Below are 62,423 nucleotides of genomic sequence, written 5' to 3'. Positions count from 1 at the left end.
GAAAATACGTTATTTGTCAATTTTCCAGACAACCGTTTCCCGTTTTAATGTTGAATAATATAGCTGTTTATTTGAAGCAAAGGAATTATTTATTGCTACTTTTAAAATATTAGTAGTTGGGTTTTTTTTAGTGTGTTGTTGTAAATCTGTTTTTTCTTCGTTGTGTGTTATGCCGTCAATGATTTGATGGTAAAGATTGTAGTAGATTTGTTTTTTATTCGAAGATGTCTATTTTATATAATCGTTTTCAGATTTCAGATTTTTCATTTTGATAAAAAAATCGATTGATAAATGTCACGTTATCAATACAGATTTAAAGTTAAATGAAAGATGGTATAATGGAAAGTTGTTAGCGAAAATTAAGTGAAATAAGGATTTTAGTTGGTGGTTAGACTTCTTGCAATAGGTAGTTAGAAACCTACTATAGGATTAGAATAGGACTTTGCTTTAAGTCACGCTTATTATATTGCTCCATTATTGGTCTCCCATCGAATTGGGAGACTATATTATCCCATAATAATTATATTCTTAGTTTATTAGTATTAACACAGATTCAAATCTGCTAGTAGTCTGTCATCCAAGACAGTCGTGTTTGGAGTAAGGCCAATTTGAAAAAAAAAAACGGTTGTACTTGTAAGTCAGTATATACTTACACATAATCATCTATTAACTATAGGTCATGTTTAATACTTACTGACTTCATTGATAATGATGTCATTTCATTGACCACTCTACGTTTTCATAAAAACTAATTCCGCTTAGTATGTCAACCGAGCGCCATCTACCCGTTTGAAGTTGAACTACAGGAAAAATCGTGAGAGGTTTATGAGGTAGCGTTTTCATAGAGCCACGAGGCACAGTTCTATTCAGTTAAACTAGATGGCGCTGTATATTTTTTGTTAAGGAAAAATAATTCAAATGAAAATTAATTCTGTGATAAGATTGTTAATTTAGAAGCTTGAATTTACATAATTCTTGACGATAAAAATGAATGTTATGTATTGTTTACATTGTTATCGATCGTTATCAAAGCGGCGCCATGTCGTGACGTCACGGGTGCATTAACCGATGCAGTGCGTCGCGTCGTATGTACCCGCCCGCCCACGTCCCCGGGAAAACTGCAATGTCAGTCCCAGATCCTTGAACCCTACATACACAAGTTTACATCGGATACGCGAACAACTCGTGCAATGTTTAGCCACAAGTGTTCACAAACAGTATAGAGGTCACTCAGTAAATTGCTGTTCTAATTTACCGCCCAGGTTGTATGCTCGAATTGTTGAGAGCAATCGACCCAATTACAACAGTTTTGATTTGCGGGAAGTTCTCCTTTAGCACAGCAGTCAACACCCACACGTTTCGATAAAGGATGGTACATAACTACATGGTTACGCCCGGTTGCCAATACTAGTTATCCCGACTTATACGAAACATATGGCGGGAGCTCGCATTCCACCGCGAACATTCTGGAATAACGCAGTTCTCTTACAATCTTCGTGGAAAAGCCTGTGCGTGTAGAAAGTATCAGTGAGGGTTCAAATTAACAAATAAGGAACTTGTGACGTCTTCATAATGACGGGTAAGTAGTAACCGTTTTTAGTAATAAGAATGTTAGGTAATTGAATAATTATGTTAATTAGCAACTTATGTTTTCGTATTAGGAGTAATGATGGCTGTCGGCCCTTTATGGGGGGCCTTGATGGTCTTTATGGGGTTTAGAATCGCTCTTGAAATGTTTTTATGATTAGATAAGTATTATGTGTTCTAAAATTATGTGAAGCTTCTTGAAGCTTTTTGAGACGGGCTATTTACTACCGCGCTTTATGTATCACGAAATTGAATGATTCATTCGCTATTCGGAAGTTGTTCCATTAGTTTATTTTCAAATAATTAACCCATCTTATTTTTATGTGAATGTACTAAGTACACATTTTATCTAATCAACTATATGGTATTTTGCTTCAATTAAATTCTAGCATACATATCGTAGAACAGTTTTAAGTATCTAGTTAGTCTGCAATCCTGTAAATTGACATCGTTTTCATTACGTCCAAAATTCTCAGTTCACCAGACATCGTGTTCTGTAGGACATGATGTTACATTTGTAGATTACTCATTTTTATACATATTATTTATACAAAAGCAACAATGTATGTTAGAAAATAGCAACAACTAGCACTCTACCATCGCCATACTATTACAAAGTTGTTCCATAATTCACTTACTCCAATTTTACTTGACGGACATTTGCTCCATTACCCCTCTATTTCACTCTCCAATAACCAAAGGGTACAAACATATTGTCGAGTCATAAAAGATAACGATCTACTAATAAATAAACGTCCACCTGTCATGGCGGCGACTCAGGCTTTGAGAAATAACAGCAATCAGTGTGTCAAACGCGTCAAATCGCTCCGTGGATCCGCTGTCCCTCCAAGTATGGGTGCGCCGGCGCAACTCACGGGAAAATGCACTCATTACCTAACACCCTTTATGTTTATACGGCACTTTTAATAGTAAAAATAAATGCCGTGTTTCCATTCACCCAGGAAGTGGCCGTTCAATTTTTCTTTTACGATTCGCACTTAAATTATTCAAACGTAACACAGGAAATACAGTCTTACAATCCATATAAAATTGTGTAAGATGAACTAGATTTCTTTGGCACATCATTTTCGTCAAAAGTGCATTTACGATGGCTACCATGTTTTCGTCATTACAATATAGTGCGTAGTTCATTATTATGAAAGCAGTAACTAAAGATCTAAATTCAGCATATAGCAATCTGTTTTGCCTTGCACATAATATCCATGAAACTTCTTTGTTTTAAATCTTTGTTATACAATCTGATTCAAGATTTCGTCGGTTTCAGCAAAAAATATTCAAGGACTGTTTATACACAGGCGTTCTAGGAAGACTTCGACCAAGGACCCAAGTGTTTTCAAATGAATTAAAGCGCTTTAGTACCAATCTGGCCCAATCACTGTCGAGTAACATCAGTCATCTAGCCATGGCTTTTTAAGTACGTAGTTATTTGAGTGCATTGATTGATGGTAGTTTTACCATAATGTTGGCGCTATACCATTATTTATATAATCGAATTATTTATTATATCAAAAGCTATTATTATTTTAAATTATATGTATTGTTCGCTATCATAGCGAGCCATAAACGTCGAATCCATTTTCAAGATGGCGGAATTTATGGCTATGAATCATGTTTTTATTTTGAGCTAGACATTGATGTTGTCCAACAATTGTTTTGGTTTCGTCTACTGCTTAAGCAACGTGCTCGGAAACCAGTTTATCTAGAATTTCAAGAAATTTAACACCAATTTGGTATTATAGTTGAAAAGACGATTTTTTTATCGTCAACTGGCTTTATTTTTGTATAAATTAAAACTTTTGACATTTCATACCTCGATTTCCTGTCAGAAACGTCAAAAATATTCCATAAATAAAGTTTTATAATAGAAAAATCTTCCTAAAATATGACTAGTTCTAAAGAGATACGGTTGTTCCTCGTTGCTTTGAACTATTGACAAAGACTATCTCCGCTTTTGTGTCAAAGTTTGTACGGTGTAAGTTTCAACTCTCTACTCCTGAATTAATATTACTTTATACTGTCTTAGCTATTGTACTGTGAATACGTATTATTATGCATTTGAAATAGCTCGGCTTTCTACAACCTTATAGAACTACAGAATAAGATGTCGCATTACTAATTTCCTCGACATCAACCGTCATAACGTCAGTTAAGTAATGTGTTTAAGCATTCCATCAGCAGAATTTAATCATGTAATATTTCGCTTCCTTCTTACTTTGTCATTCATTCACCGTTTACATTGAGTATAGAATTAACATTAACTATCGTCTCTGCCCCACGGGGGGCTCCCATAATACGAGGCGACACACCTCCTGTGATGAAAGCTTCGCCACTGTATTTGGAGGTATGAGAACTCTTGCAGTTGCTGTATCCTACGCTTGACTTGACATAAAAAGACTTATGATTGATTAGTGTATATTATATTTTTAGCCCATGCATTTTGAAAGCAGTTCAAATATATATACATACCTACACCTTTTTCCCCCAAAGCGGTAAGCCATTATAGTTAGGTTATGTGGAAGTTTTTATCATGTTTTTGAAGTAAGGAGTTTCAGCATTGATTACTTATAAAATATGGATCGCCTAGAACCCCCCTTTTCTGTAAATTTTATGTCATGTAGAACAATACTACGAAGTTTTTAGGGCCACGTAATATTAGAGTATAAAGTACATAAAGCTACTTTCCAGGAGGCTTAGTGACAGGTGGTACGGAGTGAGGAAGGTGGAAGCGGGCACCGAGGTGGTCGCAAACAGCCGTGATAGTAGTTCCCATCCAATTTGTAACTGGCAACTTTTAATTAGGTAAAAAACTAACGTTAGTTACCTGTTTCCATGCGATCGACAAGTTTCTCATGGGGCTTGCATGATCGTGATCATATTTGGACGTCATTAATTTTATATAGTTTTTTTTGTCAGCCACATACCGCCCGATCGAAAGTTGTGATGGAATTGTTAGATCGTTAGCTCTGATAGGTATGTGTGTCAGTTTTTAATTTACGACTAGTTGGTTACAAATTTTTGATTCTGCTGATAATAATTTAATAAATATTACTAATATGCTTTATACTCTTGTTTAAGGCACCGCTATTCATGAAAGATTCTAGATACGTTGCTGAAGTTGTAACATCAGTAAAATGTGATCCTCTCATTTAAATCTCGTCCTTTCTCTTATTACGCCACTAGGGAAATAATTTTATATATCTATCTGAAAATTCTAATGCTTGACTTGAAAATACCTGTACTTTTTATGTCATAAGACTTACTTTGCTATTGCCAGGATATTTCTTTCCTTCTTTCGGGTCTATCCCACTAGTCCCGTTGAGTTGTCCCGTGACGGGACAACTGGCACTATTTTGTCCCAGTTGTCCCGTGGCGGGACAAGTGACACTGTTTTGGTGCCATTTGTCCCGTTGCAGAAAAATCACGGGACTAATGGGACAGACGGAAGGGTCAAAACAACTGGTTCCATTGAGTTGTTGTGTGAGAACAGGTACTTGGTACTTTGGTAAGATAGCAAATGATGAATTGTATTTGTACGCTACTCTATGTAAACTTTAAATTCACAAGAAGTTTTTTTTTCCATTTGGGTTTTTCACTTTATAATTAAATTGACAAGAGTAGAATGTAAAATGTTTATCCGAAATTACCTACTTGAAAAAACATAATGTAAGGAAACTAAAAATATATTGTTAACAGGCCCCTGGAGCAGCTTAAACACTCAAGTCAATTCAACATGTACCTAATGTAATTTCAACTTATCCACTAGAAATTAAGTAAAAATGTACTACAACACAACGTATAACGTCTGCTATCTTACCAAAGTACCAAGTACCTGTTCTCACACAACAACTCAATGGAACCAGTTGTTTTGACCCTTCCGTCTGTCCCATTAGTCCCTTGATTTTTCTGCAACGGGACAAATGGCACCAAAACAGTGTCACTTGTCCCGCCACGGGACAACTGGGACAAAATAGTGCCAGTTGTCCCGTCACGGGACAACTCAACGGGACTAGTGGGATAGACCCTTTCTTTCAACCATTTACGGCTTGTTCTACAATAGATGTGTTTTCAAAATGAATAGTGACCATAATGTCTCTACGAGACAGAAGTTGGTCAACAACGACCATTAATATCGCAATTTATTTTATAACTTCTAAAGGTGTTATTCGAAATAATTGCTGGACATGCAAGACGAATACCTCACTTAAAAGTCCTGCAATGGCCGCTTCATTGGGGACTATAAATTGTTTAGAATTAATGGTGTATAGTAGGAAACAATTGGCTATAAATTGTGTGTATCTGTGAAATACAATATATTCGCGGTACAGTGAATGGAGCCGTGTAGTGATGTCAGGCCGCTGTTGATAAGAGTGACTATTGATGTTGGTACATAAACTACTCAATTAAAAGCTTAATTGCATTTGTTTATTGCAAAACTGATAGGTCTACGGTGCTTTCGTGTCGCGCTTATACATATTACTTTGAATTTATTTTAATGAATTGATAAGAACTCAAAACATAACAGACTACAGCTCTAGGCGGTAGTACTAATCACGAGGTCTCATTTTCGATTCTCAGGTCCAATAAATTGGTATTTTTCAATTTTTTGTTTTTTTAACCCTTTTACATTGCTGAACAACGAGTCTCTTCCCAGATGAGGGAGGGCTTAGGCCTTCTAGGAGGGGTTTCTAATTAATATTAATATATTCTCAATAATAGCTCAATAGCAATAAGCTTATACTACAGCCTTATACTACACGTAAAGTAAAGTGTAAGTGTCGTTACAAAACAGCTTTACATAGTAATGTCTAACGTTAATGATTTTTTTTATTCCATAATGAGACCACTCAAACCCTTTATCAATTTAATGTCTAACATATTTTAGTGTCTCAAATAATGTAGTTTTATTACTTTTAATGTGTTTCCTTGAATCAGAACCGTATCTCAAACTCGAATATGCTATATCAATGAACAGAGCAATAAAAACTTATCTCGTACAAATAACTTTACTATTAACCACTTTGATACAAATTGCTTTTTTACCTCACTCTCGAGATTTGAAGAGGCTTCTTATGTTTTTATGTTGTTTTAGTACCCATTTCCCTTTTTGATGAGAAGTAATATCGTTTTTCAATTCATAGGAAAGATATAAAGGACATTTTGTTAGAAGTTGCTATAGACCCTAATATAGAGCCTTGGTATGCATGATTTATCTAGTAAATGGGTTTTGTGTATGTATAAAATAAAGTAGCTGTAACACACCAATCAGATAGAAGTTCTAAAACCTTAATTTTGTAAACCTCCGCCACCCGTGAACCTTGCATACACTAACCTGTTGGACTATAACACAATGGTCACGTGACAGACTAATTGAACTGACTCTTTCGCTACAGAAAAAATATTTTGTGTAGGGATATTAATATTTACTTTAATCAAAAATCTAAGGTAACTACAGAAAACCTATGTGTCCCCAATCTGTGCCAATAATTTATATAGAATCCGCGTCCTTTGGTTTATGTTCGTTCATTTTAGATTCCATAATCCGTATTATCTGGTTTGACAATCGTTAGAAATGCTAAGCAGAAAGGCATAGATTCAAGTCAGTTTAATGTTTCTATCATATTGTAATCTAATACGTGGGTGTGCAATACCTTAACGTATCGCTGTAAGGGATTATAAGCTTAACGGTTGAATATCAATATTTATTATGTTTTGTTTGTTTGTGGAAGATTTGCTCGTAAACTAACTGCTTATCCTATTGGTCTTTAGTTTAATTTGCTTTTTTATGGTGGCTGTTTTCAGATGTAGGTACTTTTATGAGCATCGTGCTTCATTTACCCCCGGTTTCTGAGATACATTTAACGGTAGTTTATCTATTCAATAGCGTCAAAACTCATACAAAAAAAAACGCTATTGAATAGATAAACTACCGCTATATGAGCGGCAAGCAATATAGACGAATACTGTCTACTTCTATCCTTGACTATCGATGTTTGACACGCAAAACTTTTACATCCCCTTGCTGTTATATTACGCACTACACATGCGTAGATGCGAATGAAGCTTTAGTTCTCAACGAATAACACTACTTAATAAATAAAAAAACAGTTGTTCGCACTGTAATGTACGTAGCTTTGTCGCTATCCATTAGTACGATCACCGTACTCATACGGCATAACCATACATTTTTTCCTCATTAACAACGCCATTATTACTTTTTACTTCACAACGTCTTCCATATAATTATCATACGTAACTAAAACCGCTTTGATAACAATCTCATCGCCTATAACTACGCTCGCCCTACAATTTGCGCGACCAGTGACCACTTGAAGACAAGTTACCAAAAACAGTGTTCACCCACTCGCGTCGACCAGGAAACGATACGGCTTCATTATGGATAGTGATACCTAATTAGTGATTTGGAATTTGATGTAACGGCAGGGGGTCTGTTTAAATTATACTATCAAGTAGTATATCCGTCCACTTCTAGTGAAATAACACGACTTTTTCAAGTCTCGCCCTTATTGAGACGATGTTTCCTAATCGACCTATTTACAACTTTTCTCGATGTCTAAGTATCCTGGCGCCAGGATTATGAACCGAAATAAAAATGTATCACAATCATACTCGTATAATATTCGCATAGATATGAATAGCAAGAAATATGAAAATAAGGCTAGACATTTTATTATAGAGCCAGATCTAAATAATAGAGAAGCATCTGTAGCCTTGTTTTGTTGCAAATTATATGTTTGCTGCCTTTTACGTATCAAAAGATATTGTATTCATTCGAGATATATTTTCTATTTGTTGCGTTTAGAAACTTGAAGACAATAATGTTTTGCCGTTCGGTGCTTTACGCTTAGTTGGGTTTACCATGAATGGCATTGACCACGCGATTCGATATGGTTGTACCTCGTCATCGTCGTTAGCCATCTTTGTTCGGTGTTTCAGTTTTCGTTTTAACTATAACTTGTTTTCTTTTATGGTATACTATTAGCACGTTTGTATTTTGTGATTATTTTATATTTAAATTTGTCTCGAATGGAGAACAGTTGTGATTACTTGTAGGTAATTTATGTATTTGTAATTTCTTGGAGGTTATTAATGGAAAGTGAGGCATTGGTTTATAAATAACTTGCCAATTGGTACACAATAGCAATCAAGGACAAGGCTCTGTATAATATTACGTATGTGCAATGATTTTGCCACGAGCTAGGAAGCAATCTGTTGAAGCCGGTGGCATTCCTGCAGTCGGCCGCGTCCTGCATTCCCATCCGCGGCGGTTTCCGAGAACGTTGCGATCCGCTATGCCTCCGTAGAGCCCGTACTAGGCACCCTGGAGCCCAGCGAGGTGCGGTACCATCGCCCACATGTGCCCATTACTGGCTCAATTCCGCACCACAATGAAACTAAGATCATTAGCCACCGTCCCACTGGCGCGTCTTGAGACTGCGACAGCGTTGTCAGTCGGCACGACGACATCCATCCGATCTAACCGCTTGCGACCGAGCGCGGAGTCCGCTTACGATCGACACTTCGAAACTAGTAGTTCAGTAATGGCGTGTTTTTAAATCGAACGTTTCACTGTTTCACTTGGCGGTCGGTGAATCGATTGGTTACAGTTGTGTGTGAGACCAATTCGGCAATAACTGGTGTTCGTTAGTGCGTTGTGCTGTGAGCTGGCGGCAGACTAAATGTCCCTTTGATCTAACAAAGCAGTAATTAGAGCGTAGATTTAAAAATAACTGCGCCCACTCGTATCGTTTGCGTCTTTATTTGACGCTAATTATAATACAAACACATCGTAACTCTCTTAATAAATAATATCGCGGTACCACTGTTTCGACATGGATCTTCGTAATTGTGATGGTTCGGTCTACCGTTGTGGCCAGTTGTATAGCTTGGCAAAGAATGCGTTATCAACAAGTAATTGTGTGTTCTCCGATACAGATTTTCCTTATCTATATAACGTTTGATATTGTTCGATAGTTTCTCAAGATAAGTGAATCTTGACCAACATGTGCGCGTGCGTCGAAACGATCACACGCTTCCGAATATGTCAACAGTCAATCAAATGAACACGAAGCCCTAGTGTTAGAGTCGCAGACGTCGGTGTTAATTGCCTATAAATAAACAGGGCCATCGCACCCAATTTATTTAGACCCACGTTTGTTAATACATGTAAGGAAACTTAAAGTATTTGAGTAGAAGTAGAGCGATCGATAAGTGTCGCACTGGATTGGTGATAATAATCGACTTGAAGTGCTTCCTGGACGTAATTAATGTCTTTTCGTCCATCTTGTGCTACTGTGTACTGATTTTTTCTTGTTATCGATATTGACCTTACAGCGTAAATACCCAATATTGCCGTGTTTGCAAATTCACTTGTATAAACAATAAGTTATTGAGATTTGTTTTTCATTAAATATGTGGATTTCCCTGTACATATTTTCACATCGTGATAGCTTCTTACCTCATTTAATATGTGATGATTGGTATAGAAATTGCTTTTATATATTTTAAAATAAAATAGACTCGTAACCAGTGGTCTTGTTGGACAAAATGTATGGATGTGAATGAGACAAGGGAAGTTTGTAAGGATTCTACCAAGAGGCGTTATTTGTCTGGTCTCTATCTATCTCTATGGGAAAAGGGCATGGTTTTATGTATGTATATTGTATAGACAAGGACAGACAGATATTTTTTAATCGGTGCTTTATATTAAGATGTTACGAACAGTATCGAAGTAGGTAAGTTTTAAAGTGTGCTAAAATTCGTATTGATGTTTAAAAGGGCCCTTACCTTGTTAAGTTGTTATCAATAACGTTTTTTTATGTCCCGTTCTAAATGCAGCTAACTTCATTCCATGCCATAATTGTTAATGAATGCAATTAATATCGTGTAATGTCCTAAACAGAATTAGTTGTAATCATGAATTATACATCGGCGACTATTCTGTTACAAATGAAATTAATTTTAATTTCTATTGGTCATTAAGTTGATTAATGAGTGAGAGAAGTTTGTAAGGGATGGCTAATCTTTTGCTTGTTATAAATAGACATCATTCGTTTGTACCGTAGAGAAGACATTTTTTTTTATATACTCTATGGCCTCTACTTCTTTTGCACTTATAGCCAGTACTTATTTAGCTAAAAAGACGTTTAAGAAATAAAATATTTAGCTTCATCAGTCATCCAGCTGATTATTTATTGAATTGCTGCCTAACTATAATATTGAACTGAAACAGTCTGCGAGTTATGAATCTAAACTTGTTTTGCTAAATATTAGTACAGAGCGATTTAACTGCTCTGTGATCGCAAATATAATGAGTCACACCAATGATTTTTGTTATGAGCATAATTAAAAACTAGGTACTTCAAGGATAAAAAATCTGTTTTTATTTTTTTCGTATCTTCAAAAATTACCGAGATATTAAACGTCAAAATAGGCCTTCGCGCCAAACTCCGGCGAAGCGGCCGCACGGACGTGTGACGTCATCTCGTGACATTGCTATTTCGTCAGTACTTGCCGATACCTACATAGGCTCGTTGCGCTCTCGCGGTTTCGCTTTAAATAATTTGTTTTGCTTATAGTGGACAAACAAAATGGTTAGAAAATATTGTATTGTTCCTATGTGTACTAACTCCAGTGAAAAAACACCCCAAAAATTGTTTTTTTCTGTACCTACCATGTAAACTGTTTTATATTTTTGCAAAAGACACCTAATCTAAAACTTAAAGCCCGGTTCTGATACTGTCAAGCGCAAATGTTAAATAGAATTTTGAACACTTCCTCAAGATCAAGATGCCATATCATGTTCATACCTACCTAGCAATGAACTTCTATCTAACAGTTGATACTATTTAATGAGCAGTTCAATGACCTCACAGGCGGCGGCGAGCCGAGCGCGGCGGTTGAGTTGGCGTTGGTTTTTTGTTTTGAAAAAAGAACCCATGTTTATTAAATCTAATAATATCAAAATTAAAATGTTCGTTTAAAAGTTCTCATTACACACCCAATCATATAAGACTACCTGCCTACAGAGTAGATTCATGCGTTCATATGATAGCCATCAACCTGACTAAAGTCAGAGGCAGGGGTGACAACTTTTTTTTTTATAATATTATTTTAAAACTATGTTTTCCAAATTTACACTTGGTAGGTACGTAACACTCATTATTTGTAATGCCAGTTCTAACAAACTTTCAATTTTATTGTTAACTACACACAAAAATATTATTAGTAGTATACGAGTTCAACTTTCTTTACCTGGGTCTAGTTGATGATTGTGTGCGTGGCGATCGAGATCGAGGATATCTTATTTTACAAAAAACACGATGATTAAATTTATAACACATACACATACTCAGACTCTTAAAATATTAAATGAAAATCACTTTTCAAATCAAAACTCCGTATCACCCGCAGTCGAACAAGCGTGTCTGTTGCGTCGTGACGTCAGTGCATAGCGCGCGAAGCAACGCAAATTTTAAAAAGCAGTGAAACTTTATAACGCTGTAACTTCGGTAATTTTGATCCGATTTTGATAAAACAAAAACTATTATTATCAGCATAAATACACAAATTAAATGCAGTATGTTTAATAGTCATATTTTGATGTGCTGGTGTGACTCATTGTTTTCATACATAAAATATTTTCAAGTAAATCAGTGACTAGTGGCTATACAAACCCTGGTTACTATATGCAAGTTAAATCGTATGTACATCAAAAGTTCATGGTATCCATACAATTTTCGCATTTCAATATGCATCTGCTTATATTAAATTAAAGTAAGTTCGACGTACAACGAAATAAGCGCCATTAATTATATTTTTTTGTAACAAGTAACATGTCAAGTGAAGAAAGAATGATTGATTGTGTTGTAAAAGAACTTAAGAGCTTAGTTTATTGTTTAACACTAGACGTAATGTGGGCGGCTGATCCGATTATGTAGTATTATGTATATTGTATAACTGAATTACTAAAATTCGTATCGTAGTCGTTCAGATTAAAATTAAGCGTCGGTTTTTGTGTTATTTGGAGGTTTTAAATACTGATTCTCTTAATGATAATAACCTACAATTTCAGAGCTTATTGCGATTACCATGATACTACTATCGTTTTTATAACAATATCATGTGAAAGCTAACATTGTAAAATCAACTTTTAATGTCATGAATCTGTTTCCGAATGTTAGTGAGCATGGCAAAGAACAAAAAAGAATCGGAAAATACGTAAATAATTGCTAGATTTTTAGTTTGTTTAAGTTTTCATAGGACTTTAATGACAATACTCAAGTAACAACATCCTTTACACACTTGACAAGTTAAAAACACCCTCTATTTGGTGACTGACAAACCTTAACTAACTCAATTCTCACTATTATGAGTGGAACTCGTTATCCAATTCTCTATAAGTTAATACATTCCTTCAAGTACTGTACTAGGCATAAAATATCTAAGAACTCCTTTGTATTCTACTTAAGACTCAGCTATTAAACCTCGAGCTAAGGCTTGATTTCCTCTTACACTGATGTTGGTCGCGTATTACACAGAAACATCATCCGCACACGTTAGCATAGCTGAGCGCTGTGCAGTATCGGTTATATTATACCTTTATATACTTTGGAATTCCATTTTGGTGGGACATACAAGTACAAATGCAGTTTCCCCTTGCGAATTTAACGAAGTCATTAATAGGTCTGTACCGCTCGCGGTGGAAAACGGGCTTACAGGCAGCTTTAGAGCTTTGTATTAGTCCGAACGCTCGACCGACATCAGCTTAAGAAGAAATCAAGCCTTAATCACAGTTCTGACGTACGGCCTTAGACATAACTCTCTTTGAATTACGCCCCTTATTGTACACATGGTGTTTGACCATTATAGTTTGTTTCACTTGTGTAAAGTTTCTGATTTATTTCTTTCTGAGTACTTAATGTCGATTGTCGCCTTTTATTTATTTTATTTGTCTGCGTAAAAATCGATTTGTTATTCGTTATTGGTTTGGATGTTATCGGTGATCAAATATATAAGTATTGTTTTGGGTCTGTAATAAATGTATTTAAGCGTTTACCCGAATATTATTGTTTGAAATAGCACATTTTTATGACATCAGCTGAAATACATAGCAATAATTCGGTTTAATCTTATGTGTATCAATTGAGGTATAGATGTGAATTAAAGCAAGGAAAGTTTGTAAGGATCGTACCAAATGGCGTTCTTTGGTCTACCCCTATGGGAACAAGGCGTGATTTTATGTGTGTACGAGCATATCCAAATTAAAAGCTTTTCTGAAGGCATCTAAACACTTGAAAGTAGTTTCTCGGTATATGTACCGTACATTTCAGTAATTTAATGAAGATTTTATTATGATTATTAGTATTGCAAGACATCCGTAAAACATGAAATGGTCCTAGACGTTAGCTTTTAATTATACTCCTACTGCATGTAGCTAATCATATTAAATCATCGGCCATGGTTGTCAATCAATTGTAATGAAGAAGTCATTACGCTGAGACGAACAGATCACTGGCATAAACCTGATAGAAAACTAATTGAAAGAGTGTAGAATTACGAAACTAAATCTTCTTGAATTGACAGGCCTATATTTCATAATGGCAAACTGAGTTTTTCGAACAAATTAACATGCTAGAGAACATTTTGCGATCCTAATACTTTTTGCAAAATTATGCGTGAAAACATACATACATAATATCACGTTTTTTTCTCGTAGAAATAGAAAGAGACACGGTCCGAGTCGTTACAAACTACCCTTGCCTCATTCACATCCATACATGAAAGCATGATTTCAATATTAACTATACTTACATGATGCGAGGAATCAGTAATTTCCCCAGCTTTCTCCCAATATTGATCAGCCTCGCTCAGTCAATCTAATCTCTCATCTATTGACATGTCCATATTTGCTATCTGGTCAGCTTTGTTATCTTTACTTAATTGATACATTATGTTATAGCCACACTTTTCTGTTATGCTTAGTCAAAGGAAAATTATCCTTTAATCCATTTTCTTTTACCCTTTTTTATGACCAGTTGTAGTAAGTATTCCTTGATTTTAAATTGAAGTTTGTACTATTCTTCATGGCTTTTATGCTATTGCGTTTTATAATTATGATCTAATATTATGGAAGTATTTACACCATCATTCGTTTTGCCGCTTTGCTTAATGTTTCGGCGCAGGTAAAATGTTTATGTTAATTCTCTTATAAATAACAACGAATGTAAGTTGGTTTCTAACATACTACAATTCCTAATTCTTTTTGTTAACAACAATATTAGAAAAAAATACGTAAATAATTTATTTGCCAAACAATCCATATGAATAAGTTTTGTCGGAATGCTAAGATTGAGATTACTATCTAGTACAACAAGATACGCAATCAGATTCTTATATTTCATATGGAGCCAGAGTGTCTGTGATCTGACCTCGTGGACTTCTGCACACGTGAATAAAGTCATATTAATTGTTTGTTATATCACAACAGCCATTCTTTATAGATAATATATGTTTAATTGTTTTATTTGTACAAGTCATTTGTATAAATGTCTTAGGCAAATTGCTATTTTACATGTTTTTTTGAGGACTCTTAAATTATTTTCTCGCATTGATAATTGAATTTGACAATTAGGATACCACTCAAGAGGTATTTAAAGTTACATTAATGTGTGCTGCTCTTACTACCAATTCATTTGTTTCGGTGCTTTGATGTGACTTTGTTCATGAATATCTTTAAGATATATTATGTTCTATACTAAAAAAAACATGCTTATAGTAAAGTCAGGTCAACAACGATCAATTTCTTACTTTTACGAAGAATGAGAGTCGGTCTATTAGTGGCAAAGAATAGATGCCTTCTACGCAACCACTAGCAAAAATATAACATTTAATATTTTACAACAGTTTTGTCAAAATTAATATTTAACGATCGAGTAACTCTATTCTTAGTTTACTCCGTGTGTTGGCAGTTTCATCGGTCATCACGTAAAATAGCCTCACCCTGGCTCTAAGGCTATGAGTAACGATTGCCAAATGCAATTATCATCCAATTTTGTTCACACATCAGCGTTCCTGTAATTGCTAGTAATTGCAAGACTTAGTCATTGCTGTTCAATACGTTTGACCTATTTTTGGATTGATGCCGATGCTTGTTTTTCTGTTGCTGGCTAGAAATCGTCTAATTGACTATAGTTTTTTACAATAACATTATTAAACCTACATGAAAAGTCAGACTAAGGGGCGTTTAACTAGCTCTTCTCTATTTTGTAGTTCGTAAGGAACTAATAGTTAAGTACGAGTACATGACATGAGTAGTACAACACATGAGAGTTTAATCCAACTTTTAGTGTTACAGTTTCCTTTAAAATAACATTAAAGATTCATTAAATACTAAAATACTAACCCTCGGTTTCTGAGGTACATTAAGCGGTAGTTTATCAATAGCGTTTAAACTCATAGACAACGCTATTTAATTTATGTATTAAATAGCGTTGTCTATGAGCTACTGCTAAATGTTCTCAGAAAAAAGGAGTAAGCAAGGGTTTAAAATTCCACAAAACACATAACATTCTTGCGTATTTAGGAATCCCAAGATGTTTTAATCCATCGCACATCACCGTTTACGATTAATTCACAAAGCTATGCGCAGTAATTACGTGTGGGATTAAAAGGTTGTAAAGTCGGTAACAAGTTGTCCAGCGCCCACAAGCGCCATAGTAACCTACATCCATCAAATCACTCACGAATAGCGAATGAACATTTACGAAATTGTGTTTACTTGAAAGAAACGAAAAGAAAAAAGGCATGATGCTGTTTTCTTGATTCCAAGTTGGGGAGAGTTTGCAATCTCCCCTCGGTTCTTCAAGAGCCGACCTGTTGCTTCCAGTATTGATGTAGCTACTTAAAGAATTCAGGCTTCCTTTCTTAACTTAAAGTTTGAAATCTTTCATGATATATCGATCAAAATCAAAATCAATATAATATCGTCATAGTTGCTATAGTTTATGCTCTAATCGAGTCTTATCAGTAGCACTTGCCTAATTCATATGTAACACCATATAAATAACAAAAACATGCGCAATCTCAGTTTTTGTTCTAAGATGAATAAAAAAATCTGCATTATCAGTTGTTTGCTGGTATTTATCTAAGGTACGCGACCTTCAGTACTTCTATGGGTACACCCACGCGGATGGGCGTCACCCACACGACGCTGAGACAATGAATTGTAAACCGATACGTTTATACAATTTCCTTTTTAGATAAATAATTGCTTATTTTATGCACACAAAGTCCTTCGGATGAAAATAAAATGTAGACTTCGTCTGTGAAAAAAACTCGAAATCTTTCTGTTGCTTAGATCTCAGATCTAAGAAAATATATCTTCGAATGTAATCAATACTTATCTAATTGGTAACTAGTTATAATAACTTATAGCAATAAAGATTAAATTGGTATGATTTAATTGTATAATGTTCGCATAAATCTCAATCGTAAATGAGCTTCTCAACATTGTAGAGTTAAACCAATCAATGATTTGATTAATTACTTCCTCAATGAATCTTACTGGCTTTCTCTCATTTCAAATTGTATTTATCGATAATTTGATACCAATGCGTTCGTCCGCTTTGCTCGTAATATGCACATATACCTATAGATGGTAGTAGAATATATTTGAAAAGCTTTCAAATTCACTCCATTTCTATAAAAGCACAGCTTTACCTCGTTTGTGAACTTGTAGACTTACGCTAAAAGCTTTCTTTACCAAAGAAGCTTTCCGACTAATAAAATTTTATTGAACTATTGTCGAGCACGTGAAAAGTAAATAAAGTGCTCTCTTACAATGTTTTAAAATTCTTTAAAGTCGTTCGACTCCGTTGAATGGATTGGAATAATTAATCCGTTCGTTAAATAACGGTATTTGGAATAGTGCGGGGATTCTCTGTCAACCATAACCACTCCATTGTTTACTGTATAACAATCGTAAACGTCTGCCGATGTTGACCCAGTTCCCTGCATGCCGTGTGTACATACGTCATTACATGTAATCTCCGGTAATAATGACATAATTACATCCAATGTGCCCTTTATGTTCCCTTTCAAATACATTCGTAACTACAGCTAACAATAAATACTCATAAACTAACGGCATTTTTTATGCACGTTGAGAAAACTTGAGAATACAGGTTAATATTGTTTGTCCGCGCCGACCACGTGAGTTTCACGCGTAGTAGGGCGCCGCCCGCCCACGTCCGACCACCGACAGACCTGTCACTTACATAATATACTGGTACTATATCACCCTACGCACATCTAATATTTTTCTTCACGCATTTTACAAAGAGGTTAATGAAGTTAGTTCGCGAGTTGTGAAACACGTAACGGCGGAAATGACCACCTGACGGGAATAGCGCGTCGCGCTACTCTGTCGCCAGCCTCACAGTGTGACCGCGCTATCACCCGGCGTCGCTCGCGCCGCAGATAACCCTGCATCACACCAAAAATAACCAGTCTACTCTTAGCCGCGGTCCAGCCACGACTGCCCGATCACTTGACCTATCCCGCCTTATATACCGACTAGAGGGATGGCATCCGTGCGCACGCGCTCCGCATCCCCCAAATCTGTTTCGTTCTCCCCGATTTTGGAGAGGAAATACAGTGCTGAACGAGGGCCTGCGAGCCCTCCGGAGTTAAAATCTACGGACTGGAGGAAATATTTTACCGATTTTAGTGCATATCTTGGTAAGTGGAACAAATGAGGTGTTGGAACTAATTCATAAGTGAGTCAGGTCGCTTTTATTGTGCGGCCTTGCGCTATATCGGTTGCGTGTTAGTGGACCGTTCGGGAGCGACTCAGTAAACAAAACTTGCGTAATCGCGTCTCATGGTTTTGTGAGGATGTTCGATATAATCAAGTCTGCTAGATGATTCCGTTCTGTATCGTATACACACGTATATTATATTTATTTATAACTGTGAAGGTTTCATTCATCACTTTCGCGAATATTTTACTTTTATAAATGTGATTTAAGCATATTATTGGTCAATAATTTAAATAAATGGGTTGTTTTACACTGGTTTAAGACTGGTGAATACAAAATATTTTTATTAATGTTGATGATGTATATTCCCAAGATAGATAACATAGTTCAAAATATCAGTGACCTAACTGATCCGATGTTTTATTACTGTAAAATCTAATTAGCTATGTTCATGCGTTCAGTCAATGCGCGTCACCGTTGTGATGACTAATGAAGACCACTAGGGTTCTCAGTTCTCACTCTATTTTATTTCACGTTTTGTCCAGAGTTTTTACTTAGATAATATTATGTTAAAGTCCATTTACCAGTTAGTTTCGTTACTTACTTCATAAACTAAATATTCGCATCAACTCCACGACGGCAGCGAAACGACGAAGCCATCCATTTTTACTGAATTATGTAGAATTTGTAAAAAAGGCCGTGTAGATTCAGAAGCTTGACTGATATCTTTTTACAGGGCAAACCTTATGTGGTCGTCGTCATTTTAAATTAAATGTTTTTGGTGGGATTTGTAATTATCTGGACCTTATAAACCGACGTAACACACCATGCTATGCGTATGAGATATTTATTGGTATTTTATGTTATTGAATAATAGCAAATACGAGTATTCCTTTAAAACGCGAACCCACACGTTTGTGTAAAGTGTAGAACAATCGAAAGTATCGGTATCAATGACCAAGGCGAGGGTGTCAGCTGTCCGATAACCTTGCGGTGCCACCGCAAAATGTTCTAGCATTGTTTACTACTGTACTTAATACAGTTAATACCAATATCTGTTACACAATTACTTGAACTGTAGATTACACGATTATGTGCTACTGCATAACCACGGTATTGTTAAAATGAAAAAGACTGCCTCCGTGGCGCAGTGGTTTACATAGCCATTGCGTCGGGAGGTCGTGGGTTCGATTCTAACACGAAACAATTATTTGAGCGATCCACAAATAATTGTTTCGGGTCTGGTTGTATTTGTGTCAATTGTTTGTATGGTTGTTAAAGTCCGCGCGACACAAGAGCAATTCTTAGTGCGGGAGTTGTCTTTAAAAGAAAAATACCTCGTACGACCTTCGAAGGAGAGTTGGTCCAAATTTTATTTTAAAAATCTTTGCTCGAATTCTTAATGTTGTCTTGCACTTGCAAGTTAGCGTATTCATGCGATGCGAAACGTTGCAAAGTTTTGTCAAAGCTTTCATGTATTTTGACTTTGGTCATAACTTTGGTCGGGCTGAAAATGTAGAGTAGGTACTGGTATCGCGTTAAATCAGAAAAGTGTGTGTAATATTTGTTCATTTCTTAAAATTATGTCAATCTAATATTGCCTACGATTTTATTTAATTTTAAGTTTGTTTCAAGAACGAAAATTAACAGTAGTATTCATTTACGGATTGATTCTTTTAAACCACACCTCGTTAAAAAACTAATTTATATGCTACGTATTAAGGTGCACGTTATAATTGATTATGATATGATTTATATCTTGTTTCCTCCTGTCGTACAATGTTTTATGTACAGGAAACAGGCAATCCCATCTCATACGTCAAACTGTACTATGAGAAGTATGTCTCTTGCGATTATAAGCACTTAACGGAAATATTTAAATTGTTTATTCAAATATGATCGTCCATGTTATGATTGGTGAAATTACCACCCATTCAGAAAAGATAGTCGCTAATGCCCGGTTTCTGAGGTACTTTTAGCGGTAGTATATCTATTCAATAGCGTTTAAGCTCATATATGTAAATATGACAGTTTGAATAGATAAACTACCGCTAAATGTGCCTTAGAAACCGGACATAAGAATTGGCTTTTTCAACCAGCAATATCGCTTTCTTCTCTAGTACCTAAGTATAGTTTTTTGCGGCTATGTCTTGAAAGAAACAGAGACGACTGTTTTCTTTACTTTCTTAATTTTCGATTTACTTACAAGTTATGAAACACTTTAACTACATACTCATACATTTAACTCGTATTAAACGTTAGAACTCTTATTGAGAAATGAGAGGATATTAGAGTTTATTATATGGGCTCTACCTACAGCTACGTTGTTTTGAACCCAACTGACCTGTATATAATGCATGTGTTATCCCCATATTTAACTGATACAAGCGAAAATATAAAAGCGCCTGCCATTACTCAGCTAGGTATATTATTGTTTGATATGAGCAAGCGCCTGTCGGAAAATGATCGGCAACGTGTTTCAAAACAAAAGCTTGCTGTGTTTTGTTTCATAGGCGCTTGGTTTTTCAAGCACATTGATATTATTGCTTTTCTTCATCTTGAATGTACACCGTATATCAGCATTGATTATTCAAATAATTTAGTATTAATTTCCATGATTTAAATGTATTTTTAGTTCAGTTTCTACAGAACCATTAATTTTCTTTAAAGACTTTATAATTCTTGATTTGTACTATGATCTAAGGCAATTTAATTAGGAAAAATGTCTGTATTTTGATGCCTTAGCTGACAGTGCCCTCTGTTGAAACCAACTCTTTTGTTTTTAGAAATTATCATTATTTCTCTCTGCTTAAAGTTTTTGTAATTTTCTTCAAAATTTCCGACTTATTACTACCTGATCCAATATATACAATGCTGACACCATTTTATGAATTTTCATTAAATGCTGCCCGCGTCTTTATAATATTGGTATACTTACTCATATAAAAATATAGTAAAAATATTTAAGTCTGAACAATACTAAAGTGACACATTAGCTAGCAACTATATTACTAGTACAGCGTGTTTGGCTGTACAATATTAAGTATACAGTTGTACAAAAGCACCTTGAAGATTTAAGTACACAACATGTTTACTACAAGTACCTCTATCGTGTACTTACGACATATCACACAACTTACTCATAACACGGCTACAATGTTGACCCGAAGGCCGCAGGTTCAACGCTGCCACAAGATTCCTAAAGTACTTACTAATCCTTCACAACAAAACCAAACTTCACGACTTGAGAGAGCCGGCAGACAAATTCCTTCCCCGACGCGTCATCCTACGACGCCTTGAAACCACTAAAGCGCCGTCAGCGAGTTCATTGATAAAACAAACCCTCAAGCACTTCAAGCGCTGCATCACATTAGAAAGCTTTATATAAAGCCTGTGTCCTTCCTAGCTCTTCAAAAACAGATTATACAACATTGCCCCAATACGACGCTGACATGACCAAAATACTAATTCGTGACCTCATCTCTCCCCGCCTGGTTAGTGCTAGTTCAAACACGGACGATTAAAGAATCACAAATATTTATGTGAACAATGTGTTAGGCTGTGAGCGATTTTTGCGGTGTGCGCTTGCCGAGGTGAATCAGTACTGCATTAGTCCATAAGAGAGTCGCCCGCGCTTGTACGTACGAGGGCAAAGGAGATATATTTAAATTTAGAATCCCTTCCTCCGCCCTTGAGGCGAAAACTTTTTTTTTTGTTATTTTATGGCGTTTCTCGCGAATTCGCCGACCAGTTTCTTGTGATCAAAAAGGTGTTGTGATACAGAAAAGTATTTAATTTTCAAAATGTCTCATGCTCATTATAAAGTGAACGACGATATTTACGGGAAGATCCTGAAACCGCAAAAAAATACGTCGCCCGTTGAATCTGAATACGCTGAAGTGTTTCAAGCCTGTAATGGACTGGGTACTTATATTTTATTCATATTGATATTACTTACGACTCGTTAGTATTGTTCGTGTCTATTTATTTAGTCGTATTGACTTTGAATCACTTATTTGTTATTGACTTAACTTGAGAATGATGTAACCCATATTTAAACCGCAGAAAAACGGTTTGTAATATACGTGTGTTCATTATTTTTTATCGGTTTGTCGTATAGAGGCTTTATTGTAGTAAGACGTTGTGAAATTTCTTATCTATGGTAGGCAATTTGCGCAAGTTGACTGAATGATAAGGGGTTACGACATTAATTCGTGCCTTCATTTGTTTGATGTAGAGTATTCTTTAAAAAGGCTTTAGAAGGCGTTGAACTCCGAAATGCAAACTAGTTTGTTACAAACGAGTCTTGAACTGTATCGGCCGGCTGTTCTTGCGCACCATAATGTGCCATTTTTTAATTATACACAACGGATTAACTGTACCTATATTATACTTTCATAGAGTTTAATCGTTAGTTTTCCTTATTTTACAATAATAATGCCATTTTTATTTGATTTTCCTTCCTGGTGTAAAAATTTTGTATAGAAGTAATAGTTGCGGATTAAATACAATTATTAAAACTGTTTATGAAATGTTTCTGGGTTTTAATAACGGGAAAGAGTTGTTCGAAGTAAAATAGAATCATATTATTAAATACATGAACTATTTGCTGTAAATAATAATTGTAGTTTATACATTTTTCTTATACTTCTTTAAAGTAAAAAAAAAACTTTTTTATACTTCAGTTGATCAAATCGTTTAGTCTTCTAATTGATTCATATTATTATTTTTCACACATTCAGTGAATCTAGGAATCTTTTCCACAAGTTTTTCCACTTTAAAATACAACTAATAATAAAACTGCAATACACTGCAATGCAAAATAATAGCCCAGTGTCATAACATTAATTCTGTTCAATGAAACACCCCGTTCTGTCGCTGACATGATGTCATTTCATAATTGTACCTTGTTTAAGTTGTTTATATTAATTGAATACACTGTAATTAACTATTAATAGTGATAACTGTATTATATGTATTTTGTTCTATTAATAGAAGAGGATATTTATCCTGGAAACACACAAGCTATTTACTGGTATCAAGAACTTGAGTGGGGCTAGTCCTGATACGTAAGGCCTTTACGTTGTTAATTATTGTAAAAAATATTTTAGTATTGTTTTTATTCGCGACTAGCTGACCCGTGCGGCTCTGCTCGCGTGAATTTCGTACTGTTGCTTATACGTTTGAGCACACGAATTGCGAAGCACTACCTACACTACTACACATAAAAATGCTAACAACTCTTTTGTCATCTAATGGTTATTTACGAAAGGGACCCGAAGAGCACACAATGTGACACAGGCTCAGGCAGGCCTGATTTCCTGTGGTTACCTTCTTTTCCGCTCTCGTCTGTATCCGTACCAGTTTACAGTGTAAAATATAATACCTTATTATAGACTGACCATTGCTTACCCGTCTGGATTCAGAATATTATTATAGGTACAGACAGACCTATCTGTGCCGCAGCTCCTCACACGCGTAATAATGTAGGTATACTTGCGTTGATACGTCCGAAACCGCGTAACCCGTAATTATTTTTTATATATCATCCGTCGTTTATTTTTTAAAACTTACCACATAGTCTGTTTCATAGCTATCCAATTTATTTCCTTAATGCAACCAATTAATTTGGAACGAATGTTGTGAAATGAATTGCAATGCCATCTATGGTCTCTTTAGGGAAACGCAGGTTCAAACGATTTCTACGTATTTTATTCAATTTTCTAAAAATCTATGAAAGGAGATCATCCATTTTGGGCCTTTTTTTAAAGTGCCGGCCAACAAAAAAAAGTGGCATGTATCGATAGAGCTAGCCATTTGAAGCAATAGTTAGTATGGCACGAAACCGGTAGGATCGCTTTGAACCGAGTTATACAGGTTTGAAGATTCATAATATTCAAACATTAATTCATTTCTGAAAGTGCTGTGTCTAAAGCAAACGTGGGCCGCACCCTCGATTGTGTGCAACTAACAAACCATCGTCTAGGTAAGAGGTCACCTAGAGTGTTGCCGTTGGGTTGTTATGTCCGACTCATCGGCATGTGGAACAATATTTTGTGCTTCGGGCACCATTTGTGATGAGAGCCCTTGTTATGAGGACACATGTTGCGGTTTAGAAGGTATGTCCGCCCTTCTATCGGAATTTGCACATACTCCTGCACTCCACCCTGGGTGCTGGTGTATGCGTAATGCGCATACAAACCACTCTTATGGTCGTGAGCCGGGGCGATCCCATAACGATTCCGATAAGTGTGTTACAGTAGGGAATTACATACAAATAATACTGATGAGCTCGAGTTGATACGGTGACGACCCGTTTCCGAGTTGATACGTGTGCTTACGACCTTAAATCAACTTCAGAGTGGTCGTTTGCTTTAGATAGTTAATTCTAGCAAAATCAATCATTATTTTATGTTTCACAGCACTTTCAGAAATGAATTAATGTTTGAATATTATGAATCTTCGAACCTGTATAACTCGGTTCAAAGCGATCCTACCGGTTTCGTGCCATACTAACTATTGCTTCAAATGGCTAGCTCTATCGATACATGCCACTTCTTTTTGTTGGCCGGCACTTTGAAAAAAGGCCCAAAAATGTATGGAGCGTGGATGATGTCCTTTTATGCGATAAAAAGTATCCCAATACTTGCTCCACTACTTATTCTATGCATATAACAAATGTCAGTGCATTCTATCCGGTAGTTTTTACGTGATAGCGTAACATACAGACGGAGGACAGACAGACAGACAGACAGACAGAAAAGAAAATTATAAATTGCAGATTCGGTATCAGTATCCGTTACTAAATATCCCCCATTGGTTTTTTTTTAAATATATTCAATGTACAGAATTGACCTCTCTACAGATTTATTATAAGTATAGATAATCTAAGTAATCTTAAAGTTTCTTGCCCCCTTTTTTGGACTCTACCTTTTTGAAACTTCCTAAAAAGTATTTTTAAATGTCTTGGGATTATAAGGTTATTGTAACTTTGACAATTAAACTCAATGGTTTTTCTGAACGACAATAAGATGTGCCATTCTGCCTGCAACTTTTTGTTGCCTATGAAAATAGACTTAGTTTTTATTTGTTTTGACAATAAAGTTGTGCATATGACACTCGTCTTTTGCTTCAATTAATACGAATGATACAATTATAATTGAAAACTGTATTTAAAAAGTATATGTAAGGTGTTTAAGTTTTGTTTACGCGTTTATTAAAAGCATTTTTATTGGTATTCTGGCACAGACAATATCGTAAAACTACAAATAGCTCTAAAGCATCTGTTTGTGGTTTTCAAGTGTGTAGTGGAGGTTATACCCAATAATACCCATAGTGATCTTGAAATATTCTTATAATAGCTACAAGCGTATAATGAGCAAAACCTTATAAGTACAGTTTTGTCCTGTAAAAGAAGATGTATGGATGAGAATGAGGCAAGGAGAATTTGTAACGATCGTACCAAGTGGCGTTCTTTTATTGTACTTTCCTTTTCAATAGTTACCCGTAATAAGTCAATAAACTTGAACTGAAATACTATCATATAATACTTATATATGTGTTTTGTAGTCAATTAAACCGTTCAATTATCCTCCAATGATATTTCTGTATTTGTATAACGGTCACTAACTTTTAAAATATAATAATCAAGTGAGAAACATCATGTCATTAATACTAGGAACTAATCAATTATAAGCAATCATGTGATTAACTATAAAATATGCATCTTGAATGACGATAAATTTATATAATAATTACTATGTGTTTGATAGCCTCGTCTCAATGTTAGTGTCATATAGACCTCAAACGTTACCGCCCTTATCAAATATCTATGTAATTAATTCGATACATAGGTCGGGGTTAATAGGAATAAATATGTATGAAGGCTTTCTCTATATACTTAGGTATAACTATAAAATATAGTGGTTATGTATACATATTTTCCGCGTTGTCACTGTTAATAAAATCCCATAACATAACGCAAATGAATAGACTAGGCTATTGTATTAATTGTATGTTGCCTAATTCTCCATTTTTAGACACTGACGAATAAGTTAGTAATACAAAACTAAAAATAGGTTTTCTTAAAGCCTGAAGGTCCCGGAATCGAGTAGTTTCGTACAAGGAGTCTTACCGCATTATTTATTTTAGAACTAAATTATTGTCTTATAGACTAGGTCCATATAAATAGAACTTGGAGGCATAGTTTTAGAGACCCATTTTACATTACCAAATAAAAGGTTTTTATGACTTTGATTCCATTTGATATTAGTCTAATATATAATCCTAGGTTCCGTTATTCAAACTGTCTAACATCCGAGCAAAGAATTAGGCAAAAGCTATATTTCAGTCTGTTTAATATAACGCTAAAATGTTTATTTGGAAAAATCAACGTTCTAATACTGTTGCAATCGCTGGAAACGACTCTGTTCTTCAACACTGACGTGTAAACAAACAAACCACTTCACAGAAATCAAAACTAAAGCTTTTAACTATTTCAATTGGTTTTACAATAACTCCAGTACTATTAGGAGCAATATCTTCTAGTTACTATCCGATAGAGTTGATAGATTTGTATCATTGATAAGATGCATTCATCAATTAAACATAAAGGTCGTTAGTTTAAGTAAATAAGGACGGCTGTCATAGTTAAATGAATATGAACGAATTAAATTGAGATAAATAAAGGGTGGTATTGAATTTGTGATAACACCATCACTCAATAGCAAATATTTTCTTAAATCTTCTACTTTTATTTATTTATTGATGTCGTATACAAAAGTGTACATGCGGACTTAATTCCAGTCAGTCTCTGTCAGAACATTTACCTTTTTTTTTAATTCCTTTTCTTTCCTTTCCTGCTTGGACTGATTTCGATGAGACGTAATTTCATATAGCTGATTGCACTGGTGTCCCATGACTAGCATTAGCTTCTATTCCACGATTTTTTAAACCATTCAATATTGTTCCATGTCGTCTTTGTATGCAATGCGACTTATAAAGGATATGTTAATCCATCTCTGACTTAGTGTACTGAAGGTCATATAAATAACGTCATACCGGTCCATGACGTATTATAGACCGCAACTTGGCTTTAAATACGTCTTGATAACATCGAAGAATGTCTACTGCATGACATGAGCTCTCAGTATCGTCTCATGTTACCTATTCAAACTTAACGCCAGCGTTTTTCTAAGAGATAAGGCATACGTACCAGTAAATCGACTTGTTATTGTGTTGGGTACTACGAAAAATATGCTTACGTATTGCCATTTACAAACAATAGTTAATATTTCGAGTTGTTTCTAAGAATTTTAATGTTTCTTTAATTGGTAGCGATTGATTTGATTGCAAACCGTACTGCTAAAACAATTTTTAAGGCGTTCTGTATAATAGATAACGTGGTTCTGGGACAAAAGGCTGGAAAGGAAAAGAAGAATAAGGCATACGACTTTATTAGCGGATTCGTAGACGTCAGACGAAAAGTGACGTCTAATGAGATTTTCTTTTTCTTTAGTTGTCAACAAATATAAGCCATAGACCAAAAATTATTATTTAAATAAACAAATACTTTCTAATTGATCCGGACTTCTAAAAATAATACTCCCAAATAAAAATAAGTGACTTAGTCCCCTTAATAAGTGGTACAAATTCTGTTACGAAACAACACCAACTTTAAGCTGTACGAAATCTGCCGATCTCCTTTGTAAATTTCATCGTTATTCAAAATCGAATTCCCTTGATTCCAGATGCGCTGCTCGCCGATCTCCAGAACTCCATCAACCCTGGCGCCAGGGTCGGCAGTCCCGGTGGCAGGAGTTCTCCAGGCGGACGTACAGCTTCTCCTGGCAGGACCAGCTCCCCACTTGGAAGGGGAAGCTCACCGGGCCGCCTGAGCTCTCCGGGAGGGAGCCTCAACTCACCTTCCTCGACAGGATATGGATCCATCAATGGCTCTAGGAATATATCGTCGGATTACACTAAACCGGCTTCGGTGAGTTTTGGGAACAGAATCTTTCCTTTTTATCACTTTGTCAATAGAATTTTCTACAATTATGTGATTACACTGTAATGTTAAGAAACATACGGCGTATAGGGTCCCACGCGTGTATTTTTAATTTTAAGAAGGTAAAGTTATTATGCGTAAATTTCAGCATTGAATGAGAAATGAGAAAACAACTTTGGATATTTCTATATTTTCTCATTTTACTATACCGTATTGCACATGTCATGGTGTCCATAACGTAACATAAATAAAAAAGTAACAGAACATGACACCAACATAAATGGTCCATTTAAATAATATACTTTTAGATGTTGACCATTATAACAACAGGTTAACCTGCGCGAAGGCCTATTATTAAGATCATATGCCTGTCATTTGTGCACGTGAGAGCTTGAAGACAATAACTTAATGATCAAGGGTATAATCATCTTGATGCGTCGTTTTAGCAAAATGCCTGCTCGACTGACCTGAATTACTCTTTTACGAGAGATACGCAATAAGGGACTTGATAGAGCTTAGAGTGATAGTTTTATTTGTTTGTCTTGTGTTGAAATTACGTTGAAGTTTTTGTTTATGTGAGTGAGTGTTTCACGAAGTTTTATTAAAGGCTACATTACGAATCTAGGTTTCCCTCGAAACATTTTATGAAACTCTAACTCAAATAAATACTCATTGATTCTCGCATAGTTTTATGTTTACAAACAGTCTTAAAAAACCCAAGTTGGTTAATTTATTTTGAAGGGGAAAGCTCACTGTCGTTGTTTGTAATGTACGTTTCAATTCGTCATTATTTCGATTGTTTTCCCAATTACTGACAAATATTATTTGAGTAATAACAACAATTTAATTAGAACATAGAAGATTTTTACAGTTTTTTTTAATTTAACTTATTTACAAAATCTAATTCTATCGATAGTAAAAAAAAATTGTAAGATAATCTAACATGAAATACCTCTTTCGTCGTAATATCTATGCCATCATAGTCCGTAGCTTACTAATCCTATTATATTCCATAACTACACGACTCTACCTGAGATGTCTAGCAATAAGACGTAATGAACTTGCATTATGCGCTGCACTATACTGCGTGTGGTCTTCTTAGAAATGAGTGATATGCGAAGGTTGTTCAAAGGTGCTGATTAAAATATGTCCATCTTAATCATTCATAACAACAGTGCATAGAAATCTTTTGATGACTGATTTCAATAACCAATGGAAAGTGGTATTTATTCGCGACTTTGTGATTCAGAGGACACGTTTAATCGGTCCCGATTGTTATATTTTTTTAACTCATTTCTTTCCTACTGCTTGGTAGGGTTTTCCTCCGAAACGAGGGAAAAATTAGGCTTCGCGTTTCACCACGCTACAAGCTGGAGTTGACTACGGGTTGGAGACTTTGCACGAAATTTTAAACATGTTATAATTACCTAACTATGTGAATCATGTCATGGCCTATGGGCGGCTTGAAAACTTTGACACTAAGTTGACTATAATAAACGATAAAAAAGGGATTGGCCATGTAGCTACTAAATGTAATTAAATAGTTTTTATTAAGATACCTAAATTATGTACAAAATTTTCCAAATATCTTCAGAAGGGTTTCACGTAAATCCATTTGCTGTAAAACGATTAATACTAAACAAAAATATGAGAAACTGGTGACCAACAGGGACTTTAAGTATGAGACTGCAAGAATGACTTAAACACGGTTTTTTCATTAGTAATCGGGATTACTGTTAACTCATAGTCTTTTACATGTTTAGTCATGCCGAGTTTTTACCAGGTACTTAAAATAAAAGGCATACTATTAGCATCAGCTTAAATCTATACTTCTATACTAATATTATAAAGCTGAAGAGTTTGTTTGTTTGTTTGTTTGAACGCGCTAATCTCAGGAACTACTGGTCCGATTTGAAAAATTCTTTCAGTGTTAGATAGCCTATTTATCGAGGAAGGCTATAGGCTATATAACATCACGCTACGGTCATTAGGAGCGGAGTAGCAACGAAAAATGTTACGAAAACGGAGAACATTTTGACCCATTCTCTTCAGTGACGCAAGCGAAGTTGCGCGGGTCAGCTAGTATTATAATAACAATACTAAACTTTCTTACGATATTATCTTGGATCATCATGCTACTTACTCTTGAACTACTGTCATCAAACTTTCGCAAAAAGAAAAGAAAACAGGTCTTAAATACATAACACTATGTACTTCTTATTCATTCTCAATGGCCCTTACAACCAGTTATAACGTATTAACTTACGATATCATGATGTTATTGTATCCTATTACAATGACTAGCCGATTCATAGAATTACTCATCTATGTTTACGGCTTTACGAGCTAATGGCTTATCCTCAGAGGTTGGTAATAACATCCGTTAATAATCGTTCTTATAAACTGTTATTTCCTAACCAACGTGCTGTTTAAAAAAAATGTAGGTAGTAACTAGGAGATATACTAATAACAGCACAATTCATCCTATTGGTTGAGTTTTCACTTCATATTGGTGCCATAAGCTGCGTTTTCACTATGTAAAAATATTTTTGGCAATATGATAAGTAGCGAAATGACTGACAAAAATGAGGCGTCCATAGCCAGTTGCGCTCACCGGTCGGTGAACGATCTGTGGGTTAAGCAACCCTTGGCGCGGTCATTCCATAGATGGTGACCGCATAGTGGTATTTGAACTGGGCGTCTACGTGCTTCAGAGGGCACGTAAAAAGTCGGTCCCGGTTGTTGTCAAGTAAGACAGTCGTTAAGCCACGCCAAAAGCCTTTGGGCGGCTTGAACAACTTGGATACTAGGTTGACCACTAACCATACGATAAGAAGAAGACTGACAAAATGAAGTAATACTGATAGCCTTCGTCTTCCTAGGTCTCTTTCCATGACTCCATTCTGTTCGTTATTTCGTTCCCGTTTTGTACATTTTTTTTTTATCCTTACTAATATCTCCTGCCATCGCTTTATAGGTCTACCGCGATCTAGCAAAATTAATGAAGCTTTTCTTCACCTATTCTTAACCTTGCACATCCTTTGTAGAAAAATATACATATTTTATAACAAAAATAATGGTTTTAAAGATTTGTAAAGTTCCTTTCACTCGTTTCTTAAATGTGAGTCACAATATTTTAGCAATATCGTAAATAGTTAACAGGTTTGTAGTCTGTTTATGAATAAGGATGTAAGAAATAATTAATGTTATTGTGCATTTTAATAGAAGTACGTATATATCTATTTGTGATTATAAATGTAAAATGCTATTTATTTCAATAAAATAAATTTACCCACTGGTTTATCCTGCATAACATTATTTTCGCGGAAAATAAATACTAGACGATTACAGTTAAACTGATAACATAATCTGTATTAAAATATGATATATTTATTTATTTTCCCCTTTCTGATAAATATTTTTTTTAAATATGGATTGTTTTTTTAAAGTATACAATCATTTAAATGTTTTTCTTTAAACCCATTTAGAAAATAAAGTTAAACCGACTTATAACCTACGCGTAAAAACTCCTAAAAGAGATTATAGCTTAAACTTAGATATGTTTTTAGAATCATTGTTATACGTACAACTAACTAGCTTCTGCCCGCGACTTCGTCCGCGTGCCCTAATTCATGAAAATCCGTTCTGTAGTTCTTGCGTGAAAGAGTAACAAACGTAGATTCATACATTGAGTGTCACAAAATTTCACATTTATAATATAAGTAGGAACTAGTTGTTTACATAATATATTTCTTTATAAATGGATTCTTTATGATTCAACATGTATTTAAACAAGATAACTAAGAAAACCACTATACAATACAGCATCATTTACATACAAGATAAGTCACTATGACCTACAAACAGTGGCCTACTGCACTCTCAAGAACAACTGCTAACACAAGGAATGCCTTGTTTATGTTGATTATATTCATTCACTGATAAATACATAATATTCTGAACTAACAACAACTTAGTAGAAAACTTTGTATGTAAGGCTTGATACACATATGTTGTTCGATAAATATCGCCGAACAACACGTACCGAACTGACTATGTGTGTAACAGACCTAAGAATCGCCGTATACAAAATCTAATATATAAAATTCTCGAGTCACAGTTTTCGATGCAAACTCCTCCGAAACGGCTTGATCGATTCTAATGAAATTTTGTGAGCATAATATTGACTAGGTCTGAGAATCGGCCAACATCTAGTTTTCATACACCTAAGTGGCACAATTTTTTTTTTATATGGCAAAACAACGTTTGCCGGGTCAGCTAGTTTATACATAATATTCTGAACTATAGTTCAACAACTTAGTAGTAAACTTTGTATGTAAGGCTTACTACACACATATTCGGTTCAGCATTACTCGGCCTAGTCGAGTCGGTTTTGTTGTTCGATAAATATCGCCGAACCAAATATGTACGTAGCAAGAATATGGTAACAAGCCTAAGATTCGCAGCTAGCGGAAATATATAAAATTCAGAATTTATAAAATGAATAATCTGCAGACTTATGCAACTGACGGTGGTCTGTTTGATACAGATACTTTATTTTGAAGTACTCAGAATATTTTATTACTAGCTGACCCGCGCAACTTCGCTTGCGTCACATAAGAGAATCATAATTTTCCCCGTTTTTGTATAATTTTCCACTGGTACTCTGCTCCTTTTGGTCGTAGCGCGATGATATATAGCCTATAGCCTTCCTCGATAAATGGGCTATCTAACTCTGAAAGAATTTTTCAAATCGGACCAGTAGTTCCCGAGATTAGCGCGTTCAAACAAACAAACAAACTCTTCAGCTTTATAATATTAGTATTAGTATAGATAATAAGATAAATCGTACGTGCCTAAGGTCCTCTAGTAAGTTGTCAGAATATAGATGACCCACTTGCTTAAAAGTTTGTCTTGAAAGCGTATCGATAAGACATATGCGTTAGTTTTGAAGTCACGGAGCAACATCCAAATAAGTGCAGTTTTTTTAGCGTTTGTACAATACCAGACATACATTTATCTTAACTCATAACTGCCCCACGGCTGGGCAAGGGTCTCCTCCGAGGGTTCCAGCGATAACGTCCGCGGTCCGATTCGCTGAAACACTCCTCCTCCCAGCGAAGGAACCAAGTTAACCAAGTGTGGGTTGGGTACCAGACGGACTTAAATAAAGTTTTGACTTGTATACTCGTCAAGTATTTACTTGTATTGTAATTATTATTCTATATTGGTTTCTAGTATAATTGTTTTCCCTCATTTGTCGAGGATAATTATAATCATTAATTAATGTATAAGTATTTATTTAATTAGTCATGTTACTGTCTCTAAAGGCCTATCTGTATACGAGTATTGAGTTTTCCTACTAGTTTCCTTTTCGTATTGCATATAAATGGGAACGAGGCGCGATTTTGCGTACCTATGTATCTTATCCTCCTAATTAATCCTAATATTATTAATGCGAAATTTGTGCCTATGTACGGATGTTAGTAACTCTTTCACGCAAATACTACTTAACCGATTGCGATGAACTTTGGCGTGTAAACCCAGAATAACACATATGCTATTATCCCGGAGTTCCCGAGTGATCGGGATTTATACGGGAAGGTTTTTCACGCGGACGAAGTCGCGGGCGGCCTGTAGTGTAAAATAATGTTAGTATGAATATCCTATTATTGTTGCTATTACAATAAAGATACGTTTGACCTTGCAGTTAAAAAATTTGTAAACAGTCACGCATATTAATGTATTAATGCTTATAAGAATTATTTATTGTTACAAAGTTAGCTATTCAACTCTGCACTACTTTATGGCCCGAAACCTTAAAAAGTTTCTTAAGTCTTTGCCGCATTTTGTATGAAATTTATAAACAATTTCGTTAGAGTCCTGATATGATTTATGATGCTACTTCAATTAAATATTGCTTTACGATACTTGTGGACAATGTTTGTTAATTATATTGTTTTCCCATTTAGCGCCATCTAGTTTTCCGAATTTGAAATATAATGCTCTCATCCGCCTGGAAAAGTTCCAATATGCGTTGCAACTGTTGTAGATGTCACTACTGGCGGTAACTATAAGAAAATAGGCAATGACATACTGAACAGGCATAGCTTTTAAAAAAATATTTTTGCATTATCTTTAACAGGGCTCACTTTATAAGTTTTACATGTAGGTAGGTATTTTTTCATTGACACATAAGTTTATTTTATATTTTGTAAATGGTTACTAAGGTCTATCTTTTAGAGATTGGGGAGCTCTAAAGATACTTTTATTTGAGATTTAACTCTGATTAGTTTCCATATTTTCCAATATTTAAATCCAATAGGCTATATGGTGAAGGTTTTATTACTTATAGTCTTGCTGTATCTGTGCATCATTTCAATTGCAAGAAGAATAAAGAAAGGCCTTAACTAAGGATAGATTTTTTATAAGAAATATAATAGCTTCCAATTTAAATCTTCATATTCAACAACATAACGACGTAATAAATAACTAAACAAACGAGCGGCAAAAATACAAAACTGTCACCTTACACCCAAACTTGACATTGCATCAGCTACATTTATCATAATCCCCAAAAGATAAACAGAAAACAAAATATCTTACACTTCCAGTACAAGAACAGCTTAAGTACTCTTATATTGATACGAACTTACGCTATTCTTCCACTAAAGATGCAGCAGTTTTCATCACTCACAATTCGTTGCTCTTTTAGCAGCAAAACAGCTTAAGTGCCGTCCTATCACTTGCATCTTACTTCCTTCTTCTACTGAAGGTTGAATTTTCATTAGAAGTCCAGCTGCTTTCTCCCAAACAACATAAATCATCTCTCTAAGTAGTTTTAACATTTATTTTACGATGTCCCGACGTGAAGTCATGTTTGCTCGGTATTTATTCAATTTGGGTGCATCGCACACTCTTGCCAATTTCAGTTTTATGCTTGTAGTAATTATCTTTACTGAGTAATAATTATAACAGGCGATTTGTGTGACGATTATGTGTTTATTTTCATGGTAAAATACTCTTTTGTTGTTAGTCTATTAGCTCTCCGCCCGTTGCTCCGGTCCACCCGAAAGTTCTACCATGTTTTTAATCAGGATTTGTATGACATTGCTGTGATGTTATCCACTTTTGATTTTCCTATCGATAACGGTTCATGTCATATTCAAAGTTAACCGAATTACGTGGGGCCCGTCCTTTTACTATCAGAAAATATCCCTATTATAGCTATTTTCTTTGTCCAACAGCCAACCTATCAGAACACGACATCGATTCACGAGAAAGTGGTGCACCCAGTCAAATACAGCAACTCACAGGTGAGCTACGGGGGCCACACGCCGAACTACAACGCCCCACAGCCGGGGTACGGCAGGACCGGTGGCAGGGGCAACCTGACCGAGCTGGACACGCTTCTTGATGACCTGAGCAACGCGAGATATGGGAATTATGTGGAGAAGTCTAGCTATAATGAGAGGACTGGTGAGTTGCAATTTTCTACTCGTACTGCTAATCCTACTATACTCCAAACTAAGTTACCATAACAAGGATCGACCGACGATGTTTAATTAATCTTTTATTTTCTTATCATCCATCGTAAAATGAAAATGTAACATCTCACATTATGATAAGTAAATTTATGCATGTATCAATTTATAGGCAATTTCTAAGAATGCGACATATTTTTTTCTTCTTTAACAAAAAAATGCAAAATATCATCAGGAAGGAAATGTCTGTTTGTACGTACAAACCATTATTATGTAGAATTATGTAAAACGTCAAAAATCTCTGCTTAAGGAAGCTTCACTCGCTTTTAGTGTAATGACCTGATGAGAAATGTACACTATTCGTTTCGACATAATTACCTCTGACATGCTAGAAAATAGAGCATAACTGAAAAATGTCACAGTTGTCAGTTTTCTTTTAAAAAAAGTACGAAAAACTAAGATGCTATGAATGTTACTGTTGAAATATGATTTATGGAGTGACTAAAAAGCATACGTTTAACCGCTGGTCTACCAATGTCGCAGATAGTATAAGTCGTATAAGACTGTCCATAAAAATTGCTACTACTTAAATTGTTTTTATAAGTTTCTCCTTCAAAATTAAAACACTCATATTGAATTCTCCTTCAGATTTCGGTAATAGGAGATCGGCAGATTTCGTACAGCTTAAAGTTGGTGTTGTTTCGTTACAGAATTTGTACCACTTATTAAGGGGACTAAGTCAATTATTTTTATATGGGAGTATTATTTTTAGAAGTCCGGATTAATTAATAATTAAGGTAGAAAGATTTGATAAATTACATAATATTTTTTGGTCTATGGCTTATATTTGTTGACAACTAAAGAAAAAGAAAATCTCATGAGACGTCACTGTTAGTCTGACGTCTACGCATCCGCTAATTTGCTGTTGTTTTGGATTGTGGTTTCGACTGCATCTGAGCAATTTAGCGAACTATCGGGGCTTCTTAAAATGGACATAACTTTTACCTCCCAACTTTAAAAAATATAAGAATTTTAAAATAAGCTTGTCTATCATATTAGCTACCAATTAAAACAAAAACTAAACCTAAACATGACATTTTATAAGCTGTACGAATTCTTCATACAAACCTGCCGTTTGCCTTTAACATGTACTTTATGTTTTTGAATGGTAATTAATGAAATCTTTTTAATAACATCTTGAATTTTAAAACGCCATCGAAATAAATAAAATAAACGAGATGCTTTTACAGTTATCGGGATCAATTTATTAGTAGTCAAGACGAGATAAATATGATTTATAAAATAGCCACCATACATAATGTTCTTGGTCATATTTATAGCTACTTTTTAACCGCGACTCCGTCTGTCCCTGTTCCCATCAGATTTCCGGGATTATAATCCTATATCCTTTCTCGGGTCTCAAACCATCTTCGCACAAAAATCCATCCAAAACGTTTCAATGGTTTTGTAGGGAAGAAAAGACCCCCCTCGGGGAGTTTCCACCTTGTCGTGGTGAGGGGGCTCAGTAGCCGTGGCAATCCAGCCACGGTGAAGCTAGGAGGGACTCAACCCGTAAGGCCTGACGTAAGTCGGGTTCGGGGGCTGCCGTCTCTTTTGAGATGGTGGTCGCGAGGAAGAAAACCTCTATAAAAAATTACCCTTTGGCAGCTCCGTTCCTCATCCCACAAACCTTCGGGTCGGTGGTATGGGGAGTGGTTCTGGCTGGTGTGGCGGGAAGCAACGGCGGGTAATTTCCTCGCGGGTATTGCTCGCCGGGGCTTCCAGGCCAGTGGGGGGAGGACGGGCTCACCCGGATTCGGTATCGTTTCGGGGTGGGCAGACTTCAGTCACCGTCCTCAAACTCGTTATCCCGGCGGTGGTGTCGTGGTCACGTCTCGCGGCCACTGCTGGGACCGAGGGCCTTGCCTTAACTGGCTGGGTCAAGAGGAGAAAACCTCAATAAAAAACTTTAGGTTAGAATGCCCGTGAAACCTGCCCGACCTCACGGTGTAGATAGGGTTACCCAGGTACAGGGGGCTCTGCCTGGGTGGACGGTATATTTCCCCCATACTCGTGGGATCAGTATGGATATTGCCAATTTTAATAAAAAAGTTTGTGGAGAAGTTGAGGACGTAGTCCTTGTTTTAGATGAGGGAATATTCAGGCGTCCTAAGACGCCTGAAAATACCCAGACGGTGGAAGGAGGCGGAGGGGGTTCCAGGCCCCAGACGCCTAACGAAAGGGGTTCTAGGTCCCGGACGCTTAGCGGAAGACGTTCCAGGTCCCGGACGCCTGTGGTGTTGGGGGCCTCTAGTTCGGGGCAGGCGGACCAGCTCGCTGAGCTATCCGAGGCTGAGCGGCCTTCGTTCTTCAGGCGTCCCTCGATTAGTGACAGCGAGTCGGAAAGGGACGAGGCTGCCTTTTCGGGCGGAGCCCCGATATTCAGGAAGGGACGCCAGGTAGCCAGCGAATCTGGCAAAGGCCGAAAGCGGCCAGTATCAGCCATGCGCCAAGAGGCCGAGCCTCTGGCCAAAGTGAGCCCACGCAAGGGTGGGAAAAAGAAGAAAGGAAAAGCGCGATCGCCTCCCGCTAGCGAAGAGGGTGGCCTCAGCTGTGCCGTAACCGGGTCGATGACCGACCTTGACATAGCCCTGAGTGCCGATGAGGGAAGTAGCCTCCAATTGGAGCCAGGGCCGTCTGACCGGGAGCTGGAAAAGCTGACTGCGACAGACATCGCCCAACTAATGTTGCGGCACATGGATGCCGTCCGCCATGTTGCGGACCGCTCCAACCTTAAGGGCTCATTTGGTAAGTCCCTTAAGGAGGCGGAAAAGGAAGTCCGGCGGGCGGCGTCCGAGTTGAGCCGGCGAACCGCCTCGGTCGAGAACGTCGCTCTAAAAGCAGAGAATCATCGCCTTACTCTCAGGGTCGACCTTCTCACCAAGGAAGTGGCGGCCCTGAAGGAGGTGGTGGAGTCCTTGTCGGCCAATTCTAGGCCGACTGAGGTGGCGTCGGAGGGCGACTTCGATCGGAGGTTGGCCGATTTTCGGCTATTCTTGGACGCCCGCTTCGGGGCCATAGAGGCCCGGCTTCCGCCGGAGCCTCGCCTCCGCCCGCCTTTAGCAGCGGACAAAGGGGTGGCGCAACCAAAGCCCGCCCCGCAGACTAGTGTCGCGTGGGCAATTGTCCCTCCGGCCCCGGCTCCTTCTTCGGCCCCCTCATCTTCCTCTGGGCGAGATGGCAAGGCCTCCAAGGGCAAAGGTAAGAGGAAGGGGAAGAAGTCAGAGGGGGGAGTTGTACCGACTCCTGCCCCTGCTCCCGCCCCAAGCCAACCTGCTTCGGGCCTTCCGGCGGGCCCACCCTTTTCTGAGGGATGGAATGTTGTGGCGCGTAAGCGGTCAAAGAAAGGGGCAAAGGCTGCCGCACCGGTGCAGACGCCTGTAGCCGCGGTAACCAAGCCTCCTGCAAAAAAACAGGAGAAAGCGGCGGTCGCGCTGCGTCCCCCGTCGGCTGCAGCAATCATTCTGACCGTGTCGCAGGATGCCATCGCGAGAGGCATCAGCTACGCTGAAGTGATCGCCAGGGCGAAACAGAACATCGTCCTGGCGGATCACGGCATAAGCGGGATTGCCAAGATCTGCGTCGCCGCGACTGGCGCGCGGAAAATGGAGATCCCCGGTCCAGATGCGGAGAGAAAGGCGGACTCCCTCGCGGGGAAATTGAGAGAGGTCCTGGGGGGTGACGCGATAGTGTCCAGACCCTGTAAGTGCGTCGATTTACGAATTCGCGGTCTGGACGACTCTGTAACTCCAGAGGAAGTGGCTCAGGCGATTTCGCGAACCGGAGGCTGCTCAGCGGAAGCAGTGAAGGTTAGCGCGGTCCGCAGCGGACCACGCGGAGAGGGTACGGCCTGGGCAAAATGTCCAATTGCGGCTGCGAAAAAGATTGCAGATGCCGGAAGGCTACTGGTGGGGTGGGTCTCGGCTCGTATTAGTGTCGCTGAACCCCGCCAAATGCGCTGCTTCCGGTGCCTGGCCGCCGGTCATGCCCGGGCCGTTTGTGATTCCGAGTGTGACCGCAGCGACATCTGCTACCGCTGCGGTCAGGCCGGGCATAAGGCGGGGCAGTGCTCCGCCGCACCGCGCTGCATACTTTGCGTGCAGGCGAAGTTGCCGGCGGAGCATCGTCTTGGAGGTCCCTCCTGTAGGGCCCCCAAGCCCAAGAGTAAGTTAGGAAAGGCCTCTCAAAAGACGGGGGGTAAGGCTCCACAGGACATTATGAATGGCCAGCCGTCACAGGCCGGGGAGGCAATGGAACTTGGCAATTAAATAATGGCCGAGATCCGCCTCCTCCAGGCGAACCTCAACCACTGCGCTGCAGCTCAGGATCTACTGCTCCAAAGTATGGCGCAGTGGTTGATACACGTGGCTGTGGTCTCCGAGCCCTATATGGTTCCAGCCCGAAATAATTGGGTTGGGGACCTGACGGGCACGGCGGCCCTGGTGAGGTTGGCGTCGCACGGCTCGCCACCTTTCGAAAGGGTGGCGAGGGGTCGCGGATGCGTGGCGGCGTCAATGGGATCCGTGACGGTGGTCGCATGCTACTGCTCTCCGAACTGTGTCCCGTCTGATTTTGAGCGATTCCTTCAAGAGGTGTCGAGGCTCGTCAGATGGGCACACCCCTCCCCCGTTCTCGTGGCCGGGGATTTCAACGCCAAGTCTGTGGCGTGGGGATCTCCGGCAACTAATGCCAGGGGACGGGCGCTGGAAGAATGGGCTGTATCGCTCGGGTTGGTTCTGACCAACCGGGGTTCGGTAAACACGTGCGTGCGCCAGCAGGGTGGCTCGATAGTGGACCTCACGTTCACTAATGCCGCTCTGGCACGCCGTGTCCGGGACTGGAGCGTGCTGGTGGAGGTCGAGACAGCATCTGATCACCGGTATATCCGGTATCGGATTCTCCCTTCTCCAGCTGCTCCGGACAGTCCGGGTCGGGCCCCGCGCGGGGCCGGTCCGAGTTGGGTACTGGGGCGTCTCGACCGAGAGCTGCTGGTCGAGGCGGCCCTAGTGCAGTCGTGGAGTCCAGCGCCTGAGGGTCCGGCGGACGTGGAGGCAGAGGCTGAGTGGCTCGTGGACGCCATGTCGCGAGTTTGCGATGCGTCCATGCCGCGGGCCCGCCCTTGCCCTCCTAGGCGTCAGGTGTATTGGTGGTCGCCGGAGATCGCGCAGTGTCGTCGGAACTGCGTGATCGCTAGACGCCGATACGCCCGAAGCCGGCGCCGCCGCCGCAACGAGGCCCGTGAGGCCGAATTATATGCCGCGTATAGGGACTGCCGTGGGGCCCTTTCGGCGGCTATTGCGGAGGCTAAGCAAAAGGCCTGGGAGGAGTTCCTGGAGACGTTAGACCGGGACCCCTGGGGGCGGCCCTACAGGTTGGTGCGTGCCAAGCTACGCCCCTGGGAGCCCCCAGTGACGGAGAGTCTCCAACCCGAGTTTCTGGAACAGGTAGTAGCAGGCCTGTTTCCGGACCGGGGGGAACATCCTCCCCCGTTTGCGGTTGCGGCGGCGGTGGATTCGGGGAGCAGTACCAGCAGTGAGGAGCTTGAGGAAGCAGTCGCGCCCGAAGTCACCTTGGACGAGTTGCACCGGGCGGTGGATAGGCTAAAGGGCCGTAACACCGCTCCGGGGCCCGACGGAATTCCCGGACGGGCATGGGCATTGGCTCTGCCCAACGCGCTCGAATCCAGGGTGACATGGCTGTTCTCCTCGTGCCTGGCGCAGGGTCATTTTCCCCGTAGGTGGAAGACGGGAAGATTGACCCTGATCAAGAAGGAGGGACGCCCGCCAGATTCTGCGTCGGCTTTTCGTCCCATCGTCTTGCTCGATGAGGCCGGCAAGCTCTTTGAGCGCCTTTTGGCAGCCCGTCTCACCGAGCACTTAATGGGACCGGGACCGGACCTCTGTGACTCGCAGTTCGGGTTTCGCCGGGGCCGGTCCACCATTGACGCGATCTCGCGGGTGAGATCCCTGATTGGGGATGCAGTGAAAGGGCGAGGGGTGGTCGTGGCGGTGTCTCTTGATATCGCCAACGCCTTTAACTCGCTTCCCTGGAGCTGCATCCTCGCTGCGCTTAGCCACCACCGCGTGCCGGAGTACCTGCGGAGAGTGTTAACATCTTATCTCTCCGACAGGTCCGTAGCGTATCCCACGCGAGACGGGTGGCGTCAGAGGGTTGTCAAGTGCGGTGTTCCACAGGGGTCGGTACTTGGTCCGACATTGTGGAACATCGGCTACGATTGGGTGCTGCGGGAACCACTCGTGGCGGGGGTCGACGTGACTTGTTATGCGGACGATACCCTCGTCACGGCCCGCGGCGATACATACCCGGAGGCGGCCCTCTTGGCCACGACCGGCGTCGCCGAAGTTGTCAGCCGTATTCGGCGCCTGGGACTCGTGGTTGCCCTAGACAAATCCGAGGCCATTTGTTTTCATGGACCTCGGCAGGCGCCGCCGGGCGGAGCGCAGCTAGTGGTGGGCGGAGTTCCTATCTGCGTCGGTAAAACGATGCGGTATCTAGGTATCGTCCTCGACAGCAGGTGGAACTTTCGGGAGCACTTCCGTCGCCTGGCGCCCAAACTTGTTGGAGCTGCCGGGGCACTGGGAAGATTGCTTCCGAACCTGAGGGGGCCCTCGGGTGCATGCCGCCGGCTTTACACCGGCGTTGTGCGTTCGATGGCTCTTTACGGGGCGCCCATCTGGGTGGATGCCCTGAATCGCCGGAACATTGCGGTCCTTCAGAGACCGCAGCGTGTGATGGCGAACAGGGCCATACGGGGATACGTGACCGTCAGCTTTGGGGCGGCATGTGTCCTCGCCGGGACTCCCCCATGGGACCTCGAGGCCCGTGCCTTGGCGGAACGTTACCGCCAGGCGAGAGCAGAGAGGGACCAGGGGACCGGACTGCTGCCAACGGGAGCACTCGCACGGCGTGAAGACCGTGACGAAATCCTCCGGCAGTGGTCCGAGCGGTTGGAGGAGCCAAGCGCCGGTGTACTGACCATCGGCGCTATCCGACCGGTCCTGGATCGGTGGGTCAACAGGCGACACGGGTCGATGACCTTCCGGCTGACGCAGGTCCTCTCCGGGCACGGTTGCTTTGGGAGATACCTGTGTCGGATTGGCAGGGAGTCGACGATGGCTTGCCATCACTGTGGCTGCGCCGAGGACACGGCGGAACACACACTCGCCGTGTGCTCGGCGTGGTCGGGGCCGCGTGCAGCGCTTGTTGACGCCATCGGAGCCGATCTGTCGCTCTCGACTGTGTGCCAGGCCATGGTCGACAGCGACGAGGCGTGGAGCGCTATGATCAACTTCTGCGAAGAAGTGATCAAGCGCAAGGAGGAAGCGGAGCGGGTCAGGGAGCTCGATCCCCTCGCTGATCCAAACCGCCGACGCCGCGTCGGGCGCAGGCGGGCGGCGCACCTGCGCCGCCTTCCTCCTTAACTGGAACCTCCGGGTGGCGGAATGGGACTTCCGTCGCCCACAGGAGAGGTGAGGTTCCCAAGATAGGTGATGGGCGGGTGGTGTCACGTCCATCGTCTATGGTGTTTGATGCCGTCACTATCCACCCAGGCGGCATCACCCAGGGTAGGGCCCCTCCTACAGGGGGGCGAGCCGCGCATGGCGTGCGTCTTGCGGTACTAGCTCATAGCGGTTATCCCGGCGCACGTCTTAGCGGAAGCGGTTGGACACTCGTCAGGTTTTTAGTGGGCTCTACGGCGGACCACATACCCCGTTTGCGCAGTCCCAGTGCAGCGGGGACCTAGCCGGTGGGTCGTTTTAATCGACTCCAACGGGTTTTCCTGACGAAAAAAAAAAAAAAAAAAAAAAAAAAGGGAAGAAAAGACAGACAGACGGAGTTACGCATATATAATATAAGTAAGGATCATCCATACATGCTATTCGTGATCATATTTAAAACATACTCAGATTAATTCAAAATGGCCTTGCGAGTAATATTTCAGTGATACATTAATCACGTCACATTTTCTGATGTTAAAAAGCGTTCTTCAATTTATAATGATCAGAATATACAAGACAGATTTACTGCACTACTTATCCTATCGCCGGAATTGAAAGTCTATAGCGAAAAATTGAATTATACAGATAACTGGTAAAAAGCTTGGAGTTATGCCAGTATTGCACACTGATACTTGCATTAAATTAATATATTCTGAAGCTGTTCTTTTTATTTTATAAGAGAGAAAACTAGACTGAATTGAACACATTTGTGGTAGAAACCTCTGGTCTTAAATTATTGAAATGGTAGAAATATGGAGATTTTGAGTACAAAGAAATAAGGAATAAAAAATCAAGCAACTAAGTGTAGAAACGTTCCTAAAATTTAAGTAGTGATCAAATCTCCAGGTGTCTTTGTCACTAAGTCTCACTGTTAGGGAGCAAAAGAAACATTCTTAAGTACAGTTTAGTTTAGTAATGAAGACAGTTTTCTGCATTACAATAAACAGGTGCAGCCGAGCGTTAAACCCAGTAAAATATACTGGCAAATAATTAATGGTGAAACTCTATCAGAAAGCTTGATAGGAATTAATGGTAGTCAGTATTCGACTTTGACATAGCTTTTAGGGTCATGCTAATAAAATACGCGTGTAGGAACTACTATATAATCGTATTATGTCGAAAAAATATTCTTTTAAATTGTTCTTTCATCGCGTGCCTTTAGAAAATGGCATATACGTTTTGTATGTAGTTTGACAATGTTCCTTGTTAATGCATGCCGTCATTTGCTTGTTGTATGGCAGAATCTTCAGTTTGGGCTTTTTGGCAAAGGTCTTTCCACATTTCGTTCACCTTTTGTCTACAAGTAGCTATTTTAGTCATGAATTTGTTTAAAAAGTCTACTACTTCATATTTCATCTTTTTTTTTTGTTACTGTTTTTATTTAGAACATTATTACCTTCTCAATTATATTTTTTTTTCATATTTGCTGTTTAGGGAAAACAAACAGTTACACACTTTTCTTAATAATAAATATTAACAAACAGTTTTATACAAATGTGTAGCTCACAACGTTATCCACGTATTATATATTAACTGTCACTTTATCTAGCAGATAGGGTATCCAACACTTATTTATAAACCGTGAAATTGACCCTTACATTTTTGTTATAATTTAAATCTAATAAATACTTTCGTGTAATAAGACTTGGGCAATGACGTGAGCACCCATAAAACTTAAAACATATAACAAATAAATCTGAATAGAGTAATAAATAGTTTGTTTATAACGGTAATCGCCAAATGTCGACGGCAAGGTCGCCATTTCCATCCTCCATAGCGCAGAAATAGACCAACACTGTTTCAACGTGTTTAGTTCCAGATATTATGCTACATTGGTTTTAGTATTTTTTTTATGAACATAAAGTACTAAATATTATTTCTAATCATGAAGATTTGGCCTTTGTTTCACAATTTCTGTATAAATACGGATTAGATTGATGATGGAATCTTGACCGTGGTTTTCATACAATTTGCTATCAATTTCTCTATCGGACTCGTTATCCAGCACTTAACCGTAAAACTAGCCCATAGAGTAAAATAGACCTAAAATCAAAAGATGTTTTTTAGAATCACAATGTTGTTGTTGAGGTAGCCTGTATTTAAATCTTTATATTGTAAGAAGACAGCAGGAGCAGTAGGCAGTTGAATCAGGACAAGAAATTATTTGACAATATCACTGCCTTTTTTTCTAAACTATTCAAACTACGGTCTCTTCCCTCAGTACGAGAGGAGCCTTCCCCAGCAGTAGGACACTAATCATATTATTCATTCACATGCAATATAAAATTGTCTTTACTTTAGAACATTACATTATTATGATGTACTAACTTTTCTGATTTACGACAGCCAACTCGCCACATGTTTGTCTCGAATCAGTTCGGACAGCCAGCACGTCGGTCACATTACAACCAATTAGAGCTGCATTATGTTCTCCAATAAACTAACATTACACGGTCATTAACGACATTTGGCATCAACTTGACTTGAACACACGTCTGGCCCTTGATGGACATAAATCCAGTGTTTCGTGGAAATTTCTCTCGTAAAGTCAGTTTATATGCAATCATCCATGTCATGTCATGTATTAGTTTAGATTTTGATATGATCATCTAAAGTTCTTGGAGAAATAGCCTCATCATCATCATCACATCAGCTTCGACGACGATAAACGTAATAGATAGAAAAAAATAAAAGAGTCGAGAAATAGCCTGAAATGGGTAAAAAAGATTGTTATACTTGTGTAATTTATTGACGATTTTTCCATCGACAGAGGAATTTATTTATGATATAATGACCCTTTTGCCATTAACCTTTATCTTTAGTTTGTGTTTGTATAGTGTGTCTTCGTAAAAAAATAAATCCAGCTGAAAATCAAAGCTCTAAACTCAATCAATTTTAAAGAAAAAGTTCACTTAGCAATTATTATAATAAGTCTATCTTGTTAGCGCCCATGTTTCGGTTGGATTAAGATAAGAAGAATCTGAAAAATTTATACACATTTCAACACGGCTCTCATTATTTTATCATTTGCACTCCACAAATGTGAGCTTGTTCACATTCTGGCTGCACTTCATAGAGCATGTCATTTCAAATACTACTTTATTACAGTTTTTTTGCTTTCCTGTTTTCATGTTTTTACAAATGAAATATTTACCACTAGCTGACCGGCCTGACTTTGTCCGGCTATAGAACAATTTTATCCCCTTCACTCTATTTCCGTGGGAATTTTGATCCTATCGATCCCAGAAAAATCTTGTCACGACGGTTATAAAGACAAAAAAATAATTATCCAATTAAGTTTTACTTGTTCAAAAGTTACGCGAGCGCATACATTTCGGTGATTCATTTTAATTTTTATAGATTACGCGTCATTTTTTAGTTATACCTAATGCCAGATCAATTCTACAAAATTTCTTCAAAATATCTACCCACATAAAGATAAGCGTTATTTAATTTTACTTCTCACATTTTACACAAGAAAATATAACACTTATAAAATATCATAAACAATTTCGAAACATAAACAGTCTCTTAAACATAAATATACATGAAACATAATAATATGAAAGTTGTCCTCACCCTTTAAATACGACAGTCACGGTCATCCGTGTTCTGCCTACTGGCTCCACGTGACTTTGATCTTTGTACGGAACTGTTAAATACTCATCTATATGTCAACACTACAATCTTTCATTGTGTTATTCCTAATTCGTATTTTTTATGTCACACGGCCTCTAAGTTTAAGAAGGCGCCTTGTAACAGTGGTTTTGGTGATGGTTTTAGTCGCACCTGAAATGAAGGAGTATATTTTACAGTTACTATTAACTTTGCGAGACGTCTAAGAGTAGGGAGGTTCTCAATCACCCTTTATATTTATTCATAATTTGTAATTTAAAAGTAATCCATGTACAAAATGAGAGAGGCTTAGGATCAAATAGCGATTTAATGCTATGCTTCTAAAGATCAATTTCACAGCTTAGGGATGCCTGTCGAATAATACCCAATCATTCCTATAGATAAACTGGCAGCTAATGTTTAAAAAAAACTTGTCCACTTCTGGGCAAAAGTCTTTGCCTGGAATGAGGGAGAGCGAAGCGACCTTGAGTCCAACACCCTAGCCAAGGGTAGATCTAGGACTTCATTCATAAGAAAACATATCAAATTCTACCTGAAAAATCTACTCAATATAAAGATATACCTAAAAATAAACATAATCTGACAAAATTAGTGAATATAGAAATAGCAATTAGAATTCCCTTTTAGATATTAACGAAGATATCTCTAGTTCGTGACCTATATTTCCGTTAATTTGTTTCAGACCCTGGACCAGTAATATAATTTAGTGCGAGCTCAAATTATTTAGTTGCATGTTGCTGGCAGCTTACACTTGTTGTGTCTGTACTAGTAGCCATTTGGATCTTCAGTTAGCTTGTAAATTAGTCTCTTTTCACGATAAATATATGCTGCTACATTACAGGATCTGCAAAAAGAGAGAAAGAAAACACTCTTCTTTATTAAAGCAACGCAAATTTATTTACTGATAATGCATTGGCATGATGATTTTTTTTTGTAGCTGGACCATAAATTTTTTGTATGCAATGACAATGCTTGAATTGGTTTAGGTCAACCACTTGCAGAACTGTACAGCAATATTTTACTTCACTCTCTGGTGTACTTGCAGATATCAGCACTTCTTTTTCTCTCATTCTAAAAGTTATTTTAGGAACTGACATATACAAATCCGATAAAAATAGACAGCAAAAACAAACACGTATAATATATGAAGTTCCTATTTCAACGGATGTACGGAACCCTAAAAATAATGTAAAGAACCTCTAAAGCCAGACACGCTGGCACACGTAACTCTTCCACAAGGGCTCGCACTTGGCATTGGACGAGATTGTCAAAGTCTCCGCTTCACCTGTCCAGATGTTAATCGTTTAGAACCAAATAAATATTATTTACAAAAACTTGTATTACTTGCGTCAGTATTTGTCAAAATTACTTGTAAACACCACGTTTACCGAAGAGTTATTACTCCTTACATTGTTTTTAAATCATAAGTGGTTTTCGCTTAATGAAATAACGGGCATTATTTTTAATGTTAGTTTCGTTGCCAGAACACACTTTGCACGCTTTGAAGCACGTGCGGGAGAAAAGTTTAGGTAAATGTACGAGAAATCTTGTTTGACAACGGCTGACAGAAATAACTTTTTGAACTCTATCCCAAACACTAATGGAATCTTTGTAAAGTACGAGGTAATTTACCTGGTTGGGGTTGGTGAGTCATTGTAATTTACCTGAAATATAAAAGAAATTTAACGTAACAGAATTGTTCTTCGACAGCCGTCAGTCGACATAAGGACGCGTTTTGATTGGTCGATAAGTCGGTGAAATAAGTCAGTCGATAACTCGGTCGATATAAAGAATTTGATCACTCACTATCATTCTTCTAGCACCTCTGTCATTAGACTCTGGAACCTGGCATGAGGGCGCTATCGTCTAATGAAAATGCGCCCTAACTGATCTTATTGTGTTTAGAAGAAAATATTTTGCAATTTTCTCCCATTGGTACGTTAGGTAGATTTCGATCAAAATTAGAGTGTATATCTAATTCCGTATATTCAGCAGTTTGGATATTAATAGAGTAGCGAAAATGTTTAACTGTGATTTTAGCGAACGAAGATTTTACGAGTTTCCGGTCCTTTGAATTCTTTCCGATCTATGATGAAATGTCCTTGATAAATCTGACATGTAGCTCTTGGATAATTTAAGAATTTTTGCACTATAAACTTTCGAATAGTCGATGATTTAATGGATGCTGAAGTTTTTTTTATTCTTTGAAATAAACGTTTATAAAAGTGAAGCTTGTACGGAGGAGTTTAAAAAGCTCTGAAATAAACTTTTACATACACACACCGCAATGATTTATGCAGAGAAAAAAGTATTATATGTCTTATTATTGTGGCTGCTTAAAAATAATGTAGAGTGTTATATATCATCCTTAACTTATTTTACCTTTAACTTATAATTTCCAGAATAATATTAAGTAACTAACGTTTGTTTTCCATATTCGTAGGCAGTTACCCGCGCACCAACGGCACAGCCAGCCCGGCTTCCTCCAGACCCACGGTAGACTCACTCCTGGACCAGCTCAACGCAGACCTGCCCAATGGGTAAGTAATAAACGTTTTACTTTACGAAACTACAAGTTTGAGTAACAATTTTATAATTTTTCAACTCCAATATTCATGAATATGACGAAAGTATTATTTGGTATCGATATCACGATAAAAAGCAAAGGCAGATCAGGAGCATTATCGACGATGAAATAGAAAATCATTAAAAGAAAACTGATAAGCTCTTTAATTTAAGTCAAAATAACTTGTCCAACAAAAATAAAGCTTTTGATACAAAGGCGACACTTAATATTGAAATATTGAAAGTTTACAATACTGCTGTGGTTGACGTGGTTCATAGCACATCAAATAATGAGATAAGTACCCTACAAATTGATACCTTCGTAACCCAGGTGACAGTTTTCACAGCAGTTCTCAGGCCATTATGCGTGTGTAATTGAGGCATCAAGTAAATTTACGAGATACGTGTGGGTTTCCCTGCCATGTCCCTCTCCATTAAATTATAAATAAATTAACCCAAACGTCTCGAGCCCTATTCCAAATGGAAAGCCATCTTGTTTTATGATATTTCAGTCTGACGGATTTATGACGGAAGGAACATATTTTAATGTAGTAAACAAATGTTTAATTTAACTTAAAATAAACGGTAGATTTTACGTTCAAAATAACAGATTTTAGGAAATTTTAATGATATACGAATTCAGTGTAGCCATCATAGATGATTATAGATTGTCGTATAATGTCTGTATGTAATATAATTATAAGTAGACGTATAAAAAATTACTCGTAGAATTTGTGTACCTACAGGTTCGCTCATTAATTTAGACGTAGACTAGAAATGAAGCGTAAAATAAAAACAAAAACGAACACAAATAATGAAATGACGCGAGACCGTAACTAATCAAATTGTTTGTTTCAACTAACACCCACCATTACACTTTATTATAGCTATGTACCATCCATCAGAAGACAAAACATTAACACACACACTTCTTAGAAAAACTTCTATTATAACTGTCTAGAGATATTCTGACCGTAACTAAATGCCAACTGTGCCGACATTATAATTCTAACTGAACATTTGCAAAAGAATACATGTTCGGCTTTGATGTGTGTAAACACATTTCGCGGCTCCAGATAATTGTTGTAGGGTAATAAACAAGCTACAAATGTATTATGTTCTGGTTTAATTATAAGGTATAAAATGTGTAACTAAACAGTTTTATTGCGACTCTGACGTCTGAATTCTGGCTTTGTTTGAGGGTCAAGGAAGATTGAAATGTTACAAGCCTTGATCCTGAACTTATCTAAGCATTATTATCGGTTGAAGATATATGTATCATAGTTTCTTAGAAATTAGGAATAACCGATATTCATTTCCATTACGATTTAACCAGACTTGGGCTCCTATACTTTTAATCCAAGTTTTGATGTTGCTCTCCAACAAATGATTTATTCGTGTTGAGTTATAGGATATTGAAAACATTTTAAAAAGTTTTTTGCATTTGCTACTATCGGAAAGGTGTTTCATATGCTGCTGAAGGTTGTTTAAGCTTCCTACCGTATTCGGCATGAGTATGGCTAGGAGTATCTGCAACGGGTTTTGTTAACATCAAAAAACAAAATGATATTATAAGCCTATTCTTTATTGTTTTCGTCCCTTTACTGAAGTTTACTGGAATAATTAGTAATATCGTGTCCAAATTCACGTGGTATGTATTCGCAAACACTTTGATTAAATTACGATCTCCTATAAATTGTAATAAAGGTTTTCATCAAAGCGATAAAGCAAGCTCTAGAAAGCCGGTATATTTACTGCAATAGTCTAAAATATCGTTGACATAACGTTTATTTAAGAAGTGCATACGTTCTACAATATTTACACCGGTGTTTAAATTATACGGATGCAAATTGGCTTCACGAAGAATATGTATGAGAAAAATTGAGCCAGATTACACTGCCAAAATGTCGGCTAAAATTATTATAATTGACACGTTTACACGACATTAAATAATTTGGCGAATAAATCATGTCATCGTCAATTTCAAACATGTTTAGCGCGTATTGAATTTGTATTGAAACTTGGCGACCAAGGGGTCACTAGTTCACTACAGAGGGCTAAGAAAAAGAGTACGAGGCTGTATTATGTAGTTAAAAATGATGCAATTCGAACTTCAGTTCATTTTCAAACTTTAGTGCAGTGTTTCTTAAACTGTGGTTAGAAATAGAATAGAATAGAATAGTTAGTTTAAGAATAAGGAATCGCTGACTTTAGTAGCAGAAAACGGATTTTTGGTTATTCAGGGGGTCCTTGAAATTGTGCTTGAGATCCGCGGACTGATAAAGGTTAAGCAACGCTGCTCTACTAGATTGAATATACAGGGATTATGTATTTATTAAATTGAAAATAACTGACAATTTATTTTACTTAATAAGTAAAGAGTCTATCCTTTTCAAAACTACCTATGCAGGTACTCAAATAAACTTTCAATTACTACTTATTCCTGTAGATATTCTTCGTAATGTTTTTTTATAGCACATACGGAACCCAAAAAAATTTTCAAGACTAGATATTGAGGCACGGTGGGCCGTCGACTGGGCCGTGTGAAAACTGTTACTATTTCTGTACCGTTCGGGAATAGCGCGCGGTGACGTCATCACACTGTTTTGTTGTTATAATCGACTAAGGAGTGACCACACCTTGACTTTACGTAGGACGTTCGTAAACCACAGAATTAGTTTATGTTTAAAAGAAAGTGTTAATAATATAATGCTTACAATCAGCTTTACGTTCGACTTCTCTGCTACGCTAACATTTTTCTTGTTATAAGATTGAGCTCATAAATCTATACCTTACCTATACCTTTTCATTTAAATACGACGCACGGGCACGGGTCTTTCAAGATACCTTGAAGCTTTTGAAATTAATTAAAGGTTCGGCTGCAAGGTATAAATTTGTAAAAGTTTCTGTATAAAGCATTTTCAGCAATACGTGATTTAATTTCTTCAGCGAAGATCATTAATGCTCAATGTGTGGCATTTATATTTGTTACTAAAAAGGAATGTTAAAAGCTCAATGTATTTAACTTTCAATTGCCCCCGCGGATCGTTGGGATGCCTTGCTCGTTCGTGTGCAACGCTCTCGTAATAATAGTCTCATGTCTAAACAAATGTCGGGATGAACTCGGTTTATGTGGCTTAAGTGGTCTTCCTTAGAACTATTGCAGAATCTAACTATGTATATGTATGTAGTTAATATGGCAAAAGCTATACGTGTTGTAAGATCTAGAAGGCTTAAGGAAATCGATGGGTGGAAAGATTGTACTGTAGCATATCCAACCTGCGCCAAAATACTAAGATAAAATCAAGTTAAATTGAATTTGTAATAGAAAAAAAAATATACTTCAGAACCTCTTCTCTACATATTATGGAGCCTTTTTCTATTCTTTACAAATGTATTATGGAGAATCAATAAATAATTTCTGCGTATAGATAAAGCCACGGTCAGTCTCTTCACCTATTTTTCAGTAGCTGGTTAGGGTGTTCTGGTCATTATTAATTTCAAACAAAAGAACCATTCACCTGCTAGGTGATGAAACATCATATTTGAACTCCCTCTATAATCGTAGGGAGAATTTTTTCTGTCATCATGTCTATCCAATCCATACTCATAAACTATCTCTAAACTACCGATAGCTAATCTTAGCTTGCAATATTTCCGACAATACACTCTATATTGTGAAGTTACTCTTGAGACGATGATAAGTATCGTAGTGTCTCACAGAAAGATTTACACCGAGTTAATGTGTGAAAAACGTGCGCTTTGTGTAAATCGTTCAACGCAGTGAATTAAATTGATGATTCTCGTATTTTTTTGTTATTTACATCACATTTGGGCTGAGCCGACTAGACTAGAGAGTGTTGTCACACAACGTGTATTTGTCAAATACAAATAACTTTACAGGTTCTTTGAAAAAATGTTTTAAGGTCGGTGCTTTAGCGCCTGCCATGAAAAAACATATTTCTATGAAGAAAAGCATTAAATAGTGTGTTTTAATGTATTAAAAGAATAACAAATACATACATAGAAAGGGTCGATAAAACAGTTATTGCGTATTCTCGTATGCAATAGAGAGATCTATAGCGATTTAATTTAAAATAGTAATATCATCATCAAGGTTATAATCTTTTTCGTATATATTCTAAATGATTTGCAATTATGCAGCACAACCTCGGCCGAAGTATTTAGTTGCCGCTACGTCTAAATGCACTCCGTATATTCGAATATCATGTAACGAAACCAGATCACAACATACTGAAACACTTCAAAAACGGTCTCAAATGTAGGTCTAGGACGTTGAAATATAGAGCATATTTAGTTCTCAAATTATCTAGAATTTGGCTCTTTTATATATCATATTGATATAAATCGTGCCAAGAAGGATGATACGCTTTTCCTGTGTCCTTTTTCGTCTAATTTCTTTGCTTCATGCTGCGTCACTTGAGGCAGGCAGATGATTTTCGCCAGAGGAGTGTGTGTGTTTGTGTGTTTTATTGACTGTACAAGCATTTCTTCTGATAAATTCTCGAACCACTCCGCAAATTTCCAAATTTATTATACTTATCAACTATCTCTTAAAATTCAATCTTAGATAAGTTGGTCACCGATTTTGTAGATTTATATTGATTCATTTTCGAAATTGATTTTGTATTTTCAGAGAAGTTTTTATTACTTTGGTATAGATTTCATAGGCTCATCTCGCTAAATACAAGTCCGATTCGAAAGTAACGTGTTTTTTCAAGCAATTTTTCATCATCGGAGTTTGGCAATGATCCATCACATCCGTTGGGCGGGAATATTTTTATATATCGGCCGATAGCGTTGCGTGCGTTGTAAATGTTGTAATACAATAATAAATATTGTATTATTTCTGTATAGACACGTTGACAGTGCGAATTACGTCATTGCCGATGTAAAACGCCGATTTATTGGTTTGTTTGGATGAAAGTTTGCGCAATGTATTTGATTCGTGAGTCGGTGTGTGTATGGAGTTTTGGAGATGATTTGTATGAATAACGGTGATTTGAAATGCTATTGACTTCTGTTACGGTGTGTTGTATCAATAAAATACATGAAAAAAGACCAAAGATAAACCACATTTAAGTGAGTTCTCTTTTTTTGGTTTGTTCAGGCACTTCCAGTTATTGCTTTGAAAATATTTTTACATTTTATAGATCTCTTGATGAGTCTTGTTACCGACAGTCCTTCTTGCAGAGTTACATTCTAAAAAGAACTAATCTGAAGAGTTTTGAATCCAGTATTATTTCCAAAATTATCACCTATAAGTTGCATATTTTATAGCCCAACACCAAAGACGTTTTATTATCCAATCTTTATGAACAGTGAGTACCATCGATCCTCATAAACAAATCTACGTCTGCCGGAGTCTTCTCAATACCAAGAAGTGGTCTATAAATCATGTTCTTTCCTTCAACAGCATATGACAATACATACAGTTAAATAATTGTAGTTGGCATGCCCCGACGATGTCGTTTCCGCTTGCTAATTAGTATTTATGAGCGAACGATAATTGCACCTGCTGTTAGCTTACAAACGGACGATGGTATCATTTGCTAGAATATATTGGAGCAGAGACGGCCTTAGGAGATTGTGGGAGATGCCACGTGGAAGATAGGAATAATGATGAAGTTCTTGGTGATGGTATTGAGGCTAGTCTTAGTTTTCTTCTTGAATAAGTAATGATTTGTAATATGGAGTAGTTAGCTTACTATTTATCTAATTGTATCTGAAATATGTTGGTATAGATCATATTCTAAATTATTTTCTTGCTGTGTTAACCTTAATAGGCATTTAAAAGTCTTGACGTAGAAAAATATGACTACAGATATGAATCATAACAAGATCTGAACACCCAAAAATGTCTTCAATATCGAAAGCTATTAAGTTATTAATCAAAATGCACCAACCAAATATGGCCCTGCATATAGCATAATAAATAATAACATGCGACACAAGACTTGCTACGAATAAATAATGTATTCGGAAGGACAATCGGCTATTTAGGGAATTAAGACGCAGTACTGTTCCGAGCCAAAACTCTAATAGGTCTATGCACTGGAGTAATTTATTATCTGTTATGATGTTCTACTGATACACTTTATTATATTTGAGCCAAATTCACCTTCTTGAGAGTGAAATGAATTGGGTTTTTAGCTAATGGATGTCTTTGTCGCTCAATTAGGATTACAACCTTTAAAAAATAATACTTCTATTTAATGTTTTGTGTGGTATTATTAAGAACTGTTGATGCAATAAGAAAACATATTTCTTTGTATATGTAAGTAATAGTACGAAAGTATAAGTACGTAGTAAAGTATAAGTACGAAGAATCAAGCTAAGTGGATAAACATTACAAAATTACTTAAAAAGACTCAAAGATTAAGCATTAAAAGGTTTCTTTTTAAAATTCACTCAATACAACTATAGAGAAACCATCCTATAACCTTTTGGTTCCTAACACCTACTGGTTTGGAACCTATCAGGCTCCCGGTTTGTTTTGCTACGAAAAACATCTAAATAAAATTATCAACTCAATATTTTGTCAACAGCCGCGCCTCAACATCCCCAGTCCCGCCTCCATCAACGGGAGGCACTCTCCCAAGACCCGGGACCAAGCAGATCACAGTCACGGTGCAGGAGACCGTGGTGGAGCCTGCACAGTCGCAGCAGCAGCCGCCGCCGACCATCGCGACCAACGTTGTGAGGCATCAGCACCACGCGTCCAACGCGACGAAGGAACTCGACGACCTGATGGCTTCTTTGTCTGATTTCAAAGTAAGTTTACAATTTGACTGCTGAAAACTGGATGGGTGAACATCTTATACATTATGTGACATCCGTATGTGACAGTTGTTACCAGTTTACCTATTTGTCTGCTTAAAAGATGTGTTTATTTGCAGTGGTGGATCTTGGGTTGCATATTTAAAGGCCATAAACTTCATCTGCATAAAAATTTTGATCACTTTCATGTTTTCTTGGTAGACTTTTATACTAGAGGTTCTTTTTGACAAAGATACCAGCTGAACAGTTTTAACAGTTCTGAAATCTAGACGTATATTATGAAACACAGAAACATGCGATGACCTAAGCTTCATAGCAAAACATCACTCTTACCTGTGTTGGGAAAAGTAAAGCTTTTATATAAAAACGAAGGATCTGATCTGATGTTCACAGGTTCTTGGTTTAAAAGTACTTAACAATTGGAATGTTATTTTTGTATTGCATAAACATCTTGAACAGAAATACTGATCTAATTCTAAGATATTGTTTAGAAAGTTTACGAAGCTTCGTTTTCTTTACGACTTTCGTTCTTATTTGAGGGATTATTCTGATGGTTCTTATGCCAAAACTTCTAATAAAATCACAACATAAATCATAATCTATGCTGGCTATATTTCCTCATTTACTAATAAAAAATGACTTGTAAACCAATATGTTGGAAATCAAAACAATTTCTAGGCATCTGCGTAATTTTTATTAGTTTCATATTGTAAATATTACTGGCGGTTCGACGGTAACATGGTCGTGAAGTTATGTCTACAAGAGAGAAAATTAAATATTCACGAAATAATGCGAGAGAAAAGTCTTTTAAAATGTGTTTCAAAAACTATTGGCAAGATTTATTATGCACTTGTTTAGTACGAATGTTGTCATAAAATAAAAGCGTAGTTATTGCACTTTGCGTCCATTACTACATTGTGCAGTACAAGGCTACTCGTATAATATAGGATAGTATATGATCAAAAATGTTGCCAAAACGACATCCGAGCTGATGGCGTCGCAACACTTGCGACATCAGCCGCTTGGACCATTGTTTATATTCTACGCTATTATCACACTATTTTTCATTCATGAAAACGCATTTACTGAATAAACTCTTAATTTATAATAGTTTCACGCAGTTTACGATTCGATTCTGTAGTAATATGAACATGTGATGAGTCAGCACCCTAAGGTCCAATATCGGGCGGCAGCTGTCAGGGCCACCTCGGCACACTGCACTACAGCAGTCTCGTCTTTTCCGTTTATTATAATATTTACAAGTCGCCTTTCTTGGTCCACGGCTATTTCCAGCCTCGCAGCCGACACTCCAGCGCTCGGCTCGTCTCGCTCGCACGCGCGCGATCCTCACGGCTAAAGATAGTCCCCAGCGTTACATCACAGCCGTGGTGGGGGCTCGAGCTTATAATATTAGAGTACATAGACAAACATTTCACTCGGACGGCATTCGCTCCAATCCACCGCGAACAAGCGGGCTGTCTTCGTACGTTGCCAACACGAGCTTACGATCTTCCACTTAGACTTAAAAACTTCTCTCTTAAAGTTTAAGTCCTAGTTGAAGATTGGAAGTCTCCTCCTGAACTTAATACCAAACAATTTTTATTCTGCCCTCGAAATACAAGCAAAATATGAGATAATTTTGAAGGCAGAGTAAAAATTCAATATTCTTACAAATGTTTTGTAAATGTTTCAGGTGAGCGGCACAGGAGGTGACGGCGGAACCCACGTTTATCGCGAAAAGCGTGCGTGGCAGGAACACTACCGCAGCAACCCGCGGCAACCCGAATCCGCCTCTCTCGAGCATATGCTCGGTTCTCTCCGGGCAGACATGAGCCGCCAAGGAGTACAGACCCCCCAGAAGGGATGCTGCAACGCTTGCGATAAGCCCATCGTCGGACAGGTGGATATCCGATACAAACTGAAGATTCCACAGTGGACATACTGCTAATAAGTGTTTAGTGTTTGATGAAAGTGAATGACGAACTGTTTGTGTGGTACAGGTCATCACCGCGTTGGGTCGCACGTGGCACCCCGAGCACTTCACCTGCGCTCACTGCAACCAGGAGCTGGGCACTAGGAACTTCTTCGAGCGCGACGGCAGACCTTACTGCGAGCCCGACTACCACAACCTCTTCTCGCCAAGATGCGCCTACTGCAATGGACCCATCCTCGATGTTAGTTTCAGTTCTTTTGCATTCGAAATTCGTCTCTCCTCTCTCGTTGCTAAGGTGTCTTTCTCGTTTCAGAAATGCGTAACTGCCCTGGAAAAGACCTGGCACACAGAGCACTTCTTCTGTGCTCAGTGCGGGCAGCAGTTCGGCGAGGATGGTTTCCATGAAAGGGATGGAAAGCCATACTGCCGCAATGACTACTTCGATATGTTCGCGCCGAAGTGCGGCGGCTGCAACAAGCCCATCATGGAGAACTACATCTCAGCACTGAACACACAATGGCACCCTGACTGCTTCGTCTGCAAGGTCAGTATCACTTTCATCACAGGTACTATTTTCAGCTCGCCGAGTAGATTGTTTATTTACCAGCAGCGCTGAATACGCCAGGTTAAGTATACACAATCGCCTAAATACCCAAAAATCACTAGGTTTTTGAATATGTATAATGTTGAATGTCTAATATGTTTGTTACCCTACACAGGACTGCGAAAAAGCCGTCAAAGGCAAATCTTTCTATGCCATGGAAGGAAAGCCGGTATGCCCAAAATGCGTCGGAGTCGATGAGGATGAATAAAGGATGATGTCACCAATGTCCCCCTCTCAAATGAATGCCCTCCCCTATTTTCTTTTACAGCTATGCTCGTCGTTATGAAACCAAAGGGAATGAACTATAAACACAAACACAGATGTTATTTACACACATACACACACACACACACACGAACACACACACACACACACAAACACATCTACACATACACACGAAATTAAAACAACAATGCTAGTCTATAGTACATGATAGGGAAATTAATTTATGTAATATATTTTTGTAATGTTATTGTAATGCTAAGATTTATAATAAAGAGAACAAAAATAAAAAAGAAATAAAATGATAAAAAAACAAATAAAACAAAAATAAAAATCAAAACAAAACAAATGCATTATGAGACTGACGTGCCCTAGGCATCAAGGTCACGTGCGTACGCGCGACAATGACCTTTTATCGAACCTTTTTGTTGCATTTACTATGAATGCAACAAAATTGTGTTAGGCACTGTATAGAGTTTCCTTGGTCTCAAAATTGTCTATTAATATGCGTGACGTCACATCGTCTGCAGCCACACCGGCTGTTTGTAATCAGGCCGCTTTGTTTATGGGCCATTTGATCAGCTATTTTTAAAATCAGAGCACTCTATTTAAAGATGGTCGTTACGCGGACAAACGTGATGCAAAATGAGTTTGTAATGTTCATTTATAATGAAGTTTAGAAGCGTTGCAGTCTCGTACATTCATTTATTTTGTAGTTGAGAACATGTAACGGTTGCCAGGCCTATTGCATAATGCTAGAATGTTTAGAAATGTTTAGACTATCGTCGTTTACTTACCTCGTTATTTTGTGTTTTTCAATTGAGTAGATATAGTTATTTAGAATACAAAGGTATTTTAGACAGAATAACAAATTTTAGTATGGAAAACACGCACATTCACACACGCAATAGTTCGATAATATCGCACTTAGGTGTTGACCAGATAATATATTTATTTAGAACAACCTTGGGAAGGTCAAAAATGAGAGTTCCAATTAAACACAATTTAAAAACACAAACACAATTTAAATTAAACACAAACACAATTTAACTTACTGTAGTAGTAAGAAGGCTTTTAGAAAGGCCATTATTCATTGGAACTCTTTTTGCTCGCTACAGATATTTTATTTTTAAAAGACTGGCCACACGTATGCATACCTAGGTATTTAAATAATCTAAAACCGTTTGTTTTCACATTAAAAGAAAGTACGTAGGTAGATAATAATTTTTCACAAAAATTACATTGAGATATTACTTGTTGTTTTTTTTTCTAACGTGACAATCTCATGGATTCCCGCCAAATGATAATTGTCCAGTAAATGAGAATAAAACTCAATGACGTTATATTTCACTCGTTTATGTAAACAATGATATAAGCCTATTTACTACAAGCTGTAGTGTATCTGTGTAGTACAGTCTCATTCAAATTGTTACGATTCTTGATTACTTTGCCAATGAGAAGCTTAGTAGTTTATTTTTTCATTGTCTCCTATTATCCTCTCGTCTCGTATTAGAATAGGCTTCATACATAATCTTAATCAATACTACGAAATAGTTTTCTGTCCTATTGCAATAATATTAAGGTCTTTTCAAATTGAAGCTATCCAATTAGTATAAATCAAACACATCCTTAGCGAAAAACTCTATTGTCTTTTCAAAAAAATCTTTACATATATTATACCTTTACTCTATTAACATATGTTTTACAACATAATGATTTGGCTCGAATACTTCACAAAATGAATAAGTTTATTCCTGTAGAATATTTGCATTTTTAATTAATTAAGCGCAAATTAATCTCCACTTGAAGTGTGTCAAAATTCAAAATGTATAAGGGACATGTAAAATTTTCAGAAAATCCGAGTTAATTAATTAACCAAGATTATTAGTTTCAGTTTTAGAATGTTGTCCCCTGAAAAATTCCTTGACCTGAATTAATCAATGTTTTAAGGGAAATTTATTGCGAGCGTGCTATCGTTGATTTTACTATACGAAACATTAGTATTTATTTCGTAATAGCTCCTTTTGTTTGCGTGCTTATAATTCCAACATAATAATCTTGTAAAAATAGTGTATGTCAAACCTATTTTTGTAGGTCATCATCTAACAACTCACATTAGACGGAAATCAACGCAAAAATATATTTGATCCTGGATTTCTTGACGTTTCGGCTCAGCTTACCCAAACGCCGTAATGGAAAGGGAAAGCATCCCAAAAAAAAATTGGAGTGTAAAATGTTATACAAAAATACGTAGTGCGTACCCTTAAATTACTTACAAACTCTTTTCATTCTTTCGTTTACTTACAATGTATTATTACACAAGACTAATACACAGCTAATTAAATAGGCGGGATTCTATGAATGTAAAGCGGACTATCCTTACTTAGTTTGGGTATAGTACAATTTTATCTGTTGATTCCATTCCCTTGGGTATTTTGATCCCTCACAAACCATTCCCGAATTTTTTTGTCTTTTACAACTTCGCTATCTGTCCCTACAGTAACAAATATATTAAAAAAAAGAATTATCCGATTTAGTTTAGTTGTTCTTAACACTTTGGTGATTCATTTTTATTTATATACATGTGTGTATGTATCTAATACAGATATTATTTCCATTGTTTACCTCGTAAAGCGTCCATCTGTTTTATAGCGCGAAGGGTTTAACTACAGTCAACGGGATCATGATCATGTCTGCTCATACGTACGAGTATGACTCACTACAAATGTTTATACGGTTTTGTGTGAGTCTTTAGTGTAATGGATGGAATAGTTTTGTACTGACTGGTGCTGTATTTTGCATCAGTATTACTTAGTACACACTATGTTACACACACACACATATGTAGTATTACACACACTTTGACGTCATCCTTTATCGACTCCGATCCTTGTTTAAAATCAAACATATATTATGTCATGGGAATGGGATGGAAATAAAAATAAAACCGAAAAATACAGCGATGAATATCTCATAGTTATTAATACACCTGTGTGATTAAATCAGCCTATTATCATTATGAAAAGCAACATATTGATCGAAAAATTTGCGAAAACTATCTTTAAATATGTCTTTTAATTTTTTCCTCCTTTAATTTATTCCTCCCATGAAAATATGACAATTAAATAAGCCTTTATCGTTTTAAAAAGCAATATATGGATGACTACAATTATTCCCAGACGCACCAACATTCTTTTTCTAATGTA

General features: G+C 37.9%; 1 protein-coding gene across 2 annotated transcripts; it reads left to right on the top strand.

Annotated features, from left to right (window-relative positions):
• The first annotated feature begins 18,205 nt into the window (after positions 1 to 18,205).
• Positions 18,206 to 59,385, top strand: Pax (paxillin). Of its 2 annotated transcripts, XM_076113092.1 has the most exons (9): positions 18,206 to 18,366; positions 28,136 to 28,380; positions 35,640 to 35,871; positions 49,536 to 49,632; positions 56,227 to 56,452; positions 58,152 to 58,358; positions 58,459 to 58,632; positions 58,705 to 58,935; positions 59,111 to 59,385. In XM_076113092.1, exons 1-9 carry the CDS (start codon positions 18,210 to 18,212, stop codon positions 59,201 to 59,203), a joined length of 1,662 nt encoding a protein of 553 aa, XP_075969207.1. In that variant the 5' UTR covers positions 18,206 to 18,209; the 3' UTR covers positions 59,204 to 59,385. The 2 variants fall into 2 exon arrangements, with proteins under 2 accessions (XP_075969207.1, XP_075969208.1); XM_076113093.1 differs by lacking the exons at positions 18,206 to 18,366; positions 28,136 to 28,380; positions 35,640 to 35,871; positions 49,536 to 49,632; positions 56,227 to 56,452 and adding an exon at positions 57,787 to 57,941.
• The last annotated feature ends 3,038 nt before the right edge of the window (positions 59,386 to 62,423 follow it).

The sequence above is a fragment of the Anticarsia gemmatalis genome, chromosome 4, assembly GCF_050436995.1.
Source record: "Anticarsia gemmatalis isolate Benzon Research Colony breed Stoneville strain chromosome 4, ilAntGemm2 primary, whole genome shotgun sequence".
Classification (NCBI taxonomy): domain Eukaryota; kingdom Metazoa; phylum Arthropoda; class Insecta; order Lepidoptera; family Erebidae; genus Anticarsia; species Anticarsia gemmatalis.
This window is presented reverse-complemented; position numbering and strand designations above follow the sequence as displayed.

Coding starts and splice junctions, on each gene's coding strand:
- Pax (XM_076113092.1), top strand. CDS start 18,210: ATGGCATCCGTGCGCACGCGCTCCGCATCCCCCAAATCTGTTTCGTTC. Junction 18,367..28,135: donor CGATTTTAGTGCATATCTTG/GTAAGTGGAACA, acceptor CCTTGATTCCAG/ATGCGCTGCTCGCCGATCTC. Junction 49,633..56,226: donor AACGCAGACCTGCCCAATGG/GTAAGTAATAAA, acceptor TTTTGTCAACAG/CCGCGCCTCAACATCCCCAG.